The 72089-nt window shown below is 39.3% G+C and overlaps 1 pseudogene; it reads right to left on the reverse strand.

Annotated features, from left to right (window-relative positions):
• Positions 1-27655: 27655 nt before the first annotated feature.
• Positions 27656-28683, reverse strand: LOC129526520 (histone-lysine N-methyltransferase SETMAR-like; annotated as a pseudogene).
• Positions 28684-72089: the final 43406 nt, after the last annotated feature.

The following is a 72089-nucleotide window of genomic DNA, read 5'->3' on the forward strand; positions in this document are numbered from 1 at the left end:
GCCTCATGGGAGGACACTTGTGATAAGCCTTGGGCTGGTGCTTATTTCTTGGCACAAGCATTCACCATACATTTCAAAACGGAAAACCATCTTTTGAGGTTCTACACTTCAGAAGTAATGTGAATTGTGACTCCAGGTTTAAGATATTACTAAATTCCATGTAATCATCATTATCCCGTGTATAAATATACACAGACCACAAAATAATTTTCACATTGAAATGAATTTTTAAGGGAACGTTTCAGGTAAAATGACATAGTCTTCACATTTTGGAGCCTATGACCTTTTGTGTGTTTGATTTTCCAATTCCAAACCTCTCTTTTGGTGAATTGCTAAATTGTCTCGGTAAACGGATTTTAAAACCTAGCTTTGAAAACTACCAGCTAAGTCATCTCACATATCTGTTTTATACCTCCACATATATTTAGTGGGTCTTTTTTCCTCCTAAACTCAACCCCTGTTTAAATGGAGAGTCCAGACTGATTGACATGGAGTTTGCTGAGTTTACTCACCTCTAGAGTCAGATGTGATGGTAGCAGGTGGATGAACACACATTTTGGAATTCCTTGCTGAATACTTTTTTTTTGCTGCACACAGAAGAAATAGCAGCATTAGGTGTGCAATAAGAACAGGCATTGCATAAATTATTCCAACATTCAAGATTCAACAGAAACAAAAATGCATTTTTTTCAAGCACTTTAAACTTCATAAACTTGGGTGTACATTCCAAAACATTCAATCCAACATAGGATGTACTTCAACTGATCAAAATGGTTTTGAAGAATTACTTGCTATCTAAAGGACTCTGTTACTTACAAAATAACTTTCCTGAAGATCTGTTTGGCCAGCTATAGATAGAAAGTACGCAGAAAGGGAGAGCTTTGCTTCTAAAAGGTTGAACTTCAAAAGAGTTCAGACATATTTCCTATCAACATGGTTTCCGCCAAACTTTTCAAACATGAAGGCCGTGACTTGGCACTGAGGTCCAGACAGAACTTCTTCTGAGATGGCTTCAGTGCGTTAGAGTACTTGGTCATGTGGGGCAGGTGGGGGAAACTAAATTAAGGGTCTAAGTGGCAAATGCACAGGCAAGAACTTCACCAGGGCGAGCCAAGTGGGAAGGGGATGCCAGTTAGAGGGGAGCATTACAATGGCAAGGTTCCTAGAAATTAACAAGACACCTATGCCTGCTTTGAGAACATTCTCCTTAGCAGCGACTCTTTGCTTCTAGACTTAGACTCAGGTCTTTCTCAACTGTGGGGGTATCTCATCTTCAGTATTAATAAGCTGACTTCTTGAACAACCTAGCAACACAGCAATGCACTAAGACTCAGGAAACGAGTACTAAGATCAGGAGCATCCCTGGAGGATGCCTTCTCTCTGCCCCCACCCCAGTTTTCTGGGTGCCTGCCTCTATGGAAGGAATGGTACTCATGGCCAGAATTCCGAGTGTGACACAGATGTCTCCTACATCCTGGAGCAGAGTAGGGCGGAATTTGGGCTTACTACATAGATAACCTATCTTTTTTCTGAGCCTCGGTTTCCTTGTCTGTGAAACAGGAATAATAACAACTTCTGGAGAGGGCTCTAATGAGTAACTGATGAGAAGAAATGTAGGAAGTAGACTATAAATTATAAAACACTACTGAGATGCAAATTATCATGATTATTTATAACGACCCAAGGGTTGTCCCAAGACGTGTTTTTTCCGCATCTCAGTTCTTCCATCTCTTCTTTGGGACACCTCATCTCCCCCTAAATGCCTCCCTTTGCTGGGATACAGCCTCCCCTGCTGGTCTCTAAATTAGCCCATCCTCCTAACACTTCCCCTTGAGAATTTCAATTCCTTTAATCCAATGAAATAAGAAGTTCAGGCCATCATCTTCAAAGAATAAGAATAAAATTTGGGGACCAAAATTATACCCATTGGGATTGCTTCTGTAGAAATACTTTGGAATTCCTTTTCATGCCCTATTAAATAATTAAAATGTTTCTTTTCTGCATTCAATGTTAGTTATTTAAATCCTAGTCCTAAGCTCCATTAGCAACCTTATTAGCACAAAACTTTCTTTGCCAGTTGGATTAGTTTTATAGATTTTTGCATAGAAGGAATGTACGCAGACAAATACAAGTGCGTGGCTGTGGTTGACATCCTACAATCCTAGGAAATAGGTTGAATTTAAGCTGACATGACCAATCTCACTCCACTTAATAGCTTATTAGCTTAATCAGTGTCCTCCATTTGTGTTAGGAGCTGTTAGCACATCAAAATCTTTTGGTGGACTCCAGCGGATTAAAGTCACACCCCACCCTCCCATCCCATCCCAGAATGGATGCTCAATGTTAGTGACTTGAAATTTCATAGTTAGGCAGAAAAACAGAGTCACAAAATCTTAGGACCAGAAGATAATCATATACATAAAGCCACAAGGGCCAAGCAATAAACCTGATTTTGGCCATTCCTTCAGCCTCTCTCCTAGGCCATAGTCGCTCAAACTTCACACCTAACACACTCCCTCTAAGATAAACCTGGAGACAGAGGGAGTTGTTAGTGAAAGTCTAGTGTCAAGTCTAGTGTCAAGATCAGCATCAGGTAAAGAGAGCTCGTGAAGCCCACCCTCCAGAGCCAGTTAGGATGAGGGGAGACTGGCTGTGCATGTCCAATTCCCTGTCATGGAGGCCAGGATGAACCACGAACCATGAGGAGGGCCCCCAAGGCTGGGAGGCAGGGATTGTCTGGAGGCTGCTACAGTTGAGATTCAAGGGTTGAGAACACAGCAGGCCATCGTCAGAGCCAAGAGAAGGCCAGGCCTGTGTGGGCCAGGCCAGGAAAATAATGGCCAAACAAACTGAGTGGCTGAGGAGACTCAGCACAGAGCTTGTAGCTAGGATGCTGTCTTATGAGGGCAGTTCTTGGCTGCACAAAACTCCCAACAGCCTGGAGCTGGGCTGTTGCCTCAAAGAAAAAGGCCCAGGCTTTGTTTTCTACCTGAGGAGCCCTTGCCAGGGAGGCACCCCTCCCCTCTCTCCCTGCTGGGTCTTATTGGCCATGCTCAGCGGTATCTTGCTCAGGGCACCGTTGTGGAAGTGGGGCTCTAAGTGCTCTTCATTTCAAGTAACATTAGCTCCCGTGTCTCTGCTTAGCTGAAGCTCCATTTTTTTCCAATTACACAGAGGCTGTCCACATGGGAGGAGGTGACTGCCTTTGGAGCAAAAGGCGCGGAGAATGTAAGGAGAAGAAATTGCTATTGGCGTGTATGTCTTTGTTACAGCTAAAGGAAAACGTGGATCGGGTGATTGTACTCACACCTTCCAACACATTCCGTTCCTTTATTTAAACAGGGATGATGCCCTCATGTCACTGGGAAGATGCTGGATGCTGGGACTGTAGGGGGCATGCTCACGGCATAGGCTGGCAGGGAGGCCAGGGAAGGTGGAGCACAAGAGGCCAGGGCTGGAGGTGCTGGCCAGGTGGTAGGGCTGGAGGTGCTGGCCAGGTAGTAGGCCTGGATGGGGGCAGGGTGCAGGTGCAACTCCAAGGGGCCCAGTAACCTCAGGCGAGACACATGCTGGGTGGAGGGAGAAGAAGACCTGGGAAAATGGCCTGGAAGTCTTAGGAAGCATCTGTTTCCACTGGGCAACTCAGGAGGCAGAGTCTGCTATGAAGCTAGGTGAAGAAGACAAGAGCTAAGCAGCATGTTGGGACGAACCAACAGGGAGGGGAATAGAGCCAGATCAGAGGGAGGGAGTCAAAGGCCACCCGGAGAGGGGCTGGGTGCAGAGCATGAGGCTAGGGTGCGGCTGACCCTGGGCCACCCTGCCCAGGTGTCTGTTCAGTATGCCAGCTTCTGGGAGTACCGTGGGCCCTTGCAGAATTGCCTCCACCTCAGAGGGCTGCTTTGAGCAAGGTCGCAGCTTTATTGGGCTGACTCCCACCCACAGGCTGGTCACAGGGGTGTGAGGGTGGGACAACTCGGCAGTCCTGGTGCCCGCATCTCAGCAGGACTCTTCCTCTGTCCAGTTCTGCTCCCTTCCTCCCTTCCACAGGTGATCCATGGTCCCTACTGAACCTCCACACACTACCTATCATCTCTCAGTCAGCTTACTGGGAAGCCCAAACCTTGATAGGTGAGAAGGAGGAAGTGCATTTTAATCAGGGTTCTGCAGTTCCCTGCTCAGCACTCCCTGCTTTCTTCCTCAGGCACTCCAACAACCTTATAAACTGGCAGCTTTGGATCCTGTTACTAAAAAGGGAGCCACCAGGGCAGGTGGACCTGCCCATGGTCAGACACCTGGCATGGGGCAGAGCTGGGACAGGAGGCTCCTGAGGCACTCCAGGAAGGCCATGGCTGGGCAAGACAAGCTGGCAGCTTGTTAAGGTGCAGGTCTCACTGATCTTCTGGAAAAGCACAACACAGGACACGAGGGCACTGGCTCAGGAACCCCAGATCTGAATTCCAATTTGCCACTGACCAGCTGGTAACCTTGGGTGACTTACTGAACTCTTCTGAGCCTCAGTTTCTCCACTGATTAAAAGGGGCTTAAATCCACTTAGCAATATTTTCTAAAGACTACGCCTTTAAAAGTGTATTGAAGTATGCAACATGATGAAAGCTTCATAACAAGTGCTGAGAAAACAGTGGCTCCCCATCCCACTCCCGTCCAGCCCTTCAACTCCATCCCAGGGTTACCGCTCACCTGGGCTAAGCCTGTAGGGTCCCTGTATCTGTGTCTGCAGCTGGGCAAGGCCAGGCTGTCCCCGGGAGCCCCACCACTTGCTACCTGTGTCGTATCTTCCTCTGTGAAGAGCACTTCCTTGCCTGCCCCTGCCCACTCCCGGAAGGGAGAAGGAAGGATTCCCAGGCAGACACATCTGGCTTCCAGCAGCCCTGTGCACGGTGGGCCACTCCAACCTCCCCCAAGCTGGCCAGCAATTCCTGCCCAAAGGCCCCGCCTGTGCAGCTGCCAGCGATGTCTTCCCTACTGCCTTCTCTCCTGGGCCCTGGCAACAGGCTTCCCTGTGAACCTGTCAAGTCTTATGCACTGAAAGTACTACACCTTGAAAGAAAGGTGATCTCCTCCTCAGAGCACAGTGGGAGGAGGGCCTCCATGTGGAGAAGCAGCCATCCTCGCAACTCCTCTCCTTGGGACCAAAGCCAGGCTCAGTACAGGCTTCAGACTCTCCCTAGAGACCATCAGGGATCATCTGCCATCTACCCAGATTATGGAGGCTCCAGGAATGAGGTTGGTCTTCATTTGTGGTCTCTCCATCAGAGAGGCCTAAGAGTTGTGTCCCTGGAACTAGGACTGTGTGGAGCAGATGGACCCCTGAGCTGTGCTGGCAAGTGATCCTGCACTATGGAAGAGAATGGGCTGCCCCAGGGACTGCACAGGAAATGATCACAGGGCACTGAGCTCTGTTGTAGGCCTGGAGTCCCCCAGAGTGCTTCCTTCTCTCATAGACTCAAGGCAGGTAACAAAACCCCCAGTTTCCAGAGAAGAAAAGTGAGGCGCTCAGAGGGGCAAGGCCTCCTCACTTGCATGGCATGCACCTCAGGGATGTCAGATCCCCATACACTCACCCTTTCCACCATATCTACATCTGTTTGCAGGGCTTTGCAGCCTCCAAAAGACTTCATTCATCCAGTGCACAAATTTCCTTGACCATATCCCTGTGCGCCCATTTTAAGGAGGAGGAACCTGAACCCCAGGCCGTTTGGAAGACATCCCAGCATCACACGTGGGCTGCCACGTGTGCTACGAGTCGGGTGCCCTGAACTTTGTCTTGCCCCTGCAGGCTTGGGCATCAACTCTTAGAGCATGGAGGGGGCTATGTGGTGGTGGAGGGCAGAGAGGGAAAGCCTCTCCAGACTTTCCTGTGGTCAATGGGTCATCCAGAATCACAGCTAATATTCATGGAACCCTTGACTATGCCCCAGGTACCTTGCAAAGCACTTGAGCTGTATTATCTCATTCAATACCCTCGATAACTCTGTAATGTAAATGTTATTCTTCTCCTACTTTACAGAGAGGGGATCTGGAATCAGAGGCGCTAAGTCAAGGGTCAACATCCCTCAGTGAAGGGGTAGCAGATGAGGGGTCTCACTCCACTTCCATCTGCCTCGGGCTGGGGATCTGAATCACCAACTTGCTTTCATCTCTCCTGCCTTTATCCATCCTGCTTCCTGTCCTCTCTCTCTCTCTCCCAATTTCTTCTCTCCCTTTCTTTCTTCCTCTTTTTCCTCTCATTTTCTTTATAAAGAGAATCTACTAGGTACAAGGAAAATCACGAACCTGCTGACAGCTCAGGGTTTGCAGTTGCAATTTTTTTCTATATGTAGATGGATCTTTTCTTAAATATAAGTGTGAGAAAAAGCTGTTCCCTGAGGGTTTATGATTAAAAAAAAAAAAGAACAGAAATAACCTTTGTGCGATCAGGGCTGCTAAGTAAATGATGGTTTTAATGTGATAAAATATTAGTGCTTAAAATAATGGTCTTGATGTGTCAGTGGTGGTTTTCCCAGGGTTATGAATGTCTAGGAGATTTTCATTTTTTTCTTGAATGTTTTGTGTTTTTCCAATTTTTCTACAACAAGCATGTGGTAAGTTGGTAATCAGAAAAGAAAAAAAAAACCTAAAATGTAATGGTTATGAAGCTTATGTAGGAACTCATGAAAAGAAAAGGTACTTATGAGAGACCTGTTTCTGGGATTTATGGAGCAGAATGTCGTCAGATAAGGTGAACTTCTGGTCTTGTAGCAGACTGAACTCCAAAGAAGGGCAGAGTGGCGAGTAGGGAAAAATTCATACTAAAATTAGGCAACTAGAGTAAACAAGAGTAAGGGCAGGGGGTGACTGGAGTAAAAACTAGTGAAAGTAGAGAATTACTTACTATCTAAAGGGCTTCAGGATAGATAGAGAGATTACTTTGCTATCTAAAGGTGGAGACTTGGGGAAGGAGGAAGCCAAGGGCCTGTTGAAAGTCAGGAGCTGTAAGAGGAGACAATAGCCTGTGCCAAGATCCGTCTGCTGATTATAATGAGCCTTTGAAGTACACCTCACCTTCTCTAGAGTGGACTGAGAGCCCCAGTGTCACCTCCCAGCCTAAGGTGCCATCAGAAAACTTTATCCAATAAAGAAGGTGCTGTTTCCAGAACATTCCAGCGAGGCTACTGCTGCCACGATGGCAGGTCTTCCACCATCACCAGCAACACTCCAGGGGGTAGGGCAAGAAGTCACTGCATATGTTCGGGAAAGTGCTAGCTAAGAACATCCTAGTTATTAGAGATTATTGACTACAAATATTCTCTGTGCAAAATGCTTTCTTTTAGAAATGTCCTTATGTGTGGCTTTCAAGAAGGGGCTGTATTGCTTAAGTGCAGTGACCACATCACATCTTCACAGGGAACAGAGATGAGAGTGACTGCAGCTTTCTTCTGTGGAGCTCTCGAGCTGCTCTCAACTGCTCCTGCAGGAAGCCGTGCCCTGGCTCCTCTAGCACCCTTTCCATCCTCTGCCTTAGACATGGTGTCTTTCTGTACTCACTTCCCTTGAGATTTTCTTCCTACAGGAAGCCTTGTGGACTCTCCAGCCTTGGGCGTCGTGTGTATACCCTCACCTCCCTGCTCTTCCCACTGGCAAAGCCCTTGTCACGCAGCACTGCTCCATCTGCTTACTGGTCCCCTTACCACCACCCCCTTGTAGGCCATAGCACCTTGAGGGCAGGTGCTATGGCCTACAAGCACTGCTTCAAGCACCCAGCACAAAGCTTGGTCCAAAGTAGATGCCAGGTAAGTAAATAGAAAAATGAATGAATGAATGAACAGCACACATTTTTTCCTGCAAGGTATTTTAAGATTAGAACACTATTACCTAATCCAAGAATAGAAACTCATTTTGAAATGTTTGGGAAGATGTGCAGGATGGCATTTAGTTAAATCTGTTATGTTGTGTTTTGCTCCCTCTTACCAGCCTCAGAACTCACCGAAGGAAGGTCCTTCTTCCAGTTACTTTTGCATCCTCGCAGTGTCTAAGGTCTCAATGCATTTTTGTGGCCTGAACAAATGAACCAATGAATGTGCGAATGTCACTTCTCCGGTTCCTTCCTGTAAAAGTTTGATGTTCTAAGGACCTTCAAAGTAAAGTATCAGAAAAGAATGTCACCTTTCAACAAATTGTGAACAATTCTGAAAAAAAAAAAAAAAAGGAGCCATCAAGGGACAAAAGGGACAAGGAAGTACCTCCCAGCATTACAAGGCATTACTGAAGCTAGTGTTGGCCTGAAATGCATGCTTTTACTAGGAATCTAAAACCCATACAACAAACCAGGGAGTGAGCTGGAATTCCAGGAAAGAAAGTCAACCCTGCAGTGTACAAAAGAGCACCTCACAGTTTCTGACAAATATCTTCGCATCCACAGGAAACTGGTCTACCATGTGGGAATAACATTTGGCAAAACCTCTTATGTAAAGCTCAATTTCATCTACGAAGTGATGGTCTAGTGCCCACTGAAGCTGAATGACCCTGGACAAGTTCCTTAAAGCCCTAAAACTCAGTTTCCACATCGACAAAATTAGGAGAGTGGAAACAGCAGTGTCTCCCTCGCGCATAAGATAATGAACACAAAGCCAGCACAGGGCCTGGCATTGAGTAATGAGTCAACTTATTTAAATGTTAAAACTGGTTTGACTCTTTCATAACGATAACAGTAATTCTAACATCAGTACAGGCCAAGCATTGAGCAGGTTCTTTACTTATTTTATAATACATTTCTGCAACAGCACTATATGGCAATTATCATTATTCCCACTTTACAGAAGAGAAAACCAAGGTGCCAAGGGTTCAGAAATTCGCCAAGGGTTCAGAAATTCACCAAGTTTACACAACATGTAGTGGCTGGCCCGGAAATTAAACCCAGATGAAGCCACTGCTCTGTGACCACATAGCGAATGGCAGGGGAAAGCCATGAGACAGGGTTGAGCTGAGGCAGAAGCTCAGAGACCATGCCTATCACTTCAGAAACAGTGTTCCACTGGAAAAACAGATGATAGTTGTAATAAAATGGTTGGTAATTGTGGCTTGTAAGGTACATATTCAGCAGCAATCAGTGAACCAGAATACAAATATAATAAGCTTTTAAGAAGCTCTAAGCCTAGGCTGGAAGGTGGGGCATGGTAATCACTAGGTAGGAGGCAGAAAGTACAAAGCACATGTTAGGAGCTAGAGCTAGAAAGGTGAGTAGGGTTTCAAATGAGGTTAGACAGGGGATTTGAAGAGACGGGCTTCAGAAGCCTGACTGATGATCCAGGTCAGAGCTGAAGGAGATGGGAACCAGGGTAAGAGGGTGCTGAAGAAGTGAGGTGGGGCCAGGGGAGAAAGCCCTTTGGAAAGTCAGCTAAAGCACTTGGACTCTGTATTAAAGGTGATGGAGATCCCCAGCATAACCTAGAAATCAGCTGGCCGTGGTAGGAGGTTCTGGGGACGGCAGATATCAGCATGCCATGCAGAATTGCATACAGTCTCCTTGAGCTAAGCCTCCTCCTGAGGCGCAGGCTCGGGAAAGGGGGAAGCCAAGGGCCTGTTGAAAGTCAGGAGCTGTAAGAGGAGACAACAGCCTGTGCCAAGATCCGTCTGCTGATTATAATGAGCCTCTGAAGTACACCTTGCCTTCCCTGGAGTGGGCTCCAATGCCCCAGTGTCATTGTACACTGTGTTGTCTGAGACTATTTTGGGAAATCAGATTTGCAACTCCATGAGCTGGTGAACAACCTGCTACATGAGCAGCCACAGCAGCAAAACATAGCTGGGCCTGGTGGCCAGAGGTCACTCAGGCTGTCCAATTGTGCACAGCCCAAAAGGAAAGTCTCCCTGCAGGGACCCATTCAGTCATTCAGGCATCAGTGCCTGGACTCAGCATGCATTTACAAACTCTTATTTACTCATGCATCCATGCTTTCAGGGTTCCTTCACCGGATCAGCTGTTCATCGCCATCCACCGGTTCACTCCTGCACTCTTGTGCTCACTCTCTCACTCCTCAGTGCCTTGCCCGCTTATCCACATACTCCTTCCCTCCTGCGTCCTCTTGCATGCTATGAGACAGTGTGGCTTGGTGGTTACAGGCACTGGCTCTGGAGCCCAGCTGGCTGGCTTCAAATCCCAGCTTGATCATTTCCCACACATAATTTGAGTGGCAATTAAACTGTGCCTGTGTTCCTAGTCTGTAAAATGGGGATAATCCTAGTACTTGATGTGCAGCAGCTGTGAGCATTGAGCAAGACAATACATGCAAAGTTCATGTAAGGCCTGGAGCTGCAAGGTCACATTGCACAGGGACACAGATGCAAGGAAATGACCATTATTTTCCCCATTTTTAAAAATTGTGTTAAAATACACGTAACATAAAATGTATCATCTCAACCATTTTTAAGTGTACAGACCAGTGGTATTAAATACACTCAAAGGTTATATGACTTTCACTAACACCCGTCTCCATAATAACTCTTTTCATCAAGTGGGACCATTTTTGCAGACAATCTATCCGAGGTGCATTGGAGTCGTGTTTGGGACTCAAGGGCCATGGACTAAATCTTCTGAAGACAGCAAGTGAACATGGAGCTCAGGGCATGGTGTGCCCTTGAAAGCACAGCCCATCTCAACACATCCTCCTGGCACCATGGATGTACCTTGGGGTGAAATCACTACGTTTTTGTGTGAACTAGAAGAGCTAAAAAAAATGGGCCTGCAAGGTGATGACATTCCATTAACCAGGATGTTGTGATCAGAAATGATGTATGCAAGGAGTATAGTGCTATGTCAGATATGGAGTAGAGGCTTAATAAATCACAGCTACCACCATCTATAGTATGACCCCCACAGGGCAGTATTTGATCTTCTGTTCCTGTGTTAGTTTGCTGAGAATGATGGCTTCCAGCTTCATCCATGTCTGTCCCTGCAGAGGACATGATCTCATTCTTTTTTATGGCTGCATAGTATTCCATGGTGTATATGTGCCACATTTTCTTTATACAGTCTATTACTGACAGACATTTGGGTTGGTTCAAAGTTTTTGCTATTGTAAATAGTGCTGCAATAAACATATGTGTGCATGTGTCTTTATAGTAGAATTGTTTATAATCCTTTGGGTAAATACCCAGTAATGGGATTTTACAGGCCATTTTTCTATGATAGGACACCCCAGAATGCTACTTGAAGGGAGAAAGAGAAGGAGTACAGGAACCTTCATGGCCTGGATGGCTTACAGCAGAGTGCAGCTGGAGTTAGTAGCAGTGGACTACTCCAGGCCAAGATGTTTAAAGCAGCAAAGCCAGCCATATGGCACACTCTGCTTGGAGCAATACCTTTGGATGACCTCAAGGGCTGTGGACACCGAAACCCTTCAACAGCATCCAGCCTGCAGAATTACAACCTGGCTTCTATCATTAATGGCTTGGAGGTGGCTGTGCTTGATCTGGTAAGATCGTACAATGGGCAAGGCTATAAGAGCCAGCAACAGGTCATGTGGCCTCAAGGGGCTCGTGGCCCTACAAGGCCACAGAAGCCAGTGAACAGAGACAAAGATTGCTTCACGGACACCTGTAAACATCCACAGGGAACATCCACAGGGAAGCTTGGAACCACCTGGGGAAATGAACCCTGAGCACCACAAAGTGGAGGTGACACCTGTGGAAAATGAGTATATAAGTTTAAAGATCTCTAAGCTGTGCTCGCAAATCAAGGCAGAACTCAGCACACAGTAACACGGACAACACTAGCGTTCAATGACAGGTATTTTTGAGAGGATTGGTGCTGGATATGTATCTCTAACACTTTGAGGATGTTCTTTTGTGGGTAACATGATCCTTCTGTCTGCCTATGGAGGCCGTGTCAGAGGTGGGCATTTTCCAAGATTTGGGCTTATTTTACCTAGAATTTCTTTAAGCATCTTAATTTCGTTTGTAAAATGGGAACTATACTCCATAACTCACAGGGCTGTCATGTGATCAAGTGAAATCATGGATTAAAAAGTGATGATTATTGTTCATATGGACCTACCACTGAACTTTTTCGTTATTATTACTTTTATTAATATTATTGTTATTAATTCATAATCTTCTAGCTGAAATTTTTCTTTAAAAGATGTTTTTCATGGTTCCCATAATAGAGAACAAAATAATATTCCAGTAATTATAAGGCACTTTGAGATCCTCTGGTAAGGGTATCCCTTTAGTAATCACAACTACAGCAGATTTACATGGTTGAGGATATTAAAGCACATTAAATTCCATTATGGTTCTGATAGTGTTACTTAACGTTCTCACACCTAATCACAAAGCATTAAAACTTATGGCCGGTTGCAGCAGCAAGTCTTTCCCAGAACAGGTTTCGAAAATCCTCATCTTCGGCCAGGTGCAGTGGCTCTTGCCTGTAATCCCAGCACTTTGGGAGGCCAAGGCGGGTGGATCACGAGGTCAGGAGTTCAAGACCAGCCTGACCAATATGGTGAAACCCTGTCTCTACCAAAAACACAAAAATTAGCTGGGCATGGTGGCACGAACCTCTAGTCCCAGCTACTTGGGAGGCTGTGGCAGGAGAATCGCTTAAACCCAGGAGACGGAGGTTGCAGTGAGCTAAGGTTGTGCCACTGCACTCCAGCCTGGTAATGGAGAGAGACTCCCTCTCAAAAAAAAAAAAAAAAAGGAAGAAGAAGAAGAAGAAAATCTTCGTCTTCATAGGCAAAGTTCTGTTATAGAGAAACACATCATTTAATGGACAACAATCACCACAACTCCTCCCTGTCTCATCCAGGCCAAACGATAGTTTGAAGCACAAACTACTAAGGAATTGCCATTCACTCCCATTTCTTGCATGTCTGACTTCAAGCTGCTTCTCCCCATAGCAGTGGAAGTTAAAGTGGAAGGAGTCAAACCCCACAGGGCTCCACACACTGCATTTCGAGGGCCTGTAGCATCCATGTGTGAGAGAGGGGAGGCAGAAGGAAGGAAATTGGACTCATGCCCCCCACACAGGCACATGACTTTAGTTTTCACTCATTTATTCGAACTTGCTTATTGGACGCCTGCTAAGATCTGTGCAGTCTTTGGGTAATGAGTGAGATGCAATTCTTGCCTCAAGGAGACCTCAGAGTAAGGAAGTGAGGCAGAGAAACACCCTCAAGTGTCCAGGAGCTATCCGGCTTGTAAAGGTATTTAAATGAGCCACCTAGAATTGGGAGAACAAAAAATGAGCACCTCTGATTCCGGCCACTCAGTGCTGGAGCTGGGAGCTCCCAGAGAGAGTGTCCTGCAGTTAAGGCTTATTATCCTGTGGCCGGCAGACTGCCCGGTCCCATTATTTGCAGGTGGCTGTAAATGGGACTGCACACGTGGTATGGCACATGTCTTATCCTTGTGGTTTTGTGGTCACATGGAGAGCCAAGCTTCTCCCAGAACTCACCCTGCTCCTTACCCTTCCTCCAAGGGGACTGCTCCGGAACCACTGACTGTTGAAAAAACTACAGGGCTGTTACTCTCTAGGTTACTTAGATATGGTGGGCAGTGAGCAGCACATTTTTTCAAAGTGCTCAGAAATTCTTCCTTTCTAAAAAACACATATTTTATTGGCCAGGTAGGTCTGAGTTTGAACTATGATAATTACTTCCTAGTCCTATGCCTTGGAGTTTTATTTCTCTAAATCTCAGCTTCTTAATCTGTTGTAGGAAGTGGTGATAGGACCACCCAGGAGGCAGTACTGTTGTGGGAATTCAGTGAGATATTGCATGGATAATGCCTGTAATATAGAAGGTTCTGGAAAATATGAGTTCCTTTTGGTCGCCTTCCCTAATGATAAGTAGCCCAAACTTCACACAGAAGCTCTAAGTTTATATTTTCTCCCCCCAAATAAAAGGCCAAACGTTGATTCCAGTGCCATCAGACCATGAAAAGATTCTTCTTGGTTCAATGTTTACCCCATCCCTACATCTGACCCCATGGTTCAGCCACACCATTTTCTTACTGCTGTAGGATACATTTCAGGTCCACTGTCGCCCACCTATTACTTCTTTAGCCTCAATACATGTAAGTTTTCACCTTCAACATGATCCAGCCACACTAAACTGGTCAGTTCCCTTAATGCACACCTACTCAGTGTTCAGAGCAAGCACTTCTACCCCCACCACCACCTCTCTGTGCCCTACATGGCTCACTCCACTCCACGCTCCTCTCTACCTGGGTAATGAGTTCTTATTGCCCTTACCTAAGTCTAAGATTCACTCAGCATAACCTATCGCATTTATTTCTGTCTCTCTTATGGCAGGAAGCTCCTTCATAATTACCACTATGTCTGATTGAATGTCTTTCACTTCCTGGAACCTGGAGATGCATGTGGTACATTGCAGATATTCAATACTTTCATATGAATGAATTAATGAAAACCTACTAGTCTTTCTTGCTAACAAGTGTCTTATTGTGATTCCAATGCCCACCATGTTTTTTGTCCTTACAGTTCTGTCCCTCACATGTCATGATCTGATTTAGTCTACCAAACTGTCCTTAATTTCTTTATGTTATGCATCAAAAATTGCTTAAAATCAGATACATATCTTCGAATACCCTAAAGGAAAGCAAATAAGTGAAGAATACTAAATCAATATAACAACCACATTTAAAAATATAAAACAATAAATGGAAATTAAGAGAATTGGTAAGTATAACAATACCAATAATTGCAATAAATGTGAATGGGTCAAATCCCCCTGTGAAAAGATAGAGATTTTCTTATTGGGTTTTAAACAAAGGAAAATTTAAGAAAAATTCATTTATGTTATGTTTATAAGGCATGCCCCTAAAACAAAATGACGGGGAAAGCCTGAAAACAGACAGATGGAAAAAGAGAAATCAGCAAATGCTTAAATAAAAGAGGTGAATAAAAATATATATCAGAAAACATATAATCCAACTCAAAAATATTAAATAGGACAAAAAGGGATTTCAATATTATTAAATATTACACTCCGTCAAGAAGAATATTCACACATCCAGTAACAAAACTCCAAACTACATAAAACAAAACCTGTTGGAGAGACAAGAAAAAAACTAATAAATCCACAATCATAATAGAAGATTTTAACACATTCCTCCCAGATCAAATGTCACATCAAGTAAACAAAAAATAAGTAGAAATACAAAAACTTTGAATATACCACTAACATGCAGTGCCAAACAGAAAATACAAACCTTTTCAAATTCCTCTGACAGAGACAATAGAATTGAATACAGATAATGTATCAAATAAAATATCAATATATTCACAAAAGCAGAAAATAGGAAGAAAAATATCTGACTACAGTATTTGTATAAATAAGAACGATAGGAAAAACAAACTAAAAGTTTTCACATTGAATTGGAAATTTATCCCTCTGCATATGTCTTGAGTTACAGAAGATATTAAAACAGAATAAAATACATTTTAGAAATAATAAAATGAAAAAACTATAAAACAAACCCTTAGAGATATGACCAAAGAAATATAAAGAAAAATTTCTAGTCATAACTGCATTTATTAGAAATTGAAAACTGGAAAAAAAAATTGAGATTTCAACTTAAAATGCTAAAAATACAATAAAATTAAGCAAATTAGAATAAAAAATTAATCAATTTAGAGGCAGAGATGTCTTACATAGGGAACAAAAAACGGTATAATTAATAGATTCCAAAGCATATTATTTGAAAACATCAATAAAATAGTTAAAAGTCTTATCAGGAAATCTGAAATGAAGAAAAAAGAAGACAAAAATAAGCAAAATTAGGAATAAGAGATTATATAAAATCATAGAATCAGATGAAAATTTTTAAATGACATTATATACAAATTCATTACCAATAAATTTTAAAAGCTTAAGCAATGGATGATTATTAAAAATATATGAATTTAAAAATTAATGTAATCAACATATTTAAAAACTTCTGATCATCAAAAGACATTAAGGAAATGAGAAGCCAAGCCATGGACTGGGAGAACATTCCTGATGGTACATAATATATCTGCAATATCTGTATCTACATCTGTAATAGAAAAAGAAATCCTAAAATTCAATAACAAAAATGGGCAAAGACTAGAACATACATTTTACAAAAGAAAATGTACAAAGAGCCAACAGGCACATGAAAAATTATTCAATATCATTAACCATCATAGAAATACAAATAAAACCATAATGAGGCAACACTACATGCCCATGAGAATAGTAAAGTTAAAAAAGATTTACAACACCAAACATTGGTGAAGATGTGGAGCAAAATGAATGCTCATACATTGCTGATAAAAGGGTAAAATGGTGCATGACTTTGGAAAGCCTTTGGCAATAAATAAATTAATCATTTACCACCTGTCATGGTCAGTTCATGGTTAGCTCGATCTGCTTTAACAAATTATCATCGACGGGGTGGCTTAAACAATCAACATTTATTTCTCACAGTTCTGAAGGTTGGAAAGTCCAAGATCAAGGTGCCAACCTACTCTGATGACCACCTACTTCCTGGTTTTCAATAAACACCTTCTACTATATCCTCACGTATTGAAGAGAAAGAGATTATCTTTCTTCCTATCTCTTCTTGTAAAGGCACTAATCCATTCATGAGGGTTTCACCCTTGTGACCTTATTACCTCCTAAAAGCCCCACCTCTAAGTGCCATTTTTGGCCCAGGTTTGTGGCAACCCTGCATTGAGCAACTCTATCTGGGCCATTTTTCCAACAGCATGTGCTCACTTTGTGTCTCTGTGTCACATTTGGGCAATTCTCACAATATTTCAAGCTTTATTATTATTATTATATCTGTTACAGTGATCTGTGATTAATTATCTTTGATGTTATGATTGTAATTGTTTTAGTGGTGCCATAAACCATGTCCATATAAGACAATGAAATTAATCAATACATAGTTTGTGTGTTCTAAGTGCTCCACCGGCTCACAGTTCTCCCATCCCTCTCTCTCTATCCTTGCACCTCCCTTCCCTACTCCCTGAGATACAAAAATATTGAAATCAGGCCAATTAATAACCCTACGATAGCTTCTAAGTGTTTAAGTGAAAAGCAGAGTCATTTACCTCTTACTTAAAGTCAAAAGTTAGAAATGACTAAGCTTAGTGAGGAAAGCATGCCACAAGTTAAGATAGGCTGAAAGTTAGGTCTCTTGCACCAGTTAGCCAAATTATGAATGCAAATGAAAAGTTCTTGAAGGAAATTAAAAGTGCTATTCCAGTGAACACATGAACAAATGATAAGAAAGCGAATTAGCTTATTAGTGGTCTAGACAGAAAAATCAAACCAGCCATAACATTTCCTTAAGCCAAAGCTTAATCCAGAGCAAAGCCCTAACTTTCTTCAATTCTGTGAAGGCTGAGAGACATGAGAACACTCTAGAAGAAAAGCTGGAAACTAGCGTAGGTTGGTACATGAGGTTTAAGGAAAGAAGCCATCTCCAAAACATAAAAATGCAAGGTAAAGGAGCAAGTGCTGAGGTAGAAGCTGCAGCAAGTTACCCAGAAGATCTAGCTAAAATCATCAATGAAGGTGGTTACACTAAACAACAGATTTTCACCGTAGATGAAGCAGACTTGCATCGGAAGAAGATGCCATCTAAGACTTTCATTGTTAGAGAGGAGAAGACGATGCCTGGTTTCAAAACTTCAAAGAACAGGCTGATTCTTGTTAGAGTCCACTGCAGCTGGTGACTTTAAGTTAAAGCCAATCCTCATTTCTCATTCTAAAAACTCTGCGGCCCTTAAGAATTATGCTAAATCTAATCCTTGATAATTACCACTATGTCTTATTGAATGTCTTTCACTTCCTGGAACCTGGAGACACATGTGGTACATTGCAGATATTCAATAAATACTTTCGTATTAATGAATTAATAAAAAACTACTAATCTTTCTTACTAACAAGTGTCTTATTGTGATTCCAGTGGACCAAGAAGAATCTTTTCAGGGCCTGATGGCATTGGAATCAATAATCAAACGGAACAACAAAGCCTGGATGACAGCACATATGTTTACAGCATGTTATACTGTCTATTTTAAGCCCACAATTGAGACCTACTGCTTAGGAAAAAAAAAAAAAAAAAAACTATTACTGCCATGGACAAGGCACCTGGTCACAAAGTGCTCCGATGGAGATGTACAAGGTGAATGAGCCATTGCCCCCCAGCCTGAATGTTGTTTTCATGCCTGCTAACGCAATGTCCATTCTGCAGCCCATGAATCAAGGAATAATTTTGACTTTCAAGTCTTATTATTCAAGAAAGACATTTTATAAGGCTATAGCTGCCATAGATAGTGATTCCCCTGATGGAATCAGAGCAAAGTAAATTAAAAACCTTTTGGAATGCATTCACCATTCTAGATACCATTAGGAACATTCACGATTCATGGGAAGAGGTCAAAATATCAAAATAAACAGTCATTTGGAAAAAGTTGATTTCAAACTTTATGGCTGACTTTGAGGGGTTCAAGACTTCAGTGAGGGAAGTAACTGTAGATGTGGTGGAAAGGGCAAGAGAACTTGAATTAGAAGTGACTTGAACAGATGAGGAGATGCTTCTTAAGGGTGAGCAAAGCGAGTGGTTTCTTGAGATGGAATCTACTCATGGTGAAGGTGTTGTGAAAGTTGTTGATATGACAACAAAGAATTTAGAATATCATACAAACTTAATCAACAATGCAGTGACAGGGTTTGAGGGAATCAACTCCAATTTGGAAAGAAGTTCTACCGCGGGTAAAATACTATCAAAGCAAATTGCACACTACAGAGAAATCTTTTGTGAAAAGAAGAGTTCATCAGTGTGGGAAACTTCATTGTCTTAAAAAATTGCTACTGCCACCCCAAACTTCAGTAACCACCACCCTGATTAGTCAGCAGCCATCAACAGCAAGGCAAGACCCTCCATCACTAAATAAATATACTATGACTCACTGAAGTCTCAGAAAATTGTTAGCATTTTTTCAGAAATACAGTTTTTTAAATGAAGGTATATATGTTGTGTTTGTAGACATACTGCTGTCATACACTTAAAAGACTATAGCATAGTGTAAACATAACTTTTATATACACTGGGAAGCCAAGGCATTTGTGCAACTCACTTTACTGTGACAATCACTTTATGTGGTCCAGAACCGAACCTGCAATATCTCTGAGGTATGCCTGTATGTGAGTTTTGGGAAGACAAAAGCATTCAGTCCACGACACCACCCAATAACTGAGCCACTCCACTTTTAGGTATTTACTCAACAGAAACTTCCAAAATGACTTGTCTTTCTTATTCATAGCAGCCACAAACTATAAAGAGCCAGTTTTGAAAATGTCCATCCACAGAAGAACAGATAAATTATACTATATTCATACAATGGATTATGACTCAGCAACAAAACTATTAACTACTGGCACACAACAAGATCATGAGTCCCCAGATCATTTATACTGCGTGAAAGAATCAAGATATAAAAGAGTACATACAGTATGAGTCCATTTATGTGAAATTATCCATCAGCCAAAGGTAATCAGTGGCAAAAGAAATCACAACCGTGGTTGCAGGGCTGCAGGCGGTTGGCAGAATTTCACTGTGAAGGGAACATCATGGAGATTTCTGGGGTGACAAGAATATTCAAAATTTTAATAATGGTGTGAGTTATACAGGTGTATCAATTTGTCATGGCACACAGCACTTTATACTTAAAATCTGTGCAGTTTTCTGCATGTAATTATATACCAACTAAAAAAATTTGTTAATGCCTTATTTCTCAGTGTTATTAAAAGATTAAAAAGAGATTCTGCCTGTAAACTAGTTATGGTCAAGGTGTTTGATATTTAGCACATACCCAATGAATTAGATCTTTTACACACTACAATGTTGATTAAACAAATATAAACAAAATACTGTGGACTATCTATGATAATGATCACTTTGAGCAAGGTTTTCCCCACCTAAACAGCATGATAAATTCAGAACATAACTGTTCTAGAATTTAGACTCAGCTGGCAGGCCAGGCCTCATAAACAACCTCCCAGTGACCTCTGAATCCCAGGTGGGGACCAGGTGAGCAGCCTGTGGGACTGGTTTAATTCAATTGTCCGAGTTATTAACTCTGTTTCTGAAGGAATTTGTGCAATTCGAGTCCTGATGTAGCTCCATATTTTTTGTTTGTACCTGGTTGATAATGTGCATCTGACGTTTCTTCATTTTGCAATATCTGAGAACCAGGGAGATTTTAATTAATCCTTTTCTGCCTTCATGTCTAAAAGCTAAAAGACATTTTAATGAGAAGGCAGCGGTGGCAGCAGCAGCAGCGGTGGCAGCAAAACAAAAAAAAATCAGTAATAAAATAAATAACCAAATAGAATTGGTGGGTCTCATAAACAGCCCCACAGATGGAAGCATTCAGCTCAATGAAATAAAAGATGAATTTATTTGGCTAATGTAAATAGAGAGAAAATGAGGCACTTGCATGGAGCTCAAACCCACTATGAATAGATGAGTAATGTCAGGGTGTCAGACCTGCGGTCGTAAACTCCCCGGCGCCAACAATGGTCATGCCCGATTTAATGAAAAAACAAATGAAATGCTACATATTACTGTTTGCTTCCCCCGTCAAATGAGATGTCTGAATATTTTATTCAGTAAGGAGTGTTGTATATATGAAAGATAATTAAATGCTGTATAAAGGAAGTGGGTTACATGGCGTTATGCTGGGGCGCCGTGAGTGTAGGATGGAGCTAGGGAAACCTGGCCTTCTCCAGTACCATTATAATTATGATGGGTGACATGCAGCAAGAGCTTCCCACGTGCCTACCACTGTGCCAATTAAACCATCAAGGATGAGATTCAATTGCAGGCATGTGGTGAGTACTAAGAGGCACATAAAAATAGACAGAGACTAGCACTTGGAGACATCGTAGTAGCAATGGAAAAATAAGACAAGACAACGCTTTGTGCGCTGCAGTTGCCCAAATGCATATTGAATGAATAAGTGACTGAATATAAAAAGTGATCAAATAAATACAAAAAGGCCCAAAATGAAATCATCATACTCTTATGTTCCCAGGGTCACTCTCTGTACTTGGGACAAACTCACCACTTCTCTCTACTTGGGGAAGCAGTTTAGACAGAACAGAAAGAGGACACACCTCCTCCACCTCAACACCATTGACATTTTGAATAATTCTGTGTCATGGGGGACTGACCTGCACACTGTAGGGTGTCTAGCAGCATCCCTGGTCTCTACTCACTAGACACCAGCAGCAACCCCTCCCCAACCCTCTCCAACAATGTGACAAACAAAAATGTCTCCGGATATTGGCCAATATTTCCTGGGGGTGAACGTTTCTCCCGGCTGAGGAACACTAAGTTAAATGGATTTAGAATTTAGTCCAGATCCTATCATTTTCTAGCATTTTGATGTTGGACAAGTCACTTTACTCTCTTTCAACCTCATTTTCCTCATCCATATGATAAATATAATTCTGTCCATATGAGTGTGGTAGATTAAGTGTTTGGCTCCAATTATCATCTCTCTCTGCACCCCTAACCCTTGACTTTCTCTGACCCCAAACCTTTGGTCATGTGATTTGCTTTTCCCAAGTCAAGTCAACAAGTTATCACATCTTGCTACTTCCACTGTCTCTCTTATGCGTCTGTCATCACCATGACAAGAATAAGCCCCAACATGCATGCTTGTCTAAGAAGAATGAAAATAATGTGGAGAAGGCCCAGACCTACACAGCTGCAACCTGAAGAAGAGCTACCCAAGTCTACCTGCAGAGAAATGGGAATAACTGCTGTTTTACACAACTGAAGATCAGGATAACTTGTTATACAGCATTATTTTGACAACAGCTGACTGATACCATGGGAATAACTCTATACAGATCCAGTCGTATATCAGATGATCAACACAACACATGTTAGCTGCCTTCTTCCCTCCCCACTTCTGCTTCTTTCAAATATCATTGTTCCTGGTTTCCTTCTGGCTGCAAGTACGGTCCAGTATTAACACAAGAACATTTCCTCCATCATTTGGAGATGATTAAAACAAAGAAAATAACAGCTACTAGAACACTGCAAATAAAAGCTAGACATTGATTTTCTACCTCCTATAAGGCAACTATAGCTTGGCATGCACTAATTTCTGAAAACAAGACTTAACTAACAATGTGTTGAAGCACTTAAACCAGGTGCATGTTAGAAGAATGTTACTATATCTTTTTCATTCATTCAGTGTGTTCTATGTTTAGGGTCCCATTTGGAAACCTAGAGCAAATAAAATGTGCAGAATCAGTTTAGTCAAGGCAAAGGACTTGGTGAATAATTGCTTCAATCCTGCAGGTGTCCAAATGGGAGCCTTCCTTTTCTCCTGGATTTCTGTAGAGCTCCATGGCTCTGTCTTTTCTAGAGTCCCAACACTGCAGGAAACTTCTGTTTCAGCACTGTCATGGCAGGATTTTTGCTAACTAAGCCCCCTAACCTTGTCTCTCCAACTGACAGTCCAGGACAGTTTTCCAACAGAATAGGCTACAGGATGTGCATGAGACTTCATTCATGCATAAATCATTTTTGGGACCTTGTATAGGATGTTGTTTCTACCCTCAGGATATCATGGGTCCATGGGAAGGAAGCCCCAAAAATTATAACACAGCATAAAAATGTATTAAAGATGTCCACATTCTAATCCCTGGAACCTATGAATATGGTACTTTCTGTAGCAAAATGGACTTCACAGATATGATCAAATTAAAGATCCTGAGATGAAGGGATTATCTTGTATTATCTGGGTGGGCCCAATATAATCACAAAGGTTATTTCCCTTATAAGAGAGATAGAGGAAAGGGTCAGAGTCAGAGAAGGAGACATGAAAACAGAGACAGAGATTGTAGGGATGCAGCCACAAGCTGAGGATCACAGGCATCCCCTAAAAGCCGGAAAAGGCAAGGAACAGATTCTCCTTTAGAGCTTCCGGAAGGAATACAGCCCCCCAACCCCTTGATTTTAGCCCACAAGGCCCATTTTAAACTTATGACCTTCAGAACCAAGGATAAATTTGTGTAGCTTTAAATCACAATGTTGGTGGTAATTGGTTACAGCACTCACAGGAAACTAATTCAGAGGGAAAGTACATGGTGAGATCCTGACTTATTCTGGAGGGATCAAGGACTTCTGGGAGCAGATGTCGAGAAAGCTGGAGAACAGGAAAGACTGAGCCAAGGAAGAGATAGGAAAAGGGCGTTTCTTGCAGTGGGATTGGTATGGATGGAAGCCTGAAGAAGGAAAAAAATAATTTTTAAAACCCGATTTGTTATGACTGCTCAGAATTTGGCACATGGAGGGTGCTCAGTGTTTACTGAATTACTTTAAACATGCATATACACATATAAGTCATACATGTCAGAATGCACACAGAACAGAGCAATGCTAAATGGAAGGGAAGAAGCCAGGAAAGTCCTAACGGGGAATTAATATTGTTAATATTGGAACTGAACCTTGGAGAATGAGGAGGGACTTAAGGAGCTGGACCTTTATCCCATAGGCATTGGGTCGATTTGAAAGGTTTTTTCAAAGGTGTGACCATGTTAAGAGGTACAACAGGAGCCATCACTATGGCATGAAGATTAGAGGGAGGCAGTACCCAAGGCAGGTGACCAGCTAAGTGGCTACTGTAATAATCTAGGTAAGAAAGGCAAAACTTTTTGTTCCCACCAAGGACAGATATGCATCTATGCTATTGTACATTCACCAGTTCCTATATTCAAGAGTGTGGCTTGTTATGCGGTGGCCTCTGTGCCATGGGCTCTTTCCAACTGCCACCCCTCCACACCCTCACACCTTGTATTCCATGCCTTGGGGAGCTGAGAAGGCACTCTGTTTGCCAAAAATAATTTTACAGGCTCAATGAATTAGCTATCTTGCTATATTATAAATCTGTTTCCCTTTCTGTCTACCCAACTATGTTTTATCCCTCTTGATAACCAGAATCCTAACATTCTTAAATAACAACTATAATAGCTACCATTCATTGAACACTTTCTATTTGCCAGGCACAGAACTAGACTGTAAGCTGCAAGTGAGCAAGAGCTGTTTCTATGTTGTTACATGTTTAATCCCTGGTCCCTGGCACAGTGCTGCATCAGTCAACTATGTGTGTTAGTGGGGACAGGCCAGACTATACTTTGGTTACAAATGAATCCCCAAATCTCACTTGTTTAATCCAACTAAGGTTACTCTCTCACTCATGTTACATGTCTAACACAAATTTGGAGGTGTTATAGGTGTTATGGGCTGAACTGTGGCTCACAAAAAAGAAATGTCAAAGTCCTAATCCCCATATCTGTGAATATGACCTTATTTAGAAATAAGGTCTTTGCAGATGTAATCAGGTGAAGATGAGATCATTAGGGTGGACCCTAATCTAATATGGTGGGTATATTTATAAGAGGAGAAGCATGCTATGTGATGACCAAGGCAGAGGTTTGAGCAATGCACCTACAAGTCCAGGAACACAAAGGATGAAGGCACACATCAGAAGCTAGGAATAGGCAAGGAAGGATTCTACCTAAAGTCTCAGAGGGAGCATGGCCCTGTTGACACCTTGACTTCAGACTTCCAGCTTCTGGAACTGTCAGAGAAGAAATTTCTTTTGTTTAAAGCCACCTAGTTTGTGGCACTTTATTATGGCTGTCCTATGAAAACTAACATAGCAGAAGAAGCTAATATAGCTTAGCTCCACATGGTGACTCAGGGACCCAGGCTGACTAAGACTCATCCTTATTGTAACCATATCATCTGGAACAGGTGACCCTCCAGGCCCCTGTTGATAGGATCTAAGAGATAGAGAGGGCTCCCTTCTTCTCACATTCCCAATTGTCAGAACTCAGGCGCAAGTCCCCAACCCAACTATAAGGAAGGCTGTGAAATGCAAGAAGCCACATAGAAACTGGAAGAACACTGATGGCCTCTGCCATGGTGTTAAGTAAATATTTGTAGAATAATTAAATATATCTCCATTCCATTTAGACCTCCCAATGACCCTAATGTGATTGGACTCTGTTACCTTCCCTATGTCAGGACAGAAGAAACTAAGGCACAGAGACATTAAGTGACTTCTCCACTGTAACACAGCAAATGGGGGCAAGGCCAGAATTCAAATCCAGGAGAATCAGCTCTGAAGTCTGTGTTCTGACCTCTCAGTAAATGAGTCCTGACGGAATGGAAATGGAGTCTTCACAGCAGGTAATCTTGTACTACACCACTTAAAGGTGTTCCCAAGGCTAATGGCTTAACTGTTTCAAAGTGTAGAGAGTTTCCCTCCAATTAAGATGCACCTTGTGCATAAATGCCCCCTCTGTATACTCAAGAAATGGTCTTCTCACCAACACCTGAATTTAAAGCAGGCCATTTGGCACACCTCCATTTTATTGCCATTAACTGAGTCATTTTGCCGGGGAAAAATCTCTAGCCTTCAAGAAGAGCTATATTTCTGACTGGAAGGTGATGAGACCTTCAGGTCACAGCTTGCACTTCAGCCTCATCCTGGATCTCGAGAAAGTACGTGTCATGTTTGATGCTGCTCACTTGGCGAGATATTTTAATTCAAATTGTGCCAGCTGAGTTGAACATCTCCTGGTCAGAGAAGACGTGTCACCGATATCTGGCGGAGTTGCTGTGTTGCCAACTCTTTTTGACTTGACAAAAGAACGCTGGTCTGGCGGAGGCTGCAGAAACCAGGTTTGCAACCTAATGTTGATTTTGCCCAGAAGTAATTAGTTCATTAACTGTGAGCACACAAGCTCATTAAGGGGGAGGTGGATGATGCAAATCAGTGGTCTGTGTAAGTCCATCAAAAATTAGAAGAGCTGGAAAAGGCCTGGCTCAAACCTGCTCAACACCTTCATTAACCAAAGAGGCTTCTGAAAGTCCAGGAGTCCCTAGAGGTCAGCAGATCTGAAGGCACTGTCTATGCTAGACGGCAGGAAGGTGGGTGGCTGGAGAGGATGGAGGAATCTATTACTGATGGAGTGCTTTCCTGGGGGCAGACCTCACAGTCCTACTCACAGTATCTAGCGTAATGCTCATAGGCATGACCTCCGTGTATTTTACGTATAAGAAGAGAGGCTTAGAGGGTGTTTATGATTTGCCAGACATCTCAGTCAGTCAATGGCAGAGTGGAATCAGGCCTGTGCCTTTTATGAACCATGACACCAATGTTTTTTCTACCACACTAATAAATTAATGAGCCCGACTTGCGGATTCACCATCACATGATCAGCTCTGGTCTTTTAATCATCTAATCTCAGCACACATTTGGAAGCATTCCTGGTCAGTGCTATATTGAGCTGAAGTTTGCAAATGTTTATTTACAGGGGATTAATTAACTTTGCTATTTGCAAGTACTGAACTAAGGGAAAATTGGCTTTCTCTCAGAGTAGGTACGGTGACATTCCAAAGGCCCTCATCCTCATGCTCAAAGTGTCAAAATCCTTCTAGGCCAAACCCTGAAGAAAATATGGCACGTTATGACACACAAAGAGGATAGCCTGGGAGGCTCAGAGTACTTGGGCTGGCACTGTGGTTTCAAGTCCCTGCCTGTCACTGAAGGGCCACAGATCCTTGGGCAAAACCCATTACTTCTCCAGGCTCCAGTTCTCTCTGCCTGAAAATAAGAAACAAAACAGAGTGTATGAAGTCCTGTCTGGCTCTGGGAGTCTCTGAAAAAAGTCAGGGAGGCTGACTTGATTCATTATCCACAGCATGAGCACAGGGTTGGGGGAGGGCTCTTGGTGGAAGATGAAAGATTATGTCAAGGGGTCAGAAAGAGGGGCCTTAGAATTCCTGGCCTCTGGTCCATGCACACCCACGTCAGAGGAGAGACCCTAAGAGAAATGGAAAGTAGAGTTGCCCAGCAAGGAGGCATAGTGGTACCTGCAGTTTCATTCTAGGATGGCATGAGGGTGGTAGGTGAGGCTACATGGAAAGAAAGTCTCCATCTTCCATGAGAATGGAAGTTCTCCCAGTGCCTAAGAGGCCTGGAGTATCCAGGGAAGAGTTTGGATGATGCAAGGGACAGAAAGAAAACTCTGAGAAAGGGACAGATAGGATTCTGGTGCCAAGCGCAATCAAACAATGAACTTGCCAACCTACAGCACACATGGAATGGAACATTCATTCTTTCTTTCAGCCACTCATCCATCCGTCCATTTATCCATTCATTCACCCATTCATTCATTCATTATTCAACACCTGCTCACATATAAGTGTGTGCTAGGCCCAGGAGATGCAATGCTGAGTGACAATAAACAGCCCCTCCATCATAGGAAGTCCAGTGTAGTGGGGCAGAGTCTGTTATTTAGGGAGCATTGTCCACAAAAGACAAATCCAAGGGCTGAGCACAAGGCCAGTGGAGAATGGAGTGAGACTTTCAACATCAAGGAAAATAAAATTCTAATCTCCTCCCTCCACCCTCTGACTGAGGCATATTAAAATGCCTATGGACTTCGAGAGTTGAAAACCTTAGGCTTGCTTTCTCCCCTTTTTGGCAAATAGGTTGGTACAAAAGTAATTGCTGTTTCAGGTGGGGAATTTTAAATCATTATAACTAGGCTCAAACACATCTTTATTAATCAAAATAGGCACCATTACAATCAACACATTTTTGCCAACGAGAAATAAGTTTGTTTATTCCTGTAGTGTAAAAATCCTTTCTTCGGGATTTAACAAACTGTGGGGAAGCATTTTCTGCATCCTGCTGGTTGTAGAAGCATTTTCCCTGCAAAAAGTTGTCAAGATGCTTAAAGAAGTGGTAGTCGGTTGGCGAGAGGTCAGGTGAATATAGCGAATGAGACAAAACTTCCGTAGCCCAATTCATTCAACCTTTGAAGAATTGGTTATGGAACGTGCAGTCAGGCCATGTTGAGGAGAAGAATTGGGCCCTTTCTGTTGACCAATACCGGCTTCAGGCTTTGCAGTTTTTGGTGCATCTCATCAATTTGCTGAGCATACTTCTCAGATGTAATGGTTTCACCAGGATTCAGAAAGCTGTAGTGGATTAGACCAGCAGTAGACCACCAGTGACCAGGACCTTTTTTTGGTGCAAGTTTGGCTTTGGGAAGTGCTTTGGAGCTTCTTCTCCCACCAACCATTGAGCTAGTCATAGCCAGTTGTCGCATAAAATCCACTTTTCCTCTCACATCACAATCCGATCGAGAAATGGTTTGTTGTTGCATAGAATAAGAGAAGACAACGCTTCAAAACGACTATTTTTTTTTTATTTTCCCTCCGTTCATGAAGCATCCACTTCTGGAGCTTTTTCACCTTTTCAATTTGCTTCAAATGCTAAATGACTGTAGAATGGTCAACATTGAGTTCTTCGGCAACTTCTTGTGTAGTTGTTAGAGGATCAGTGTCGATGATTGCTCTCAATTGGTCGTTGTCAACTTCTGATGGCCAGTTACTATGCTCCTCATCTTCAAGGTTCTCTTCTCCTTTGCAAAACTTCTGGCACCACCAATGCAGTATACGTTTGTTAGCAGCTCCTGGGCCACATGCATTGTTGATGTTGCGAGTTGTCTCCACTGCTTTACAACCCAATTTGAACTCGAATAAGGAAATCACTCGAATTTGCTTTTTGTCCAATATCATTTCCATAGTCCCTAAAATAAATATAAAATAAACAGCAAGTAATAAGTCATTAGCAAAAAAAAGTGAGAAATGCCCATTAAAATTATGTATAGCATAATCACATTTATTTAATATCAATGGCAATATCAAATGGCAAAATTCAACAATGCAAAAACTGCAGTTACTTTTGCACCAACTTAGAGATAAGTTGAAAGCTCACTTCAACTTACGTCTAAAACATAGATGATAAGGTCTCCCTGGTCTGTCTCATGGAGAGTGTGAGAAGCAAATGAGAAAAGCTTAGAAACTGTTAGTTTATGAGTCGTTAGGAATCCCCCCGCATGATAGCTAAATGCTGTGATTGTGACCGATCTGGGAAAGTGCTCCTGTTGGAGTTCTAGAGCCTGTGGATGTAGGATGGTGCTTTGCTGTGGCTGGACAGAATGCCACGTCTGGATTTCAGGTCAAGTGTTGGTTAAGCAGTTGGAGACAGATGCTGTACAGGGGACAAATAGGCCAAGCCTGCAGACCAAGGCTCCCTGACCCATCAGGAAAGAGCAATAGCAGGCAGAAGATCCCAAGGTACATGGGAGACAGGATCAAATGTCTGTGCAAAGAGCCAGGAGCTGGATATCTCAGGACCAGGTCAGAAAACACAGTTCAAAGTGGAAGAGGAGATGAGGACACACGGATTGCTATGGATGGATTTAGAAGGCTGGAGGCTACTCTGTTTGTGACCTGGAGGTACAGTTCAGGTTGGACTGGAGGCTTCAGAAGCTGTGAAGCCCATCTCCATGCGCAGGCTGCATGTTCAACAACTGATGAGTCTATTTCCTAATAAATATCGTGTTAGTAGGGACCACAATAGGACAATACCAGGCAGTAGGGTTCAGTTTCCCAGATTCTGGATATGAACCAGAACCAAGTCAAGGGTGATACTTTCAGCTCAGTCTACTCAAAGCCCAGGTTGTAACACAGAGGTTACAGGTCTGTGAGTGTGGCAACCGGTGAATGTTACCCAGGTGAACATCAGGCTCTTTTACAAAGTTCTGAAGACAAAACTCAGAATGGCATTCCTGGGAAGCATCCCTTTCCAGGGAAGACTAACCCTTGCCAAGATTGTTCCGTACACTGATTCTGCTACCATCCTCTCATAGCTGGTCTGTGGTGGTGATGCTGCACCCTAAGGTATGGAAACAAAGAACTGTTGGCCATTCCTTCCTTCATTCCATTCTCTTTTAAGGATTCAGAGTAGTAATACATATTTTCCTTGCAGCCATGGTCAGGGCAAAAGGAAAGAAAGGAAGAATAGATGACCCAACATTTGGGATGGAGGGGTGAATTATTTAGGAAACATAGATAGCGCATCCAGTTTAGTCTAGGGCTGGGCAAAGTGTTAGTGATTCTTTTGTTCTCGCAGCTGGCCTTTGGAATTGCACAGAGCCAGTGCAGTAAATAATACCGCTATTGTCTGCCTGTGTCAGAGACAGACAGAAGGTACATTTGGCCCACGTCCAAACACTGCAAGGGCCACTCATAGTCACAGTGTCCAATTACTGCTGGCTTGACTATAAAATGCACTTCTTTTTTTTTTTTTTTTTTTTGCTGAGCTAATTTAAGAATGGGCAGTCTTAATGGCCCCTGCACAAAGAAGGGTTTTGCTACATCCTCCAGTGGCGAAAAATAAAGTTATGTTCAGAACAGAAACCAAACTGGCGTGGAGTAAAGATTATCCAAACAGCAATCTATTCATAGAACGGTAAATTGTGTTTTGGTTTCCCTTTAAGAAGAGGTAGAAAAAATAAAATCTGCTCAGTTTTGAGTTTTCTTGCAGGTTATATTCAGGATGTCAGAGAAGATTTAATAAGAAGCAAGGGAAAATCAAAGAACTGGACAGCCCTGGCCATTTGCACAGAGAGTCACAGGAAACAGGAGGAAATGCTATCCTGTCTCTAAATGAATATATGACAACGACAATGGTGATGATAATAACAATAACAAGAGGTCACATCCAATGAGTAATTATTTGCTGACATCATGATAAGTATTTTTCTCCTTTAATATTGCCAACCTTGCTATGAGGGTTAACAGTATTTTACAGAGAAAGATAAACTGAGGCTTATATCATTCAAACGACTCACTCAGGATTTACATGGTTGCTTAGCAGGTTATCAGGACTTGGAGACTTTGTCTTTAGGGGTTTGACGAGTGTCCAAGGATGTGTACTTATACCTGGCACTGGTTGGAGACTTATCATATTCACTGGCAACCTGGGGAAGGTCTGCAAACAGGGACATCCCTTCACATGAAGCTGCGGAGAATTCACCACTGCCTTGCAGCGGAGCAGCTCTCTCATTTGGTAAGATTCATCCCATCCTTTGTTGGTTCCACTCATCTGAGGCCCCTGTATCTGCCTGGGTTTGCTTCTTTGTCCCTGGGGATCCCCAGGTCTAGTGTAATCCACTTATGGTGCTTCTGTGGTCAGTAATTTCCAATAATCTCCCTTTGTCTCCCATTTCCCCAACAAGGAGGTGTTAATTTGTGATTTGGATAAAGAAAGGAGGAGAAAAGGGTGCTATTATATTAAAAAGAAGGAGGAAGAAAGAAAGCTTTAAACCCTTCTTTCTCCAGCACCAAACCTGCCACTTACACACTGAAAGGTCAGAAAAATAAACCCGAGATTTATGTTTGAGAATGTTAGAAAGTGGCACCTGACCTCGGTCTTTCTTTCCTTGCAGGAGGAAAATCAGATGCATCTCTCAGATATATTCACTCCAAATTTCAGAGGGCTTTTAAATACACATGTCCCTGACACAGCAGAGTTATCAATCAAAATGTTAAATCCTTGATAGGCTCAGTGACGGAGAGTTCGACCACCGTCCCTTTCATCTTGCAATGTCTCACCGAGGGCTTCATTTGGAAAAAGACCAAAAAGCCACATCGGGGTAACGAGGAGGGATAAAAAGGAAAAACCGTCTGTTCCGATTTGCCGATCAGCAACCCGGAGAACACAGCACGTCGTCTGTCAAGGAAAATGAGGACATTTTTTCCGGCCTCTTTGAATCCTGAAAAGATACACATTCTTTGGGAAGAGAAAAGTGATGTCTCAATTCTTAAGGCAAACTTTTCAAAGAGCTGAAAGTTGGATGGAGCCAACTTTCCTTGTGAATTGCCGACTTTCGGGCTGTTTGATATCTTAGCATGTAGGGGAAAGTTGAAGACATTGATTTTCTATAGGTGCTGTGGCCATGGGGTCTCCATGGAGCATGGCCCAGTGCCTGACAGCAGAGCTGAGGGACCGAGAGACTATGCTGAGTTACCAGGAAGGCTGACCTGACTCACAGGTCATTTCCCGGAAACCACCAAAACCGCTCCTGCCCCTTATCTTATTCCAACCCCAGAGGCTTTCTTAAAGTCCTTCTAAGATCAACTAGGACTCAGATAGTGTTTATTTTGATTAATAATTCTTATCCACTGAGAGCCAGGCAGATCACTTAACTCTATGCACAAGTGGCTCCTTGGCTCTTGGTTTGCCCCCCAAACACCCCTAGATTTACCCATTAATTCATTCCTTCAACAATAGTATTGGGCACATGACATGTGCTTGGTCCTGAGGACAGGTGAGATAGGTGTGGTCTCTACCCTTGGGTACAAACTGTAAAGGAGGAGGCAGCCATATTTTGAACAAGCGATAGTAAGGATGAAGATGGAGTGCACAACCCTTTCTACAGGGGTCAGGGAGGCTTCCCTGAAGCAGAGATTTGAAAGATAATGAATTAGAAGTCACCTGAGAACAGCGCAGTGCAGTGGCTCACACCTGAAATCCCAGCACTTTGGGAGGCTGAGGTGGGTGGATTGTTTGGGCTCACGAGTTTGAGACAAGCCTGGGCAACATGGCAAAACCCTGTCTCTACAAAAAATACAAAAATTAGCTGGGTGTGGTGGTGCTCTCCTGTACTCCCAGCTACTTGGTGGGGGTGAGGTGGGAAAATCGCTTGAGCCCAGGAGTTAGAGGCTGCAGTGAACCGAGAAGGAGCCACTGCACTCAAGCCTGGGTAACAACGTGAGACTCTGGACTCTGTCTCAAAAAGTAATAAGAACATAAATAAAATAAAAATGAAAATGAAAAAGAAGTCACCTGAGATAAGGTGCGGTGCTTGTGTGGGTGAGGCTATATGTATGTGTTCAGGCAAGGGCCACAGAAATGCATCCTATAAAGTCCTAGAACCTTTGTAAACATCTCTGCTCATGTCACAGCCCTCTGTAGGCCCATCATGCCCATAATATGATAATTCAGACTCTTTACTGGACCACTCAAGGCCCAGCCATGCTTTCTTTTTTTGCTCTGTATCCCCACAACACCCACCATGGATACTAGGGCATGCTCTGGGGGCACCTCACCAATCACAGAATCTGCCACAGGTGGCTGCTCTCAAACATTTTATATTGTCGTTTCTGCCTGGAAAGTTCTCCACACCCACCTTCTCTGCCTGTCCATATCCCTCCTATAAATTTCCTGCTCATGGTGAGTGTGTGTGTGTGTGTGTATGTGTGTGCGCACGCACATAGATTTACAGTAAAGATGTCAAGATAGTACAGAGAGCCCCCATAGACCCCTCTCCCATTTTTCCCTACTACCAATTTTACATTATTTCTCCCCTGTGTTTGTCACAACTAAGAAACTAACATTGGTGCATTGCTGTTGATTAAATTCCACACCATACACAGATTTTGCTAGTTTTCCCACCAATGTCCTTTTTCTTCCACTCCAGGATCCAGTGTGGGACACAACATTGAATTTAGCCGCATTCGTGTTTTTACTGAACTTTGCTTGTATCTGTGGGTTGGCACTGATCACAGCTTGCTTTGTGCTGGGTTTGGTAGTGAGAGTCCCAGAACTGCTCAATGTGGAATTCTGGCAGATATCATCTCATAGGTGTCCTGTGGAGAGGGGCATCTCTGTGGACACTAAGTTCCAATCAGTCTTCTAGAAGACACTGTGGAGTTGCCTGTTGGTCATATGGCCAAGGCTTTCTGAGAAAAAGAGCATGACAACATGCCAGCAACCCCATAAGCCACCCCATGTAGGCACGCAAATCACACTGAGGTTAAAAGAAGCAAGGTGCTGCACTGGTTGTCAGTTAGCAAAGGTGGACATGCTTGGCTCTTACCCTGAATGGCATCATCCCAAATAATGATCTACAGCTGACTTCTTACATTTTGGAGTGGCGAGCAAGATATATATTAAAAGCAAGTCAAATGAAAGATTTATAAACATTGCCAGCTACAATCCTATTTCTGAGTCTTGTAAAGTAATTACAACTCTGATAGAGAGAACTCACTTCCCTCCTGCAAGTAAGGGAACAATAAATGAAGGGACTCTCCAAGACAGCATCAACACCAAAGTTGCATGAGGCTAATAGCAATACATACCCACATCATATCTAGATGAGCCCAGACTGCCTTCGAGAATGGCAACATGGCAAAGATGACTACGTGGAAATGGGGAGAAGACTGCCATCTGGGTATGCAGGCAGAGAAGTTCAGAACTATCTCAGGAACTTGACCAAGCAATCAGTAGTCTTGCAGGGGCATGGAGAGGAATTCACAGCAAGAGACAACTATTACTCCCTCTCACACCCAATTGGCCAGTTGCCTTCTGAATTAGTTATTTCTTGATGCATAACAAATTACTCCAAACTGAGTGACCTAAGAAAACAAGCATCTATTATCTCACAGCTTCTGTGGGTCAGCAGTCAGGAGTGGCTTAGCTGAGAGACTCAGGATCTCTCATGAAGTTGCAGGTAAAATTTCAGCTGGGGCTACAGACATCTCAAGGTCCAAATGAGATAGGACTCACTTCCAAACAAACTCGCCTGGCTACTGACAGGCCTCAGAAGATCCATTTCCAAGTACACTCATTGTTGTTGGGCCCTAGCTCCTCACCCTGTGGGCTTCTCTGCCTGCTGCCTGGGGTACTCACCACACAGCAGGTGGCTTCCATCTCCCCTGGATCACCTCCTCTGTGGCAGATGACTTCTCCCAGAAAGACTTAAGAGAGAGGGATGGAAGCTTCCAAGATGGAAGCTGTAGTTTTCTTTATAACTTAATCTCAGAAGCGGTATCCCCTCACATCTGAGATATTCTGTCTGGTAGAAGTAAATCACAACCTAGCCCACACACAGGGGAAAGGGAAATATTCACCTCTTTTGGGGGACGAATATCAAATAAGTTGAGGACATATCTTTAAAATCACCCTATTCTTCATGGTGTAGACAAATGGGATCCATGTTTTGTAACATTAACCATCTTCTTACTCCAGGCACTAGACCGAGACTGTATCACAAAACTTGGTGTAGAAATAGTGCTGAGTAATGTTTTGAAGAATTAACGATAACATTCCATTCATATTAAAACACAATAAATACAAAACAATGAGAAAATAAGACCTTCTCTCTGAATTACACCAAAGCTATGGGAACTGACAATGCTAATTCGTGCATATTTGGGATTTACTGAAGTAGCCCCAGAACCTTTGAAACTGTAGACCGGGGATTGGCGATGTTTGTCTTCAAGGTCCAGATCATAAATATTTTCAGAGATGTGGTCTATGTAGTCTCTGTGATAGCTACTCGGTTTAGCTGCCATAATACAAAAGCAGCCATAGACAAGACATACATGAATGATTCTGCCTGTATTTCAATAAAACTTTATTGCAAAGCTGGCAGCTGCCCTGTGAGCCATAATTTTCCAACTATCATTCTAGACTGTAAACTTCTTAAACCTTCACGTGCTACACTCCTTGAGGGCAGGGGCTGTGTCTCAACTCACCCTTGTAGTCCTATACCTAGTACAGCACATGGATGAGTAGGCAGGCACAGATGGTATTAATAAATGAAGATATGAATGAGCTAATAATCAGGGTATTATTAAAATATAGATTCAATGTAGTAAAAAGTCTTTATTTGAAAATTTTCAATGGTATGTTTGATGTATAAAGCAACTTTTGAATAACTACTGTTTATTATGTAACTCAGCTGTCAGTCATATCCACACAGCACACAGACTACATTGGATACCAAAGTCTACTTCCGACAAAACCTGTCATGTCTAAATTATTGACACAATAGGCCATTGTAACTCCTTTGGACTCATTAGGCTTAACTATGTCAAGGTCTCATTGAGGACTCTTTAAATCTGAAGATTCGTGACATATTAAAGTATAATAGCTCCTTCGGAGCCATAAAGGTCTCTTTATGTCATGGGCTATTTGGAGATTCAATATTCCATAAGATTAAGATCACAATATTGTAAAAATGACAACAATTACCACACCCTCAATGTCTTCCAAGTGTAAGTTAATCATCAGGACTTAGATAGGCCCACCCCTCATTCACTCCTTGGATCTTTGTCAAGGAGGAAAGGTGAAGGATTATGTGAGTTCACTATTAGCCTCTCTCATGACACCTAATTCCTGGCACACAGCTCTGTCTGCTCCTGGTGCAGTGTGCCTCTGCTTCTCACCTGACAAAGACATGCCCAAATGAAATGACTACCTTTGCCATTTCTGTCTGTCTGTGTTTAGGTACCAGCCATGCAGTAGGCTGCATACAACTGATACCAAGTGATCATAGGAATCAACAACCTTAGGAAAAAAATACAAATAGTGGTTATTTTCCAAGACTAACTCAGAAAATGCTGATAATGATCTGTAGCTGAGATAATGTGCTTTTTTAATGAAAGTAGCAGAAAAGGGGACTACTGCTTTATTAGTTAAGAGACATAATTAAAAAAATAATAAAAACCAAGGATAAATGGCTGTCTTAAAAGAAATAATTGCATCGTTAAGATAAGATAGGTTTGATAACAGGTAAATTAGAGAGTAAATGGTTAGCTATGGCCTCTGAAAATTAATATGTGTTAAATTATTATGAAGAGCATAGCAACTTTACCATAAATATTAAAACGTAGGCTAGAAACTTGTCTGTAGTACTCCAGCCCTAACATTACAGTTACTTGCTATGACAAACAGACTTTAAGCTGGCCCTCTATGACCCTTGCCTTTTTGCCATGCCCTTGTACAGTTCCCTTTTATAGTTGAATGTAGCCAGGACCTGTTGAAACCAGCCCAATTTTCCTGCAAAACTGATGTTTATGGTTTCTCTGAATAAATACAGACATTGATCCTCCCAGTCTTAAAACTTGAGAAAGTTACATTTGTTTTATCTGAGTTTCTTCCTCAGGAAACCAAGGTTTAGGCCTCCCAAGTAGTGTCAAGGAGCTAAAACTTACCAGATCACTGCATCTGGACAGTGAGATGCCAGACCCCTCACCCATAATGATTGCTTAGATGACCACTTGCTTCCTATTGAACAACTTCTCATCCTTACCTCTCCCTAATTCCTGTTTTCCCACACATGATTACATTGTCTTGCCTGCTATATCGATCCCTAATTTTACTCAGTCAGGGAGATGAATTTAAGACTGATCTCCCATCTCCTCGACTGCAGCACCCTATTAAAGCCTTCTTCCTTGGCAATACTCAGAGTCTCAGTGATTGGCTTTCTATGCAGTGAGCAGCACGACCTAAACAGAACCCCTGGAGTTTCAGTAACACTGTGACTTGCTTGTACTCAATAGAATAGGGCAAAGGCAATGGGATGTCATTCTAATGATTGTTTTACATCTCGTGGTAAGGTAATGGGATGTCATTCTCATTATCCCATTATTACATTACATTAGTAAGGCTATTTTGCTAACAGGTTTCCTCTAGAGACTTGCTCTCCTTGCTGGCTTTGTAAATACAAATTGTAATAAATCCTATAGCAGCTAGAAAATGAATTCTGCAAGCACACTAAGTGGGTATGAAAACAGGTCCTTCCCCAGTTGAGCCTCCAGATGATAATCCAGCCCCCTAACACCTTGATTTTTGTCTTGCCAAAAACCAAGCTAAGCTGTGCCTAGACTCCTGACCCACAGACCCTGCAAGATAATTAATGCGTGTGATGTTTAAAGCCACTAATTGCATGGTAATCTGTTACACAGAATTTTTTTTAAATAATACATTATTTAGGTTCCAATTATATTTTTATATAAAAATTAAAATCATAGAATCAGAATTCATTTTATATACTCCTTTTGAAATAATGCTAGCTCTTATGACATTACATTTGTATTACAGAATATAAACCTCTTGAGGGCAAAGAATTTCTCTGTCTTGTGTACCATTATATCCATAATGTCTAGTACAATCCCTGGCACTTATTTTATAATAAATAAATGTCTGTTTAGTTAACAAATGAATAAATAACATTATTGTAGTGTATGAATAATATTTCAAAGTGTTAGTGTACTATAGTTCACTTAGCTAATGAACAGTTGATTTGTTTCTAATTAATTTGATAGTTATATGTGACATGATAAATGTCTTCACTCATATAATGTGAGCCACACACATATTATTTCCTTAGGGATATAGACCAAAATTATGATTAAGTTCCAATAGAACAGAATTTTTTCTTCAATAAGAGGTTGTATCCCCATCACTTAGCACAGTGTCTAAAATGTGATAGATACTAAAAACTATGCTGAATGAATGCGTGAGACTTTTTATTGCTCTTAATCGACGTGGCTCAATTGTTTTCAGACTTCATTTATTTATGCATTATTAAAATCACTTAACACTGTCGCTATCATTGTGTGAGAGTGTAATCACACTGTACCTTTCCTAGCACTGGTAATTAAAACTTTAAAGTTATATTAGTCAATTAACAGACAAAAATATGCACAGTTGTTTTATTTTATAGCTCTTGATTACTACAAAAGTTTAGCATGTATCATTACGTTTCTTTACTAGTGGAATTTCCTCTTTGGTGAATGGTCTTCTCATATTCTTTGCATATTTGTGTATGGAGATTTCAACATTTCACTTATTTATTAAATTTCATGAACTCTTTATGTAATATTGACATTTATCATTGTTCCATCATATTTGCTACAAATATATTCGTTTCTAGATACTTCAAATGACTTTAAATAATTACAATAAGCTAGGTTTTTATTAGATTTAATTTCACCTAAAATGTATAATGTTCTCATTTCCTTAATATTGTATGTGTATCTAGTAGCAGAGCTTCAAAACACAGGAACCAAAATCCCACAGAATTGAAAGTAGAAATAGATAAATCCACAATCATAGTTGGAATCTTTAACACAGCTCTCAGTGACAGACAATACAAGAAAACAGAAAGTCGGTAAGCATATAGAAGACCTGAAAATCACTACTAACTTGCTTTCATTAACGATTATATGACACTCCACCCAACAATAGCAGAATACATCTTTTATTTTCAAGTATAAATGAAACACTGACAAAGATAAAACATATGATGGGCCATAAATCAGGTCTCCATAAATTTAGAATTTTCTAATAACAATAAAATAAAATTAGAAATATCACCAGGAAAATAAGTTAAAACAACTCAAATAATTTAAAATTGAACAAAACACTTCTAAATAAACATGGGTCCAAAAGAAAGTATAATAATAATTAGAAAAGATTTCTTAAATGTTAAAATAAATGAAAATGAATATGCAACATATCGAATCTGGGGGATGTGGCTAAAAGAATTCTTAGAGGAAACTGTATGGCATTAAATACTTACATTAAAAGGAAGAAAAGTCCAAACCAATATTATTATAAGTTTTTACAATAAGAAGGTAGGCAAAGAAGAAAGTATTAAGAAAAAATAACAAATAACAAAGTAAAAGGAAAAGAGTAAAAATTCATGAAATACAATGTGGACAGACAATAAAGTAAATCAAGAAATAAAGAGAGAAGGTACAAATAGCAAGTGTCAGGAATAACAAACGGGAATTTGCTACAGATCCAAGAGACACTAAAAATAATAAGAGAACATTATGAACAATAGTATGCCAATAAATTACTAAAACTGATGCAAGATGAAATAGAAAACACAAATAATTTTATATCTACCTAAGAAATTAAAGCTGTAATTAGACACTTTCCACACAGAAAATTTTGTAGCCCAAGTGACTTTACTAGTTAATTCTATCACACATTTAAGGAAGAAATTGTAATTAAATTCCCTCATAAAAGTAAGGTGAAGAAAAATACTTCCAAATTAATTTAATGGGGTTAAGTTAACTTTATTAACATAACTAGACAAAGACAAAGATATTATAATAAAATAAAATTACAGAACAAAGTATCCCTCTTGATTATAGGTAAAAAAAATCATTTACAAAATATTAACAAATCGTTTCACATGCATACACATGCACACACATAAATATGTGTGTGTGTGTATATATATATACACAGTGTGATACATACAACGGTTATATATATAGACACACATAACCTATGTAAACATGACAAAATACAGTAAATCTAAGGAATGACACATTAGTTTAACATTAAAATCAAACAGTAAAATTTCTTATGTTAATTTACTAAAAAAAATTTAAATACGATTATCTTATTAAATGCAGAGCATAATTTGCCAAAGTTCAAAACTCATTCAGGATAAAAACTCTGCAAACTAGAAAAAAGGGAACAGCACCAACTTGATAAAGAGTTCTACAAAGCTAAGATCAGACATAATTTAAAAAATGTATATTTTCCCTTTATATTAGGAAACAAGGTAAAGATGCCTGCTTTTACCACTTCTGTGTAACATTGTGTTAAATGTAGTAGCCAGTGCAATAAAGTAAGAAAAAGAAATAAAATACATTAAAATGGGAAGGGAAGTTAAACTATCTTTATCAGCAGACAACATCATAGAAAACCCTAAGTTATATACAAAAAAATTAAGCCTAGGATTAATAAAGGAGTTCAATAAGGCTTATATACAAAAGTCATTTTATTTCCATATACTAGCAACAAATAATTGCAAATTTAAATAAAGATAATAGCATTCCTTAATAGGAAATAACCCAAGACAAGATTAATAAAACACCTGTAAGACCTATACATTAAAAACTATAAAATATTGCTGAGAAACAAGTAATGAAGACATAATCAGAAAATTATACTATATTTATTAAAATGTTAACTCTCTCCAAATTGATTCATATATTCAACACAATTCCAAACAAAATCCCAGAAGGCTTTTTATTTAGAAATTGACAGGCTGGTTGTAAAATTTATATGAAACAAATATGGGACCTCGAATAACCAACAAACTTCACAAAAGAAGAATACAATCAGGTGATTGATACTGCATGATTTTAAGATTTGCTATAAAGCTACAATGGTCATGATAGTGTGTTATTTTTATGAGAAGAGATATATAGAACAATGGAACATATTAATGATTGTTCAAAAATATATCAAAACTATTCAATGGGGAAAAATTCTATTCAACAAAAGAGAGAGAAATAGATAAATATCCACAAGAAAATGAATATTTTCATAAACAAACTCAAAATGGATTTACACTTAAACATGGCAGCTAAAATTAAAAATGTTCTGGAAGAAAACTTTAAGACTTTGAAATAAGCAAAAATTTGTTAGAAGAAACACAAAGCACATGAACTGTAAAAAAAGTTATTAATAAATTAGACTTCATTATAATTAAAATCTTTAGCTCTTCAAAAGACACCACTGAGACAATGAAAAGGCAAACCATACTCAGGAGAAACTATGCTAAATATATATATTTTGACAAAGAATTTATGTCCAGAATATGTGAAGAACTCTTAAAAACAAGAAAGCAAACAGCTCAGTTTTTAAAATAGGCAAAAAAACTAAGCAGACACTACTAAAGAAGATAAACAAATGGCAAATAAGCACATGAAAAATATGTTCAACATTACTAGTTGTAACTTAAAACTACAATGGACCCTACACCATACCCCTTAGAATGCCAAAATTAAAATGGCAGACTCTGCCAAGTATTGGTGAATTCTAATATGAATTTTAATATGCTGTGCATGAAAATATAAAATGACACGAATTTTTTTTTTTTTTTTTTTTTTCCTTGAGACAGAGTCTCACTCTGTCACCCAGGCTGGGATACAGTGGCGTGATCTCGGCTCACTACCACCTCCGCTCCCAGGTTCAAGCGATTCTCCTGCCTCAGCTTCCCGGGTAGCTGGGACTACAGGCATGTGCCACCACGCCTGGCTAATTTTTTGTATTTTTAGTAGAGACGGGTTTCACCATGTTAGCCAGGATGACCTCTATATCTGGACCTCGTGATCCGCCCGCCTTGATAGTTTGGTATAAATTTAAAAGTACTGTTACTACATGACCCAGAAATTCTCTTTCTAGTTATTTACTTAAGTGAAAGGAAGAGATGTCCACACAAAAAAGATTTACAGAAATGATCATAGCAAATTTATCCATAATAGCTCCAAGCTGGAGTCAATCCAAATGTTCATCAATAAGTGTGTGGATAAATAATGTTACAGCCACACAATGAAATGCTACTCAGCAATAAAAAGGAATAAATAACTAAGACATGCATCAATGTAGGTAAACGTTAAAAATCATTTTGCTGAGCACAGAAAAATTAATACAAAGTGTTCATAACCTAAGCTTTGTTCTCAAGGAGCTTGCATTCCACTAGGGAAGATCAACGTGTAAACCAATGGAATAATTGTCCAAACCAGTGAGCCCTGAAACTGAGATTTCCCGTTTGGGGAACATATGTGCGAAAGCTACTCATTTGACATGGCATTAACTTGGATGTTAAAGAATAGGGAAATTTCTAAGTAGACAGCAGCATGTTTACATGTCAGGCGTCTTTAACCAGGCCTGACCCCTGTCTCCTCCTCCACATCCCTTCACACTCTTGTTTCCATGTCTCACAATGCTGCAGGCATCCAAGATGCCAAGATCTTTCCCACTTCCAGGCCCTCATGCCTTCTGCTCATTCACTATTCAACAAGCATGTAACAAGAGCTTACCATGAACGGGTTGACTTTATCTCCATCTGAAATTGAACAGTCAGCCAAGTTCCTGGTCTCATGAAGCTCATGTTCTGGTGGAGAGAGACAGAGAAAAATAAATGAGTAAAGAAGTGAGTAAAGAAATAAGCGAGCTAATTCCAGATAGCCATAAATGCTACAAAGAAAATTAAGACAGAGTAGATTAGAGCTCCATTGTCCAATATAGTAAGCATTAGCTTCATGTGGCCATCAAGCACTGGAAAAGTGTCCAATCAGGATTGAGATGTGCTGCTGTGTAAAATATACACCAGATTTCAAAGGCTCAGTATGAACAAAAATGCAAAATATTTTATTAATAATTTTCATATTGATTACATGTTGAAATAATAACATTTCTGATATATTAGGTTAGATAAAATACATTATTAAAAATTAATTTCAGCTTTTTTTTTTTTTACTTTTTTAACGGGCCTACTAGGAAATTTTGAATTGCCTATGTGGTTCATATTATATTTCAACTAAAGAGCACTGTTCTGGTAGGGTGGTTAGGAAAGATTATTCTGTTCCCTGTCTTGGCCATGTGTTCCCCTGGGCTGCTTCTGGCTAGCTCCTACCTACCCTTTAGATTTCATGCCCAGAGGAGTAATTAATTCATTTTGTCTCTTTTCCACCATCAGCAAGCTGTGTAGACACAGGGACTGTGGCAGGGTAGGCTGGCTGACTGACAATTCAGTGTGCTTGGAAGTTAGGGCATGAAAAAAGATTGATGTCCAAGGCCAAACAGATGTGAAACTGTCTACATAAAATGGGGAGATGCTGTGGAGTCTTATGCAGGGTGTGAACCCACCAAGGCACTATCATACAATGACGCTGTGCACAGTCATCATTAGGGTAGAGATAAAATAGTTGATGCAAGACCCTGTAGGCTCTGATGGATCCTGTTGGGTACTTCCAGGTTCTTCCTGCAGTTACTGTGCATCATTGCTTGGAAAATAAATGCCAGTCAGAGAATTTACCCCCAGAGTTTCAAAGTGTTTACACTGTATCCTAGAATCTGCTTTGTACTCACCTATTATTAATGTTGCATTGTCTAGAAGAAAATAGTAGTGGCTAGAATATTCTCTGTATCCTCTGTATTTTTCTAAATGTTTGAAGTATTCCAGAATAAAAGTGATAAAAAATACATATAATCTATATTAGATTATATCTATATTATATATGGATATTAGATAGATATAGATTTCAATTATATCTATATCAGATATAGATAGAAAACTATGAAAGGTCTCTCAGAATAACAGTTCTGCCATGAGTGAGATGATCACACCATATTATCATAAGCTCTTCCACTTGATGCATTAGGTCCTCATTGATTTTTCATGCACACTTTTCCTGGGGCCGCTTGCAAATGTAGAACTAATACAATAGTCCTTAAAATATGTAAAATTATGTTCAGGTGCCATGCTCCTGCTATCATTCCCAACACTGGTGCACTTGAATCAATTATCTGTTATTCTTTTATGTTCATCTCTCCAACTGGGAAACATCTGTACCCCAATCACTCATGGGTTGACCCATTTTCTGATCAAATTTGTCTTACTTATGGCACCATTAAGTAGAAAAAAAATCAACATCAAGGGTTTCACTTCCTCGCAATCTCCCACTCACTTATTACAGGGTATTTAGACCGAACGTCAGAAAATGCATACCCCACAAGTACAGGTTCTTTATTGTACACGGGACTTTCCAGAGTGACATGATTGCATGGCTTTTTACTATCAGTTTAAAATGTTTCACTCCCAGTGTCAAACACAGGAATGGAGTTTGGAAGTTACGTCACCAAAGTAAAAATGTTAGCCCATCCCTACCCTTTCTAGACTAATAACCTGCTGCTTGTCTTCATCTAGCCAAGGAAAACTGACATACACAGTAATTAAAATTGTATTATTTCCCATCCCCATGCCTTTGCAGACACTTTAACCTCCAACAGGAAAATTATATCTGCCCATACATATACCTGAAAAATCCTATTCAATCTGCCAGCTCAGCTTAAATGTCATGTGTCCTCTGAGAATTCATCCTTTAACAAGAGAAATAGTTGGTCCCAACTGTGTGTTCACAAAGTGTTTGGTTTTCAAATCTGGTTCATTGCTGTCAAACTTCAAGAGAACGTGGCTCATGTAGCCAGAACTGGAGAGCAGATTGCACAGATTCAAACCCTGGCTTATCATACTCTAGCCTGGAGAACTCTGTTAATTATCTAACTGTTCTCTGTGTTTCAGCAACTGAAAATGGGTACAGTGGTCCAAGCCTGCCTGGGTCATTATGGAGACTACATTGGCTAATAGTTTAATATTTTTTAAATGCTTACAATAGGATCTGGCATACAGCGTTTATTAAACTTAAAATAAAAAAAACAAGTTTACTTGCCTCTATCCAGCCCTACCCTAGGAGACGTTTAATTGTAGGAGACAGATCATCCACATTTCTGTCTCCTACATACCTAGCACTGGGTCAGAAACACAGCTGATGCTCAAGTTTTAAAACACAAAACAGCACAACATACTGCAGAGTCATTTTCTATAGAGACTCCCACATGCCCCAAATCAAGGGGATATATTGCTATTTTCAGAAAGCACGTGGACATTGGAGCTTACCTTCTCTTATCCTGCACTTTGACCCTGAGACCACCACATGAGTGAGTCCGAGCTAGCCTGCTGGAGGATGAAAGGTCATAGTGGGAGAACCAGGGTGCGGCTAGCCCTTAGCCAACAGCCTACCAACCACCAACCACGTGAAAAGGCTAGCCTAGATCATCAAGCCAGCAGCCAGTCAGCCAGCTTTCCAGAGGGTCAGGAGATAGACCAGCACGCTGTCCCAGACAGAAGCCATGCAGCTGCCACACAGAATTGTGAATTACATAGAATGGGTATTTTTTTAAACCACTAAATTTTGGATTGGTTTTATTACACAGCAAAATATGTTAGATGTTAAAGCAAACTAAATACGTCCTGAAAAGGATTCCTAAGAGATGTTAAAGCAAACTAAATATGGCCTGAGAAGGATTCTATTCTATATTTGAGTCCTTGTGGACAAACTGCAACCTAACTTAGTGAGTAGACAAGATTGAAATCCTGACTTAGGAGTATGCTCCAGTAACAGTGGAGGAGTCTTGTCCAATCCCAGCATCCATACTTCAACCAGTTACATGCTGCTGAGTGTTCAAACTGTTCAAATAAGGCAAACGCCATCCTGTAACCTATCCAGCTCTTTCTGTACCTCATCTCCAATTTCTGTACATCACTTCCCTTTTTTTTGCCTATGAATTTGTTCTGACCACAGGCATCCCTGGAGTCTCTTTGAAACCGCTGTGATTGCCGATTCACGGATCGTTCATTGCTCAAACTCCTTTTAATTTAATTCAGCTGAAGTTGTTTTGTTACCAGAGATATAAGCATGAACCTTTTCTTCTCACTCAAAACTTAGGTAACTAGAACAGTAACTAGGACATAAGAAGCATTCAGTAAATATTTGTATCAAAGGCAGCATAGCTTAGTAGTTAAAGGTAATTCTTTTTTTTTTTTTTTTCTTTGAGACAGAGTCTTGCTCTTTTGCCAGGCTGGAGGACAGTGGCATGATCTCGGCTCAGTGCAACCTCCGCCTCCCGGTTTCAAGCGATTCTCCTGACTCAGCCTCCTGAGTAGCTGAAACTACAGGCGCATACCACCACGCCCAGCTAATTTTTATATTTTTAGTAGAGACAGGGTTTCAACATGTTGGCCAGGAGGTACTTGATCTCTTGACCTCACGATCCACCCGCCTCAGCCTCCCAAAGCACTGGGATAACAAGCGTGAGCCACCGTGCCCAGCCTTTTCTTTTTTTTAGACAGTGTCACTCTGTTGCCCAGGCTGAAATGCAGTAGTGCAATCAGGGTTCACCCCAGCCTCAACTTCCCAAGCTCAAGCAGTTTTCCAGCCTCAGCCTCCAGAGTAGCTGTGACTACAGGTGTGTACCACCACATCCAGCTTTTCTTTTTTTTTTTATGTTTTATAGAGACATGGTCTAATCAGGTTGCCTAGGCTGGTATTGAACTCCTGGGCTTGAGTGATCCTCCTGTCTTGGCCTCATGGGATTATAGGTGTGAGCCACAGCACCTTTTCTTAAGAGACTTCTTGTCTGTGAAACTCTACCTCAGTTTCTTCATCTGCTACTAATAATTACCATCTCATAAGATTTTTTTAGAATTAAATGAGTTATTAGTTAATATATACAGAGTATTTTGAGCAATGTCTCACACATAAGTACTCAGTATTATTTCTACTTTGATTAGGATGATACTTACATTTTTATTACAAGGCAATTTATTTTGAAGTTGGTGATATAAATAAAAATCACAGCCAACATTATAAATATCATTTATTTCACATTTATTATGTGCCAGGCTCTATCCTAAACTCTTTTTTGTCCTAAACTTTTGTCCTGCATGTTTTTATTTACTTATCATAATTATAATGCTCTTCCAAGATATTTCTTCCTTTTTGGAATTTAAACTGCTGGGGGAAAAAATGTACAAATTCTATTTATTATTATTAAGAACTGGGAAGCACATTTTATTGTCTGTATTACCTATAGTTCACCTTTATATAATAGACAGAAAGATAATTGAATAACTCCTTCTTGGTTTAGAAAATTCATTTCAGCTTTTTCTACCAATAAATGACCTAGTGACAGATCTACAGTATTTTGTTCCTGGCATATTTGAGTTCCAGCTATTGTACAACATACTCTAGTTGTTAATTGGTGGCTTATTTGGAACACACAATTCTAGAAATAAACTATTGTTCCTTTTTGTCCAAAGCATGCTAATCCCTGACCTGACATTTCTGGTCTATGCCTAGGGAGGTAAGCTGGGAATTCGGAAGTGTGTTTTTTTATGTATAACGTGTAAAGCTGAGACCTGAGTAACTTAACAATAATGATACTACAGGCATTACGCTCCCTATGCAGATTTATGCAAATTGATGTAAATTTCCAAGGACCCCTAGGCCATGGCCTCAAAGCATTCCTGCTGTGGGCAAGCAAGGTTTTGAATAATAATGGAAAATGTGACTGCATTACACAATGTCAGCCCAGTAAAGGTGACTTCTTAAAACCACCCTCTCCCAGGTATTTCCTGCCAGGCAGTCACATTTGATGTCATCCAAGCCTCACAGCATATCTCCAAGGAAGGTATTATTTCCTTTTTTTAAATTATGGGAAGTGAGGCCCAGAGGAGTAAGTGCCTTGACCAAGGCCACACAGCTGGAAAACAAAGTTGCCCTCTCTCCCTTGAGTGTGAATTTCTCCAAGCCAACTTGACCTTCATTTCAATCTCTATCCATAGTACCCAGTGAAGTGTTCTTGCTACAATATAAATTTGTTAATTAATTCATTCAATAAATATGTATTATCTATCACATGCCAGATAAATCACAATTTATGAAAAAAATCCAACACACAAACACATTTGTATCTAAGAACTCGTATTACAATGTTATTTTTAATAATGAAAAAGAAAACTGTCTAACTGTGCAACAATAGAGAATTTGTGAAATATACCATAAAATATTCACAGCCTGGAATATCTTATAGCCATTTTTATAGAAGATCTAATGATGTAAAGTAGGGGTCAGCACTTTCAGCCTGCCACTTGTTTCTTAGATAAAGTTTTGTTGGAACACAGTCATGATCACTCATTTATGGCTGCTTTTCATTGCAATGGCAGGATTGAGGATTCGGGACACACACCAAATAGCCCACAAAGCTTGAAATATTTATTATCTTACCTTTTACCAAAAAATTTTGCCAATCCTTGATATAGAGAAATGTTCATAAAATGATAGGTGTAAAGGGCAGAACATTAAAAAAAAAAAACCAACATGCTTACAGATATTATGACTGCAATTTCCTTCCAGCTAGTTTTGATCAGCTGCTTATGTTATTCAATTTGATGATGGCTGATGAGTGTCACTGCTTCCTGTGCTTCAGTCACTGCCTTGCCTACCTCCTGTGCACTGACAACCCAGGGATGCATCAGGTAACCCTACCTTCAAGAAGTTCACAGTTTAGGCAACTGGTATAAAATATTACTGGAGAGAAAATAGAATTTATTTATACCAATTTCTTTGAAAAGAAAGCAGAAACTAGAAAATTATGAAGAGTACACTTTATCATGAAGAACTATAAAAATGAATTCTAATGATAGAACTATAAGGAGAAATTATAAAATCTAAATTTTATATTATGTGCTCTATCAAAAAGTAGTAACCCAAGAAGACAAAAAAGATGAAAAATAAGTGATTAGAACAAAATACACTCTGTTTAAATGAGTGTGTATGTATGTATCTATTTATCTATCTATAGTGTATACATACACACAAATAAATAATTATATATGTAGAATGAGAAAATATCTATTATTTTTCATGGTATAAGGAACTCTAATATGTGTTAGGTTCCAAAGTGTGTTACATACAACATATTTCAAAGAATCAATATAACATAGCCCAAGTTCTCTGATTACAATGCAATTAAAATTTTAAATCAACAATAAAAGTATCGTCAATGCTCCTTTCCTTTAATATGCTTGGAAATATAATGAGCCAAAAGTGGAATCAAAATTAATTTTTGAAAATTATGTAAATTTAGAATAAATTAGAAATCAGTATACTGTATATCACAACTTTTGTGAAAAGCTAAATTAATATTTAAGACAAATGCATAGCTTTACTGAATTTATTTTAATAAGAATTTAAAATAAATTGATATGATTGAAAATTTGTAAACAACTTGTTAACATTAATGCAAGAATTAAGCAAGTTTGTTTTAACAAGATTAATATTCATGAAAGTTGTTTCTTATTTACCAATAATAGCCAATTACTAAAAAAACTAACAAAAACATTATATTAACAATAGCAACACTTCTGTAAGATACAGTAATAATCTATCAAAAGATGTGTCACATATGAAAATAATTACAAAAGTGCCATTGAAGTGAGAGACAGGACTAGCTGGATTTCCTAGGCCAATTAAGAATTCCTAAGCCTAGCCGGGAGGGTGACCGCATCCACCGTTAAACACAGGGCTTGCAACTTAGCTCACACCCGACCAGTCAGTTAGTAAAGAGAGCTCACTAAAATGCTAATTAGGCTAAAACAGGAGGTAAAGATGTAGCCAATCATCTATCACCTGAGAGCACAGCGGGAGGGACAATGATCAGGATATAAACCCAGGCATTCAAGCCGGCAACAGCTACCTGCTTTGGGTCCCCTCCCTTTGCATGGGAGCTCTGTTTTCACTCTATTAAATCTTGCCACTGCACTCTTCTGTTCCGTATTTCTTATGGCTCGAGCTGAGCTTTCACTGGCTGTCCACCACTGCTGTTTGCTGCCATCTCAGACTCGCCACTGACATCCATCCCTCCAGATCCAGCAGGGTATCTGCTGTGCTCCTGATCCAGCGAGGCGCCCATTGCTGCTCCCAATTGGTCTAAAGGCTTGCCATTGTTCTTGCACGGCTAAGTGCCTGGGTTCGTCCTAATCAAGCTGAACGCTAGTCACTGGGTTCCACGGTTCTCTTCCATGATCCACGGCTTCTAATAGAGCTATAACACTCACTGCATGGCCCAAGATTCCATTCTTTGGAATCCCTGAGGCCAAGAACCCCAGGTCAGAGAACAGGAGGCCAGCCACCATCTTGGGAGCTCTGGGAGCAAGGAACGCCCCTCCCCCCAGGGAACAGAATTACTTAAAAGGAGACCTACATGAAATATAGTCAGGATTTTTAGAGGAACTAATATCATAAAGATACAAATTTTCCCCGAAATTATTATATTGCAGTTACAATCCAACTGTTTGGCTTGTCAGAAAACTTGCCTTGATGTGTTACAAACTTCTCGTAACTGAAACCATGAGGTCAATGCAGGTGATAGAAAATTGACTGAAAACTGAAGCCCAAAAATTGACCTGTGGAAGTATGGAGGACCCGAACTGGCCCAAGGGTGGCACTAAATTGTAGTGAGGGGGGAAAAGGATCACACAATAAAGTGTAAAGAACAATTGCTTCTCCATATGGAAAATAAAATGTCACATACCTACCTTATAGTATGCTCAAGAAATAAATTTAAGACATAATAAATATCTAAATCTAAAAAGGAAAAACTCTGAAATTGTGGGAGAATGCATAAGAAAATATCTTTGTGATATAAGGGCAGTGAAGAATTTCTTGAAAAAAAATCTAACAAGAAGCCTTACATAGTAAGAAATTAAACCTAATGGAATTGACTGAAAAAAATAACTCTATGTAAGCATTTCTGCATAACAAGAAACTCTCAACTATAAGAAAAGACAGGCCAGATTGAGAAAAGATGTTTATAAAGCATAGAACTGAATAGAAAAGTTATCTAGAATACATAATAAACTACTACAAATGTAGAAAATTAAAAAGAAAGAAAAGGAAATAAATTTCTGAAAAATGTTGGCTAAAATCTGAAAAGGAAAGTCACAAGAAGATATTATAATGATTAATATACAGAGAAATTGTGTTCCACCTTAATCATCTGAGGTGTGCAAATAAAAACAACAATAAGACACCGTTTCATTTCACACTCATCAGACTGTCAAACACACAAGTGTCTAATGATACTTAGTTACAGTGAATATCTGAAGAAACAAGAACCGTATGCTGTTGGTGAGACGCAAAGTTGTTTTGACAAATTGAAGAACAATTTGGCACCGTCTAGTAAAGCTGAACATATCAATGACCTTCAAGTTAGAAATTTCACTTCTAGCCATATACCTAAAAGAAACTGAACTATACATTAAAAAAAAGTAAATATAGAAGTTGCAAAATGTTCATCTCAGCATTTCCTGTAAGAAACACTGGAAAGCTAAATATCCATTGTATGAAAATTGGATTTAAGATGTTTATAGTCCTTCAATGAGAACAATAGACAGCAATAAAAAAAAATAACTGGAACTAACATGTCACCATGAGTGATTTTCAAAAGCATTTTGTGTGTGCATATGTAAAAAGCAAGTTTCAGGATCTGCTGTGGTAATGAAGGAGTAAGATTCTTTTGAGCAGATGACCCCACAGCAAACAACTACAGAATAGGTATGTGATAGTACAAACTACAAACAGTTGTTTGAAGTCACTGGATAGTGTGCAGAAGTAGATGAACTCTGGCAGGGAGTCCATGCACAGAGAAGAGGAAGGAATAAAGTCAGTCCCCATTTTCATGGCTTTTAGCCTAAGACAAGTCAGCAAAACATTTGATATAGCAAGGAGGGCCAGTGGGAAAACCACAATGTTTCTGGTTTGGAGAACCAGAAAACTATATACAAGGAATCTATGGCTACTGAAGACAGCTAAAGAATTCTAGAAAGTAAAGAGCCTAGGGTGGATCCTTAAATTCTGTCTCCCTGTATCTCTGACAGCGACTCACACTTGGATCACCCAAGCACACAGACTTAAAGCACTCCAGCTAAAGACAAAATATGTGAAGAGACGAGATGCCACCCAAGAAACGGAGTTTGCAGTTCAAGTCCATCCAATATAATTGCCTACTAAAACAAAGGGACATCATTCACCAGAGAAAAGTGACAGAATAAAGAATCTCCACAAATTAGTATCCACAATGTCTCGGTTACAGTCCAAAACTGTAACCAGATACAGCCGGGCACAGTGAGTGGTTCATGTCTGTAATCCCAGCATTTTGGGAGGCTGAGGCAGGAGGATAGCTAGAGCTCAGGAGTTTCAGACCAGCCTAAGCTACATAGTGAGACCCTGTCTCTATGAAACATCAAAAATTAGCCAGATGTGGTGGCACATGCCTGTAGTCCCAGCTACTCAGGAGGCTGAGGTGGGAGGATTGCTTGAAACCAGAAGTTCAAGGCTACAGTGAGCCGTGATGGTGCCACTGCACTCCAGTCTGGGCAACAGAGTGATACCCTGCCTCAAAAAAATAAATAAATAAAATACCAGACACATAGAGAACCAAGAATACAAAACACATGCAAAGGAGAAAAGAAAATAAACTGAGACCAACCCTAAGATGATCCTGATATGGAAAACAAAAGACCAAGATTTTTAAGTGGCTGTTATAATTAACAATTAATTAATTTTGTAAATAGACTTGCACTAAATAATAAGATAGGAAACTTCAGATGAGAAACAGAACAAGGCCTAAAAAAAATAATCATAGTAACAGAGACAACAAAGGAAAGATTATGTAAACATGAAATAAATTGATAGAAATTATCTGAAGAAACAAAGAGAAAAAGAAGTGTGAAGACCAGCAAAGCCTCAGGGAGCTGTTCAATAATACCAACTGTTCCAACATATGTGTAATTGGAGGTCCAGAGGGACAGGAAAGAAAGGCCAAAAATAATATTTGAAAAAGAAAGGCTGAAAATGTTCCAAACATGATGACAGAGAGAAGTTTACAGATACAAGATACTGATAAACATCAGTCAAAATAAATATGAAGGAACATCATAGTTAAACTGTTGAAAGCCAAAGGTGTAGTCAAATATGGAAAACATTGAGAGAAAAACAAATATGTATGAAAGTAAAGAGTAAATGAATAAATATCAGAAGCTACAGAGGTCAGAAGACTGTGGAAGATTTTATATTAGTGAAAAAATGAAAACCAAAGCTCTCCACCCAGAATTATATGCAGCAAAAATATTCTCTAAGAATAAAACTAAAATAAATATATTTTCAGATTAAAGAAAACTAAGAGAGTACCACCCAAAAAGCTGCACTGCAAGAAATGCTTCCTTTCCGGCTGAAGGAAGAAAGCTCAGATCTTCAAAATTTAAAAAAAAAAAAGGGCATTTCATCACAGTACACTGCAGCCTTGACCTCCTGGTTTCAAGCAATCCTCCCACCCCAGCCTCCCAAGTAGCTGGGACTGCAGGCATATGCCACCACGCCTGTCTAATTTTTTTATGTTTTGTAGAGACAAGGTCTCACTATGTAGCCTAGGCTGGTCTCAAACTCCTGAGCTCAAAAGGGCATTTCTATGCCCTTTTTTTTTTTTAATTTTGAAGATCTGAGCTGTCTTCCTCAGACATCTTTCTAAATCCAAAAGACTATATTTTTTGTTTCATTCTCGCTAATTTTTTATGATACATGTAAATATTAAAAACAACATATGTAATGTTTCTGGTGAGTTTTAAAATGTATGTAGCTGTTACACATACAATGACTATAGCATAAAGCACAGGATGGGAGATATGAACTAGTGCAGTTTCAAGTTTTACTATTTTACGTGAAGTGGGATACTGTTAACCATACATAAAATGTGAAGACGCAAACTGGTATATTATAATTTTTACAGCAACCACTAAAAACATAACATAATTAATGATAGCAAAAAAGCCGACATAACCATTAAAGAGGGAATTCTAAAACATGTTCACATTATTTTTTAAAGGCAGAAAAGGAGGAATAGATGATCCAAAACCAGAAAAGACAAGTACAACATAAATTAAAATGCAGATCCAAACCCAATCATATAAATAATTATATTAAGTGTTAAGAGATTCAGCACTCCCATTAGAAAGAAGATACAGGCATATCTCATTTTATTGTGCTTTGCTTTATTGCACTTCACAGATACTGTGTTTTTACAAGCTGAACTATTGTGGCAACCCTGAGTTCAGCAAGTTTTTTGGCACGATTTTTCCCAAAACAGGTGCTCACTCTGTATCTCTGTGTGACATTTTGGCAATTCTAGCAATATTTCAAACTTTTTCATTATTATCACATCTGCTATGGTGACCTGGGGCCAGTGATCTTTGATGTTACTGTTGTAATTGTTTTGGAGCACCACAAACTACCCATTAAAAGGGTGAACTTAATCAATAAATGAGTGTATTCTGACTGCTCCACTGACCAGCCATGTTCCCCTCTCTCTCTCTCTCCTTCAGGCTTTCTGTTACTTGGGACACAACAATATTGAAATTAGGCCAGATAGTAACCATATGATGGCCCATAGGTGTTCAAGTGAAAGACAGAGTCACATTATCTCTCACTTTAATTCAAAAGCCAGAAATGATTAAGCTTAGTGAGGAAGGCATGTCAAAAGCTGGGTATCTTGAACCAAATAGTTAGCCAAGTTGTGAATATAAATGAAAAGTTCTTGAAGGAAGTTAAAGATGATATTCCAACCAAGACACAAATAATAAGAAAGTGAAACAGCGTTATTGCTTATGTGGATAAAATTTTAGTAGTCTACATAGAAGATCAAACCAGTCATAATATTTTCTTAATCCAAATTCTAATCCATAGCAAGGACCTAACTCCTTTCAATTTTATGAAGGCTGAAAGAGAAGAAGCTGCAGATGAAAAGCTGGAAGCTAGCAGAGATTGTTCATGAGGTTTAAGGAAAGAAGCCATCTCCATAATATGAAAAAACAAGCTGCAGCAGCAAGTGCTGATGCAGAAGCTGCAACAAGTTACCCAGATCTACTTAAGATTATTGACACATTAAACAACAGATTGTCACTGTAGATGAAGCAGCCTTATATTGGAAGAAGATGCCATCTAGGACTTTCATTGTTAGAGAGGAGAATACCATGCCTCGCTTCAAAACTTCAAAGAATAGGCTGATTATTGTTAGGGTCTACTGCAGCTGGTGACTTTAAGTTGAAGCCAATGCTCATTTACTATTCCAAGAACTCTAGGGTTCTTAAGAATTATGCTAAATCTACTGTGCCTGTGCTCTACAAATGGAACAACAAAGTCCAGATGATGGCGTATCTGTTTACAACATAGTTTAGTGAATATTTTGAGCCCACTGTTGAGACCTACTGCTCAGAAAAAAAAAAATCAAAAATGTATTGCTCATTGACATTACATCTAGTGACTAAGAGCTCTGATGGAGATGTACAAGGAGGTGAATGTTGTTTTCATGCCTGCTAACACATCCAATCTGCAGCCCATGGATCAAGGAATAATTTTGACTTTCAAGTCTTATTGTTTAAGAAATACATTTCATAAAGCTATAGCTGCCATAGGTAGTGGTTCTCCTGATGGGTCAGGGCAAAATAAATTGAATCCTCTGGAATGCATTCACCATTCTAGATACTATTAAGAACATTCATGATTCATAAGATGAGGTTAAAATGTCAACATAAACAGGAGCTTGAAAGAAGTTAATTTCGACCCTCATGGATGCCTTTCAGGGATTCAAAACTTCAACAGAAGAAGTAACTGCAGACATGATTGAAAGAGCAAGACAACTAGAAGTAGAAGTGGAACCTGAAGATGTGACTGAATTGCTGAAATCTTACGATAAAACTTGAATGAATGAGGAGCCACTTCTTATGGATAAGCAAAGGAAGTGGTTTCTTGGGAAGGAATCTACTGCTGGTGAAGATGCTGTGAGTGTTATTGAAATGACAACAAAGCACTTAGAATTTTACCTTAACTTAGTTGATAAAGCAGTGATAGGGTTTGAGAGGATTCACTTCAATTTTGAAAGAAGTTCTACTGTGGGTAAAATGCTGTCAAATAGCCTTGCATGCTACAAGGAAATTTTTTTAAAAGGAAGAGCCTATCAACATGGCAAACTTCCCTGTTTTCACTGTTGTCTTTTTGTTTTGTTTTGTTTAGACAGGATCTTGCTCTGTCATCCATGCTAGAGTGCAGCGGTGTGATCATGGCTCATTGCAACCTCTGCTTCCAGGCTCAAGAGATCCTCCAACCTCAGCCTCCTGAGTAGCTTGGTCTACAAGCATGCACCACCACACTCAGCTAATGTTTCGTAATTTCTGTAGAGATGGGGTTTTGTCATGTTGCCCAGGCTGATCTCAAACTCCTGGGACTCAGGCAGTCCACCTGTCTTGGCCTCTCAAAGTGCTGGGACATTGTTGTTTTATTCTGAGAAACTGCTACAGCCACCCCCACTTTCAGCAATCAGCATTGTGATCAGGCAGCAGCCATGAATATCAAGGAAAGACCCTCTACCAGCAAGAAGATTACGACTCACTGAAGACTCAGATGAAGGATTTTAAAATTAAGGTGTATACATTTTTTTAGATATTATTGCACACTTAGATTACAGTATAGTGTGAACATAACTTTTATATGCTTTGGAAAACCAAAAAGATTGTGTGATTTGCTTTATTGTAATATTTGCTTTGATGCAGTGGTCCAAAACCAAACTGGCAATATACCTGAGGTATTGTGCCAGCACGTATAATGGAAAAGCACTTAAAAATGAAAAGAAATACACACAGATAAATCTCAAATAATTACAATGATGAAAAGAAGTCAGACTAAAGAATCATATACAGTTTAATTCCATGTATTCAGGAAAAAGTATCTAGTACATGTAAAGTAATATATAACAAGAGAAGCCAGATCAGTGCTTGCCTAGGGATGAGGGAGAGGGTCTAGCAAGAGGGATTACAAAATAATATAATAAAACTTTTTGGAATGATGGATGTGTTCAGTATCTTGATTGTGGTAGTAACTTTACTGAAGCATGCACATTTCAAAAATTTTCAAATTGTATACATTAAACATATAGAATGCATAATATGTTAATTATACCTCAATAAAGCAATTAAAATATAAGTAACAATAAGATAACTAAGGAAAATAGAAATATTTAGAAATTGCATATGACATTTCTAAAGAATCCATAGTCAGAAAACACAAAAAATGAGAAAATATTTTTAACTAAATGTTAATGGAAATACAATATCTCAAAATTTGTGAGATATAGATAAAGTCATACATACAGGAAATTTGGTGCCAATATATATTACATTTCAAAGGAGACCCATAATCAACTATCTGAGATTCAACTTTCAAGGCATGGTAAAGAAAAGTAAACGTAAAATAAGAATAAGCAAGGAAAGAATGATAAAGGCAGAAATAAATGATATAAAATTTTAAACTAATATTTGATTCTTTCAAGAACAAATCACATACATAAGCCTCTACATAGACTGAGAGAGAAAAAAAGAAATAAGACATAAATTCCTAATACTAAGGATGAAAGGATGGGCAGCACTGAGGATTCGATCAACCTTAAAAGGAAATTATGGACAACATCTCACGTATAGATTTTTTTTTTTTTTTTTTGGGATGGAGTCTTGCTCTGTCTCCCAGGCTGGAGTGCAGTGGCGCGATCTCGGCTCACTGCAAGCTCCGCCTCCCGGGTTCACGCCATTCTCCTGCTTCAGCCTCCCGAGGAGCTGGGATTACAGGCTCCTGCCACCACGCCCGGCTAATTTTTTGTATTTTTAGGAGAGACGGGGTTTCATAGTCTTAGCCAGGATGGACTCTATCGCCTGACCTCGTGATCCGCCCTCCTCGGCCTCCCAAAGTGCTGGGATTACAGGCGTGAACCACCCCGCCCAGCCTCGCCTATAAATTTTAAAACCTAAATAAAATGGGCAAATTCCTTGATAAACGGAAGTAACCAAAATTCACCCAATAGGAAATAGAAAACTCAGTAGGCCTATATAAATGAAATCGTTGAGTAAAATTCTTTTCACAAATGAAATTTCATGGCCAGATTGCTTGATTGGTGAATTCAATCAAATATATATGAGATAAATAATATCAACCATACACAAACTCATTCAGAATATATAGAGAAGAGAATCCTTTACAACTCGTCTTACAAATCTGAGATTACTAAATCAAAAGCGGATAAAAACATCACAAGAAGAGAAATTATAGATAAGTATTCATTCCTCTTGAATCTGGATGCAAAATCCTTTACAAAATTTTAGCAAATTAAATCAAACAGTATGTAAAATCAGTGATATTTTATGACTCAGTGGATTTTACCTCAATAATGCTAGGTTGATTTAACATCTGAAACGTTATCAATGTAATGTACTAAATAAAAGAATATAAAAGGGAAAAACTTGTGACAATGTAATAGATAAAGATAGTCTTTGAAAAAATTCAAAATACATGCATGTTTTTTTTAAAAACCCTCACCAAACTAGTAATTGAATGAGACTCCCTTAGCCTAATTGAGGACATCTACAAAAGTTCCATGACTAACATCATTCACAATGGTAAAAGACTCAATACTTTCTGCCAAAGACCAGAAAAAAGACAGGGAGGTCTTCTCTCTTTACCTCTGTTCAGCACTGCATTGGAAGTCCTAGATGGCATCATAAGGCAATAAAAAGAAAAAATAAAAGGCATATAAATTGAACAGTATCTCAGTCCATTTTGCACTGCTATAACAATATACTATAGATCAGGTAATTTATAATAAACAGAAATTTAGTTCTCACAATTTCTGGAAGCTGGGAAATCTAGGATCTATGGGTTGTGTCTGATGAAGACCTTCTTGCTACATCATAATATAGTGAAAGAGCAAAGACAGGGGGAGAGACAGAGAGCACACAAGAAGACAGGAAACCCAACTTTATATATAAACCCACTCCCAGGATAATGACATTAATGCATTCAACAGGGTAGTGACCTCATGACCTAAACACCTCTTAAAGGACCCACCTCCCAACACCTCCACATGGGGAATCAAGTTTCCAACACATGAACTTTGGGGGGACACATTCAAACCATAGCAAAAGGGATAAAATGAAAACTTCTTCATTTGTCGATGATATAGCCTTGTACCCAAAATCAAGCCATGAAAGAAAAAACTGATAGAAAGGACTTAAGAAAAATCCTTAAAAATCTACAAAATAAATAAAACACTAGAAGCAATAAGTGAAGTGAGTAGCATGACAGAATAAATGGTCAATAGAAACATCAATATAATGCATTTCTACATACGAGGAATAAACAATGAATACATACTAGGAATAAAACACCGAGAACTACAAAATTTCACAAAGAGAAATTAAAGGTGACTCAAGTAAATACAAAGATATTCAGTGCCACCTCAATACAAATCTTTTTAGGCAGCTTTATTTTTTAAAATTGGCAAGCCAATTCTAAAATTTATATGAGAAAAACAGAGGATCTAGAATAACCAAAATAATTTTGAAAAAGAAGAGCACAGATGTTCATACTTCCTACTTTCAGCATATACTATAAAAGTACAGTAATAAAGACAATGTAGTATTGACATAAGAATAGGCATATAAATGACTTAGATAGAATTAAGATTCCAAAAATACATCCACACTTATATGGCTAATTAATTTTTGCCAAAGATGTTAACACTAGTCAATGAAGAAATGATAGTCCTTCAATAATAGGAACAACTAGATTATCTGCACACAAAAAAACCCTAAATGAACATTGACGTTTATCTCACACCATAGAAAAATATAACTTAATATGGATTACTGACTTAAATATGTGAGCTGAAACAAGTATCTAGAAGAAAAACTAGAAGAAAATCTTTGTAACAATGGGTTAGGCAATGATTTCTAAAATGAGAACCAAAGCACAAGTCATGAAAGAAAAAACTGATAGAAAGGACTTAATCTTTCAAAAACATGTTAAGAAAATGTAAAGCTATGCCACTTACTGGAAGAAAATATTTGCAAATCATATATCTGACAAGGAACTTATGTGGAGATTATATAAAGAATTACTATCAGTCGATGACAAGAAAACAAACAAATCTATTTTAAAAATTGATATAACATTTGAACAGATACTTCACTAGAGAAGATATATCAATGATCAATAAGCATGCAAAAACAAGCTTGACATCAATAGTCATCAATAAAAAGTAAAGATAATTACTGAAAGATTCTATTCATAACACTTAAAAACATGTAAAGAATCCTATACATAAAACAATTTTTATGGAGTTACAGCAACATATAAATATATACAGTATGTAGATGTTTTATGCATGCATATATGTATATAAATGTATAGAATGTTAATATTCATAGAATATGTATGATATTAAAATTAATATATGTCATTTTATAGAAACTTGTATGGAAATAATAGATACCAACATTCAAAATGGAGATTTTGAGGAAGAAATAAGAAGGACATTGGAATAGTAGAGTAATATATAAGAGATTTAAACTATTTCTCTAATATTTCATTTCTTACAGTCTGTTAGAATTTTATACAGTATAGGGGCATACTCATAGGATATGTATATTAATATAAAAATCCATAATTCCTTGGCTGGAACCTTTGGGGCAGATGGTTTCATATTTCAGAAGTTTTTTAGATTTTAGAAATGTAATATGATCCATGTACTGGATATGACTTAACAGCCCCAGCAGGATCTGAAGCAGCAACCTGTAATTAAACACATGAATATTTCTGCTACAGAAGACATGAATATTCACACAAAGAGGGCTCTGATAACGACTATAAATAGCCTCACTTCAGTTTAGGTCAAGGTCTGCTGCCAAACGAGTTTGCCACAAACTTTTCTTAAAATGTGATTTTCGGAACTGTTCAGATTTTGATATTGCTGATAAGGGATTGTGGATCAACAGTAGTTTGGGGGAGGTTTAAGATATTTAAAATAATTATAAGGGATAGATAGACCTCAAAATTGAACTCTCTTTAGTTACCTACACAATTGGCTAAGGCATAAAAGTAAACAGTTAACCATCTTCCTTGTTACCCTCCCTAAACAGCTGCAGAGAACCCTCCTCTGACACACCCCTGATTTTATTTTCTCTGCAGTGTTCAGATTCAAGCTCAAGTGGGTACCCCCCAATTCTCACCCCAGAGTGTAAGGGCTCTGACATTGCTTTCTCATCTCATGACCCACACTTCTGAGTTTTTAGCCTTTACATCTGCAAATGCTCAAAGCTAAATTTGTATTTAGCTTGTTCTGCTTCCCTCCAATATGCTCAGCAAAATACTGTCTGCCTGTTTAACTCTTTAACTTAGAAGTGGATTTTATCTAATGCCTGATCTAGCCAATTTCCCCCATAACCTGCATGTGCTGTTCTGCCTATAGTCACTGTTGACATCAACATACTCTGGTTGCTGTGGTGATAAAGGGGTCATTGAAAATCCTTTTCAGAGTAAAAGTCACTTTCTGTGTGGGGTCCAGCCTGAGGATGCTTTCCACCGGAACCATGTGATGAGACTTCCTGTGTCCCATCATCAAACCACCCCCAGGAGACAACAGTAGCACGGCTTCTTCTTTTTTTTTTTTTTTTCCTTTTTTTTGAGATGGAGTTTCACTCTTGTTGCCCAGGCTGGAGTGCAATGAATGGGGCAATCTCGGCTCACTGTAACCTCCGCCTCCTGGGTTCAAGCGATTCTCCTGCCTCAGCCTCCCGAGTAGCTGGGATTACAGGCATGTGCCACCATGCCCTGCTAATTTTGTATTTTTAGTAGAGATGGGGTTTCTCGATGTTGGTCAGGCTGGTCTCAAACTCCCGACCTCAGGTGATCGGCCTGCCTCAGCCTCCCCAAGTGCTGGAATTACAGGTGTGAGCCACCACGCCCGGCCCAAAACATAACTTCTAATAGCCTACTGTTGACCAGAAGCATTACCAATAACATATACAGTTGATTAGCACATCTTATGTGTGTTATATGTATTATATACTGTATTCTTAGATTAATGTAAGCTAGAAAATATGCTATTAAGAAAATCATAAGGAAGGGAAAATATATTTACTGTTCATTAAATGGAAGTGTATTGTCATAAAGGACTTCATCCTCATTACCTTCACGTTGAGTAGGCTAAGGAGGAGGAAGAAACAGAGGGGTTGGTCTTGCTGTCTCAGGGTTGGCACAGGCAGAAGAAAATCTTTGGATAAGTGGACCCACACTGTACAAATCTGTGTTGTTCAACGGTCACCTGAATATTGCTTTGCGTCCTGTTTTCTTACATTATGTCAATCATCTCCATTTTCCTACATGAGTAAAGATTCCTTGAAAGTGCTATGTTTAATGGCCATGTAATTTTCCATGATAAAATGTCTCAAAATGTATTTACCCATTTCTGCAAATTTGGCAATTGAGGAAGCTGCCTGTGTGTGCATGTGTGTGTGAATGACACTGCACGAAGCAGCCTCACACACATAATTCTCTGGTTACATCTCCAATTATTCCTGTTACTGAAAGGTGATTTCAAGTGACTGGAAGGAGGCTTGCAGGAATGCAATCAGAGCTATTTAAAAACTTGGATCATTGGTGTGAGTGTTATTTTTTTTCACCTCAAGGGAAAAGGTGTTGAATGTTCTATAAATGTTTATCTTTTGCTATATATTTTCTAACTTGTCAACAAATTGCTGAGTAGCAGGGGAAAATTTAGTGGCTGTTTCAGGCTAAAGCTATGAGTCTATGGAATGGTACACATTTATCCCTAACTGGCCATTTGTCCAGCACTCCATAAATGCAGTCCATGCACCAGGACCCTTTGTAAAAAAAAAAAAAAAAGTTTTCCTTGAACTACGACAGAAACAGAAAAATGAGGCCAACAGCAAATATTCCAAAGAGCTGAATGTATTCCCCTTTAGGAATGATGGTGAGAGGTGGTAGTAGGTTGTGTAGTTGCTCATGACCGATTTAGCTCAAGATAAAAATTGGCAATCGTATGGTCATCTCAAGAAGTTTTCATAAAACTTTACAGGTCTATGAAAGTTTATTGCATGAGAAACACAAACTTTGTTGCCTGCCAGCTTCTGTTATCTGAGTTTTTTTCTGAGGTTGCTCACCACCCTGTCTGCCCATCGTTCCTTTTCCTTCCTTCTTTCCTCCCCCTTCCCTCCTTCTTTCCTTCCCTCTTTCCTTCCTTCCTCCTTCTTTCCTTCCTAACCTCCCTCCCTCTCTCCCTCCCTTCCTGCCTCCCTCTCTCCTTCCTTCCCTCCCTCCCTTTCTCCCTCCCTCCCTTCCTCTCTCCTTCCTTTCTCCCCTCCCTCCCTCTCTCCTTCCTTTCTCCCCTCCCTCCCTCTCTCCTTCCTTCCTTACTTCCTCCCTCCTCTCTCCCTCCCTTCTTTCCTCCCTCTCTCCCTCCCTCCCTCTCTCCTTCCTTTCTCCCCTCCATCCCTCTCTCCTTCCCTTCTCCCCTCCCTCCCTCTCTCCTTCCTTCCTCCTTTCCTCTCTCCTTCCTTTCTGCCCTCCCTCCCTCCTTCCTTTCTTCCTTCCTCCCTTTCCTCCCTCTCTCCTTCCTTCTTTCCCTCCTTCTCTCCCTTCTTCCTTCCCTCCCTCCTTCTTTCCCTTTTTCCCTCCCTTTTTTCTTCCTTCCTTGCTTCCTTCTTTTCTTTCTTCCTCTTTTCTTTCCCCCTCCCTCCCTCCTCTCTTTTTATCTACTTCAAGTGCACAGAACTGGAATAAAGGTAGTGTTTAGTTCATGACACACTTTCATTTATTCAGCTAGCTATATACATTTCTAAACATATGCAAACACAAACCCACCTTGTGAAATGAAAGCCAGGACCTTGACAATAATTCCATCTAACCAAATGTCCCCACACACCATCCCAACACCTGCCTTTTTTTATCCAAGGTAACCTTCATTCTCAAGCTTCTGTTCATCTTTAACTTGCTTTCTTTTTTAATACACTTATAGCATTTATGTATATCCATTAAAAATGCTTTTTATTTAACTGGTTATAAACTTTATAAAAATAATATGATGCTGTTACGTGTATTCAGGACTTTTTCATGTAATATTATACTGCTAATATTCAGCCTTTAGTCATGAGTCACAATAATTCAGCAATTTTGACTGATGTCTAATATTTCATTGTGTGACTATATCTAATATTCCATTTATTTATCCACTCTCACTGACATGAAATGTTTTTGTTCCTATAGTTCTGTAACCATGAGCAGTGCAGCTATAGTGTGCCTGTATATGTGCAAGAATTTCTTTCAAGAATATTCCTAGAAATAGTTACCAAGGTTATTGATTTACTAAAATCTCCACTTTAGAAAGCAGTAGCAAAATGGATTTCAAAGCATTTGCACCAATTTTTCCTTTCTCAGTTATACAGAGAAGATTCTGCAGATTCCATCATATCCATCACCTGCAATGTTCAAAATCGCCAATTGAAAGTATATAAAATATGACTTTGTGGTTTTGGCTCACCAAGTATGCTGAACAGATCTTTATACGTTTATCGACCTTATTGTTCACGTTTGCCTGTTTTTCAAAATTTATTGGATTTTTATACTACTTCTCTATCAGATGGTTATCGTAAATATCTTCTCTTAGTTTATAACCTTTCTTTTCACTTATTTAAGGTGTTTTTGGATTAATTTTAATAAGGTAAAATTTTTTGCCATTAGTTTCATAGTGAATACTTAATGTCTAGTTTAAAGGTCCAGTCAATTTTTGAGATCTAAAACATATTTCTGCAAGTAGTTTTAATTTTTTTTAATACATAAGACCTTAACCCTTTAGGAATTAACTATGTACATAGCATAATGTAGGGGTTAAGGGTTCTATTTTTCAATTTAGATAGCTATTTTTCAGAATGATTTTTTAATCTGTTCTCCCCTCTTTAATCTCACATACTGCCCTGATGAATACCAAACTCCCCTGCACATGTAGCTTGGTTTCTTTCTTATAGCCCATTGGTCAATGTGTCTATTTCTCCTCTATTTTCATACTCCTGTGATGTTTGTGGTTTCATAATAGATGTTAATAACTGATATCACTCCTTCCAGCTTTTCTCCTTCAGCAACATCCTGGCTAAACTTGCAGGTTTAATCTTTAACCTTTAGAATATATTTTAGAAATCACTTTTCAAGTTCCATAACTGGACCTACACTGAATAGATAGATCACTTTGGGAAGAATTGATAACTTTGGGAAGAATTGATACATTTATAATATTAAGATTTCCTATCAATGAACATAGTATATTTCTCCCTCTATTTACATATACTTTCCTATCTCTTATTAAAATTTATCTAAGGCATTTCCTGCAGTTTTCTTTCTTTTTCCCTGTAGTTCCTCCAGAGTGTTCTCAGGGAAGGAATTCAGCGGTTATGTTTCCTCAGAATCTTGTCCACAACCGAAACCATAAGTTCTTCCATCTCCTCGTCTTTTTGCCTCTGATAATGCTTGTCAGTGTCAACACGTCATGCCATTCACACTTAAATTTATGTTGCTTCCTCTGTTTTTAATGCCCTCTGTTCTCCTCTATTTCTGGTTAATACCTATTCATTCTCTGTCATTTAACTCACACATCACCTTTTCCATGAGCTTTTCCTGACCTTCGGCCCGGGTGAGTTTCCCATAATTCCTTGTGTTTACATCTCACACAAGCCTTTCAGAATTCAATTGAAGTGATCAGTTCACATGTTTGTCTCACCCATTAGGCTATGAGCATAGGAACAGATTTATTTGTTTTTGGTTTCCCAGAGCCTAACATAGCGTCCTTCACACACAGAATACTCCTTAAATGTTTGTTCAAGTAAGCTTCAAAGTTATCTTAATAACCCAGAGGTCACAGGGTTGAGGTCTAGGCTAAATCAACATCATTAAATGAAAAATTATTCAAAAGAATAGCAAAGGGAACCAAATCCTAGTACTCCTTTTTTCCTGAAACAATGCGAGACCCTTGATGGGCATTTCTGTCTGTGCACCAGTATTTTCATGTACATCGTGGGCATAATTCCTGGCCTCCACACCTACTTGGAAGTTTTTTGAGTTTTAAAAGAAGAAAAAATATAAAAAGTGTTGAAAGTTTTATAAATACAAGTATGATTACTATTCCACAGGGATTTACTTTATCTCATCCCATCACAACTCTCAGCCTTTTCAGAGAAATATCAGGATATATTTACAGCATTAATGTTCTTGCTAGACCATAAGAAGATTTTTATAAAGATTTTAAGAAGATATATATTTGTGTGTATATACACACATATATGTATATATAAAACCTTAACAGATGATAGACTTTGGTAAGGAATCAGTTAAAATATGATAGAATGCAAACTGTGCTTTTTTAAATTTCAAACGTAACAACTATCTTAACAGTAAAGATTCATTGTATTCTAATATTTAATAACATTTATAAGGACTTCTTTATATTGCTTCAATGAAACAATGGTTAATCCATACATTAAAGATTCAATTATATTATATTATGTCCTTAATCCCATTTGAGGTGTAAATTTCCTATCACTAAGACCATTTAACATTTTTAAGAAATGCTTGATTATTTTGACAACCAAGGCAGCAGTAGCTGTAACCACAATGACCACATTTTTCCAAAGACGGAGCAGGTTCTTAACTTGAACCAGCAGATTCCAAATTCAGCTCTTGAAAATCCACAGGTCCTGAGTTGGTGGCTCTGGTTGGGGTCACTGTGGAGGACAGAAGTAAAAAACATGGCTAAGCTCTTTTAATAATTATGAAATATGTTGAATATAAAGAAAAGTAAAGATACTAAGTTTACAAATGTAAACTTCCTTCCTTCTCTTATTCTCTCATTTCCCTTTCTTTTTCCTAGAGGTCTTCAGCATTTTGAAGATGTTGCATGTACTCCCCATTATATTTGTAATGCTTCTACTTTATATCTTTTTATCTATAAATAATAGACAGTATTGTTTGGTGCATGTATTATACTGCATATATCATTCTGTAACTTGTTTTTGTTCACTCAAAATTGTTTTTAAGTTTTATCCACGTCAATATCCACAGATCTGGTTAATTCCTTTTAACAGCAGTGCCTCTGTCATCATCAGAGGTCCTGGTCACAAACAACAGAAACTGACTCTCATTAAATTAAGCAGAAAATGATTCAATTAGAAGGTTGTTGGGGGTTTGACAGGAGAAACATGCAGTCTGAAGATACAGGCTTTGGAAAAGAGTGGTCGGGCAAGAGGAAAAGGGTAGTTGGGCAAGAGGCCAGGCAACTGAAATCACACACCTAGTCTTAACAAAGGAAGTGTAGTTGGGTACCCCTGGTGGCTCCTCTGCAGTTTGCCTGCCACCAGCATAGCCACAATCAGTGGCTATGCTCCAGTGAACCATGCATGTTACCCCATCTGTCACATTTGCTGGTACTCACTGATGCTGCTACCTCCATCTTCATTCTAGTAGTCTATGGATTCCCTCATTTCTCAGGCACTGTCTTATGCCCTGAGAACAGAGCACTGAATAAAACCAACTGTTTGCCCTCAGAGGGCTTACACTGTGGAGGGGATGATGGACAAGAAATGAATTGTACTTATACCTGCATCTATATCTATATCTACATAATTGGTGACACTTGCTCAAGATTCAGGAGGAACACGTGATTGTTTAACTTCAGATCCTATGTATACTATAGGTGCCAGGAAGCCAGAAGAAATATCTACTCTCATCTACAGCATGGAGTCACAAAATATTTGCTACTTTATTGTTTAAATTTTAATTACTCCAAAGGGAGCAAAATAATGTGAGATGTTATCTTAATTTGCATTTCCCTGAAACATAGTGAAAATGTGTTCAGTGTCCTGTAGGATTTTCTCTTCTAAAATTTTTTGTTCATAATCTGTGCCTGCTTTTCTACTGTTTTTCGTGTCTCTTTCTTATTACATTGTAAGGGAAAAACATGCATTTTCTTATTCCAATATGCTAATCCTGGTTAGGTACGTATGTTGCAATTATATTTTCCCAGCCCTTGGCTTATCTTTCTACAGTGTTTATGCTACTACTTTTTAAAAAATCAGCTTTATTGAGATATAATTTACAGAAAATAAAACTCGCCAGTTTAGAGTGTACAGTTCGATAAGTTTTGACAAATGTTCATAGTCACAGTGATGGAATAGAACATTCTCATTACCCCAAAAGGCTCCTGAATGTTCATTTGTTGTTAAGCACCTTCCCGACCCCTGGGCAACCACTGATCTGCTTGTCCATATAACTGTTTTAAATTTTTAATTATGTAAAATTAATCATACAGTATGTAGCCTTGGTGTCTGAATTTCTTCATTTAGCATAATGGTTTTGAGATTCATCAATGTTGATGCCCGTATCAGCAGCATGTCCCTTTTTATGGTTGAGTAGTATTTTCTTGTGTAAATATACCACAATTTATTTATTCATCAGTTGGTGGATATTTGAGTTGTTTTCAGTTTTTTTGTTGGTTTTTTTTTCACATTTACAAATGAAGCTACCATGAATATTCAAGTACAAGTTGAAGGAGAGACAAAATCCTACCCTCATCCTTTTAGGGTCCCAGCTGGGTTGGGGAATTAAATTGACATAAGATAGATTAACAGGAGAAAAACATACAAATGTATTTAATACAAGTGTTAGGCAGGATGAGAGCCCTGGTAAAGAAACGAAGAACAAAAGAAGCAGTTAGAATCAGTTACATAAATATGAGTTGGACAAAGAATAGTAAGTTTGAAGAAACAGCTAAATCATGTAGGGAGACTTAAAAGAGTTATTTTAACAAGGTCTGTGCAGAAGTCTCTTGGTCTCAATTTCTCATCCTTGAGGATAAAGATGTTGCATCTTTCACACGGGACTTTCACCTTTTGCTTTTAAGAAACAGCACAAAGGTCAGAGTAATCTTTTTGCACCTGCTGTTTTCCAAGTGCCTTTAACTTAAATAGTCAATATGCTAGAGGGTTATATTTTTAATTCCTTCAAAGTCTTTGTGTGCACATACATTTTCATTTCTCTTGGGAAACTACCTGTGAATAAGATTGACAGGCAGTATGGTAGATATTATAACTTTATAAGAAACTGTATTTCAAATTATTGCACCACTTTGCATTTTTAGCAGCCATCTATGAGAGTGGAAGTTGCTCCTCACCCCCAACCAACACTTGATATTGAATGTGCCCAGTTTTAAAACGATACTTTCAACTTGTTTCTCCCTAAGGACAAATAATTTTGATTGCTTTTTTATGTATTTATCAGTCATCTTTGTATTTTCTTTGGTGAAATGTCTGCTCAACTTTTATAACCACAATTCTTAAAATCAGGTTGTTTTTCTTATTATTATTGAGTTGTGGGAGTTCTTTATATATTCTGAATACTAGCTCTTTGTCAGATATCTGTTTTGCAAATATTTTCTCCCAGTCTTTTTAATTCTTTAACATTGTCTTATAAAAGGCAAAAGTTTTAAATTTTTATGAAGTTCCACTTATTATATTTTTCTTTTTATGTTAATTTTGTGTGTTCTAAGAAATATTCACCTAACTCAAGGTCACAGATATTTTTTCCAGTGTTTTTATCTAGAAGCTTTACAATTTTAGCTGCTCTTATATTGATATGTCTAATTCATTCGAAATTCATTGTTTATATAGTATTAGATAAGGGTTGAGCTTCATTGTTTTCAATCTGGATGTCCAATTGTTCAAGTACTATTTGTTGAAAAGACTATTATTTCCCTTTTGAATTACTTTGGCAGCTTTGTTGAAATTCAATTGACCATATATGTGAGGGTCTATTTTTCTACTTTGGATTATTTTCCACTGATCTATTATGTCTGTGTTTACACCAATAGCACAATGACTTGATTACTGTAGCTTTACAGGAAGCTTCAACTTAGGTACTACAATTCGTTATAAAATGTTCTCTAAATATTTTGTATTTCCATATAAATTTTAGAATCAGCTTGCCAATTTAAAAAATTCTACTGAGATTTTTATTGGAATTTTATTCAATCTGTAGTTGAATTTAAGAATACTAAGTGATACTCTTCCAATCCTTAACGTGTTTCATCTCTCCATTTATTTTGGTTTCTTTAACTTAATTCAGCAGTGTTCTATAGGTTTTAGTATACAGATCTTGCAAATATTGTGTTAAATTTGGCCTTAAATATTTCATATTTTTTATGTTCTGGTAAATGGTATTGTTTATTTAAATTTCAATTTTTTAACTGTCCATTGCTGGTATGGGAAATACATTTGATTTTTGTATACTGATTTTGTATCCTATGGTCTGGCTAAACTCACTTTGTTAAAGAATTATTAAATTTCTAAAAATTATATTACTCTTAGACTTTTCTACATAGACAATCAAGTTTCTATTAATAGTGACAATTTTACTTTTTTTGTTCCAATGTGGGTGGCTTTTACGTCCTTTTTGCTCCCTGTTTGCAGAAGCTAGGATCTCTGGGATATTAAATACAAATGGTGACCATGGATAGTTGTGCCTTGTTTCTATTCTTTTGGGGAAAACATTCAATCGCTCACTGTGAATGATGAGGTTAGCTCGAAGTTTTTGTTCAATTCCCTTTAGCAGGGTGACGGAATTTTCCATTCCTAGTTTATATAGAGTTCCTAATTTGCATAGAGTTAACTAGGTGTTGAATTTAGTGAATATATTTCTGCATCTATTAAAATATATTTTCCTTTTTAGTCTGCTATTACAGTGAATTGCATTGATTGATTTTGGAAAGCTAAACTAAATTTGCTTTACTGGGATAAACTTCTTTTGATTATGATACATTAGGACATTTGTATGTACGTTGTTGGATTTGATTTTCAAAAACACATTTCTTAAAGATTTTTGCATCTATGTATTTGAGGGATATTGCTCTATAGTGTCCTTTTGATAAAGGACAGGCAAGCCCCAAGACTGAGGCTTAGCCCAGGAGGTTTCTTGGCTTTACCCAGGAAAGAATTCAAGAACAGGCTGGGAGTGTTCAGCAGCAGCTTTTATTGATGCCGTGGAGTACAGCAGCAGCAGAGGGACTCCTCCTTGCAGAGCAGGGCTTACTCCATAGGCAGAGTGCCCAGAGCAGCAGCTCAGAGGCAGGTTTGCACTCATATTTATACCCACTTTTAGTTATATGCAAAGTAAAGAGCAGTTTTTGCAGCAATTTCCAGGATGAGGGTGGTTAATTTCTGGGTTGCAGGGTTATTGCCATGAAAAGGGGCAATAACTTCTGAGTGTTGCCATGGCAATGGTAAACTCACATTGCACACTGGTGGGCATGTCTTATGGGGAGGTGCTTCCACCCCAGACTATTTTATCTAGCCCTCAATTTGGTCTAGTGTCCAAGTCCCACCTCCAGAGTCTAGTCCAGCCTCCTACCTCACTTTTGTTTTTTGTTTTTGTGTTTTGTATTTTTTAAGAAAGGGTCTCCCTCTGTTGCACAAGCTGAAGTGCATGATCTCTTCTCACCACAGCTTCAACCTCTTGATCCTCTCACCTCAGGCTCCTGAGTAGCTGAGACTACAGGTGTACACCACCACGCCCACCTAATTTTTGTATTTTTTGTAGAGATGGGGTCTCACTATGTTGCTTAGGCTGGTCTAGAACTCCTGGGCTCAAGCAATCCTCCTACCTTGGCCTCCCAGAATGCTAGGACTACAGGCATGGGCCACTGCACCTAGCCTGTTCTTTAAGTGTACTATCTTTGTCTGATTATAGTATCGTGATAATGCAAGACTCATAAAATGGGTTGAAAAATAATTCTTCTCATATATCCTGAAATAATCCCATTAGAATTGGTTAAATGTCTTCTTTAAATATATGGCAGAACTCACCTGTGAAATATTTGGGCTGGGAGTTTGCCTGTCTGGGGGGCATTAAATACAAATTTGACTTATGTGATAGACACAAGGATTTTCAGGCTATCTTCTTCAGTTAGTTTCATACTTTGTGTCTTT

This window comes from Gorilla gorilla, chromosome 15 (genome assembly GCF_029281585.2).
Source record: "Gorilla gorilla gorilla isolate KB3781 chromosome 15, NHGRI_mGorGor1-v2.1_pri, whole genome shotgun sequence".
Lineage (NCBI taxonomy): Eukaryota > Metazoa > Chordata > Mammalia > Primates > Hominidae > Gorilla > Gorilla gorilla.